We start from the raw sequence: 57,761 nt of genomic DNA, 5'->3' as shown, positions 1-57,761 counted from the left end.
CATGAGGTGCTTGATTGCTGCGAAGTGGTGCTCACCAGGGCGGCTGTTGGCTTCGCAGAGTTTGCTAGTTGCGTAAGTTATATCGGGGCGCGTACCGGTCGAGAGGAAATTAATAGAGCCTGTCATTTGCAAGTACAGCTTGCAACGGTCAGTTTCAACTGGTTCATACTCAACTGGCCACTTGGCGACGATATTGTGATCCATTGGTGTGCGGACTGGATGGAGGTCCACGTATCCGAACTTCTGAAGCATCCTGCGACAGAATTCGGCTTGTGATAGGTGGAGGGTCTTGGCTCTCTCATTGCGACAGACTTCGTAACCTAGGAATCTCTGAACGTCTCCCAGTTCTTTCATGCTGACAAATGACTTAAGGAGATCCTTGACTTTGCGAATAGTGTTCCGGTCTGGAGCAGCGATGACGTTGTCATCAACATACATCAAAACAATGCAGTTGTACTCGTCATGGATAAAAAGGCAGACTTCGCCTTCAATAGCTCGAAAACCGAGGTCAGTCATGTGACCTTTGATCTTGTTGAACCACCATACAGGTGCCATGGGGTGGCCGTAAAGGGCACGCTTGAGGAGGCAGACTTTGTCTCCTTGGCGATAGCCATGGGGCTGCTGGACGTACACCTTGGTATCGTCCGGGATAGAGGCGTGAAGAAAAGCTGTGTCGTAATCGAATGACTCTGCGATGTAGGTCTTGGTTGCAACAACAGCAAAGAAAACACGGATAGAGGTTGCATTAGCGACAGCTGCGTACAATTGTTCAGCGGACCAGTCAGATACCGCGTGGTTGCCACAGACAACCCATCGGGCACGATATCTGCCGTCAGACTTGATATCGCATATCCATTGGCCAGGAAGAATCTTTTCTCCGGTTGGAGGGTCAACGAGTTCCCAGGCTTCGGCTTGCTGTAGCGCCTTGATTTGCTTATCAAAAGCAGGTTGCCACTTGTCCCACTCAGGACCCTCTTTGGCCTGCTTGAAAGTGCGAGGTACGGTTGGACCAGCGAGTGCGGCAGCGGCGATGGCAGATAATACTGGAGGCTGGTTGTCTTCCCACACAACTGTGTCAAGGCTGACATAGGCTTGTTGATAACCATCAGACTTGGCATACGTGTTGCCTCGGAGAGAGCAACCGCTGAAACCGCCCCTCTTCTTGACCCAAGTGCCCTGTGAGTTTCTGACATGCTCACGTGTTGAGGCTCTGTTTGGTTGGCTTGGAGGAGGGCGAGATTGACGAGTTCGTCTAGTTGGTTGTGTTGTAGGTTGAAGATCGTGATCTTCTGTGGCAACTACTATAGTTGCTTCATCTATATCCTGTTGGATAGCTTCTTCGATAGCGTTATCGAAAGATGTATCAGTATCGTGCTGTTGAACAGTCATGTTAGCAGACATCTGCTGATCAATAGGGCTGTCTGGTTCAGGGGTTGGAAGAGGGTTTTGGGTAGTTGCCTCTTCGGCAGACTTGTTGTCAGTGGTTTCGTCCTGGCGGTCAGGAGTGCTGGACGACTTCTGTGCTCCTTCATACTCAACAGATGAGGTGCTGGTGTCTGGATCAGCAAAAATGGCATCGTGATCAATGGTTGGGTCATTGTCTTCGTCCTGGTGCTTGCCCTGTTCATAGAAACGAACATCGCGGCAGCGGTATACCTTGTGGCTTTGAGGTACGTAGACGTAGAAGAGATGGCCGTGAAGTGAGTCGTATCCAACGAGATATCCCTTGATGGCTCTTGTCTCCATCTTGTTGGCGCGGGCTGGTTGCAATGACCCCTTGCGGTGGAGATAGGCAACGCAGCCGAAAGTGCGGATATGGTGGATATACGGTACGTGATGGGCTTCGTCAAGATTGAGATCTTTCGCGAGCATCTCGTGGGGGCTGAGATGGCCTGGATTGGTTGCTTTGGGCAACAGGTTGGCAATCGTGATGACTGTGGTGACGGCATAGTCCCAGAGATAATCAGGAAGGTTGGCGTCAATCAGCATGGTTCGGGCCGCCTCTGCAAAAGTCCGGCCAGCTCGCTCTGCCTTTCCATTCATGCTTGGGGTGTCAGCAACAGTCAATTTGACTTTAATGCCTCGTTTGGTGTACAGCTCCTGCGAAAGAGCATTGAAAAGCTCGGTGCCGTTGTCTATTTGAAACGCCTTAATCGAAAGGTTGGTCTGGTTTTCGAAGAAGTTGATGAATTCTTCGATACGATCAAGCACTTCGTCAGCACGCTTGCTCTTGAGCAAGTATCGCCACTGGAAGCCTGTACGCGCGTCGATCATGTGAATTAGATAACGTGACTTTGTATAGGACAAGGGTTCGAATTGTACCAAGTCCATGTGAATGAGATGACCGGGCTGGGCCTCTCGAATGGGGGTTTCTCTGCTGATGAGTTGTTGAGATTTGCCTAGGTGGCAAGCCTCGCAGTGAAAGGTGTCAATTTCTTGTTGAGGAAAAGTTATGCCCACACGACGGCAGGCTTCAACGACCCTGCTCTTGCCCGCGTGGCAAAGTCGCTTGTGCATAAGGTCAAATGTGACTTTGTTGTTATTCTTGCTTACCATAGCAAGGTTAAGGGCCGCGTTAATTTTCGGGCCTTCGTAGTTGTTGGTGACGATAACGGCAACATTGTTATGCCAATCGAGTTTGGCGATCGCGACGTTGTTTCCAATGTGGATAGTGTCGTCGCTGACCTTGTAGCCCTGCTGACGGAGTGTGCCTTGACTCAGCAGGTTGACTGGGCAGTCAGGGCAGTACTGTACATCCTCAATTGACCAGTCGACCACCTTGTTGCTGTCATCTGGATCAACGGCAGTGAAGTAAACCGTGCCGTAACCAGCTGGCGATGCGTACTGACCGTTGGCGACTTCCATGGGTGGCAGTATTGCCTCGGTGAAGGAGGTGAACCAACTGAGGTTGTTGAAAGTGGTTCGCGAGCACCCGGAATCCAGGATAATGTCGTCACGGTTAATTCTGCCCGTTGCCATCGAAGTTGAGCACGGCAAGACTGTATGTCCCATTGTGTTCTGGTGGAGAACGTTCGGCGTAGCCTTGACCGCGACTGCCTTACCCTCCCGGCATTCGGAGGTACAAGTATGAGCAGCAGCTTTCTTGAGCAGGTTCTCACGGTACTTATGGTTGGACGGGATGAGGTCGGGATGGGCGACCCAGCAAGAGGTAGTCGCATGTTTCTTGCCGCAGTGTTGGCAGTCAGGACCATTGTAGTTGTTGTTAGGTCGCTGATTGTTGTTTGAGGTGTTACCGGAGGCCTTGTTGTTGCCGTTGCTGTTGTTTCCAACGGCGACGTAGCCCTTCGCGGCATTGAGTGAAGCAGTCCTTTCGGCATTGGCCTTGAATGTGAGATCGCGTGTGAGATCTTCAAGGGTCTTGGTGTTGTCCTCGACGTACTTGTCGTAAAGTGCTGGATATTCTTGTTGGCATCCGTTGAGTAGGATGAACATGGCTTTCTTGTGCCAAGAGGGGACCAGCTCATCGATACGACGAATGAGATACTGGCCGCGCTGGAGATACTTATGGGTATCTGAGAAGTCCTTGCGCTTGAGGTTGCAGAGCTCTCGAACGAGCTCGGCGACGGCATCCTCTGAAATCTTGGGGATGATGGTCTTCAATTTGTTCATGAGAAGGAAGGGGTTGCGGTCAGCCGTCTTGATGTCGTATCCATCAGCGAGGAGACGATCGAGGACTTTGCTGATTGATGCGATGATGATGCCGTACGTTTCAATGCGCTGGCTCTTCCAAGTAGTGAAGGCCACAGCCTGCGCTGGAGTGATAGGATCATCGCGATGGGGTTGAGAGACGTCTTCATCGACGTACTTCTCGTAATCGAGAGTCTCAAGGGTGAGATGCAGTACTGCGTACCATTGGTCCCAATTTTCTTCTCCCTTGAGGTCGGGCACCTCCCAGCGGGCGCGGTTGCCAGCCATGATGACGATGGAGGTGAAAGATTCGTGATAGTGTGTGTATAGGTGTAGACGGCCTGTACGGTCGCGTCTGTTATTGTTTTTTTTGAGGAATCTGTACCTCTGCCGTTGCCAGTCGCGACGCCGCGATCTCTGGTCGACAGATTAGTAACTGCTCAATTGAACGGGCTCTACGCAGAGCTGGGCGATCAATTCATATGGGGTAAAAAGAAAAAGAGTCAACGCTGGGCTCTCATAACCTGTGGAGGCAATACTACTGTATTGGATCTGATGATGATGATGATAGGAAAAGCTGAGCGCTGGCTGGGCTGGATATCTGGGCAAGGTGTAGGTGGGGCAGCTCCGAGATGTGAAGGAGCTGCCTCACGTGACCCACCTGCACCTGCCACATATACGCTATTATTATCTGCCCGATTACGTCGGGGACGAACCGGGCTACTTTACGCGAGTTGTCCCGGATCGCCTTTATCTTATCTCGGTCCGTTACGATTATTACCTGCCCGTCGAGTACGAAGATGTTGCGGATGAGCTGCTACGAGTCGCAGTGCCGCAGCGTCGCTACCTCGGGCCCTCGGCCGGGTAGCCCGCCCCATGCGTGGACGAGCACCATCAGCACCTCCCGGAACATCTTCAGCCGTCGCAGCCACTGCCGAACCCCCTCTCGCTTGACCTGTTGCTTTCTCGGGTCCTATATCGACGCCCCGAGCTACCTCATCACCACCGCCGGTCCGGGCTCTAGCTAGTCGTTCTCCGCCTTCGTTGCGAATGACTGGCCAGCCCCGAGCCGCACCATACTATCGACGAGCCGTCCTAGCTTGATGCGCGTCTTGATCAGCTCCCAGTCCCCCCCGCATAGTGCACCGAGCAGCTTCCGTGCGTCGACGACCTGGTCCCGGAGCGCCCGCGTGAAGTCCCGGACGACGATGCGCTCGCCGTTATGGAATAGCGACTCGCCGTTATCCGCCCAACGTACCGATGGCTGCCCGCCCATCCGCATCCGCTAGCCTTTCCCGAGCGCTATCTATCCGATGATGGTGCTGGCGACTATGTACGCGCCCATACATATCCAAGCGGCATGTTGGTCCCGGAACGCAAGTACTGCCGGAACCCCGACCTCGTCCTGGTCCCGTGGCTGGTCCTCGAACGCCGCCTCCAAGAAGAAGAGCCGGCACCACCATAAGATGGCTGCTAGCATGCCCGTATACAAGTGCGGCTCGGTATACCCGAGCGGACGAGATCGGATCCCTAGCGCTGCACAAAAGCATAGCAGCGAGCTTGCGTATACGTGCCCGCCGACCCGGGTCTTGATCGAGAATTCGCCCTCCCAGCCACACATAAAACGCATCCCAACCCTTTCTTCCATCTTCTATAATCTGCACCCCTTTAGCAGCCATCTACTCCTCGAATACACCGCTCCATACCACCTCTAAAAGTCTTACTATACTGGCCGTAAATACTTCTATTAATATACTTCCTAATTGGTACGCTTATCCCTCTACCTAGTGAAACCGCCCGCCGTCCTCTACCTCGCCTTCCCACCGCTTATAAAACTCCTACAGTAACCCGTAATAGTAGCCGGAGAATAGCTCGAAACGCCTCCTACCGAATATCTCCCGCTCGGTAATCCTTATACCTTACTATACCCGTATCCACTCCATCTCTGCCCTCCTCGGGTATCTAATAAACATATACCTCTCGTCGTCCCTTACCCCAAAATATAATACGTACCTCTTACGTCGCCCGTAAAGCTGCGCGAGAAATGCTTCTATTTCGCTAGCCTTGCCTATCTTCTCTACCCTAACTCTCTATTAGTCTAGCTTTACATACTTATCTAGCATATAGAACGCTGCCCGGCCTCCTTTACTATCTTCTGCTATACTATCCTCGCTATTATAGCCGAGAACGAACCTTAATCTTAACCCTAGATCGCCCCCGCGGTAGACGTCGTATACTTCTTCGTCCTCTTTATAGCTAGAACGGTTACTTCTCCCGTTTATTATTCGGTCAAGAACGACCTGTCTATATTCGTCGCCGGCGAGATATTTTTTTATTACCGCCTCCTATTATGATCCGCTATTATTGTCGCTGCGGCGTACTACGACTAATATGCTCGGCTGCCCGTCGTGCCCTGCTCGCCCGCTCTCCTGCACGAATCGGCGGAGTCCCGTTAGTATGTCGGCGTGGATCACGAGCCGCACGTCCGGGATATCGATGCCTAGTCCTAATGCGTTCGTCGCTATTACGACGCCCTCGGCCCCGTTGCTTCGACGCCACGCCTCGAGCCGAGCCGCCTTGCCCTCTGTCGAGTCGACGTCGCTGAAGAACGTGGCGTACCCCAGTACTGATCCTAAACGCTCTACCTGCTCGATTAACGTGGCGTATACCACCGCCTTGCCTCGCCCGCCGCTGGCCAGAAGCTCACGTACCCACTGGACTGCTACCCGGCATACCTCGGCCTCAACCGTGTCAAGTGTCTTGAGCGCCGCGTCATCTTCGTCTTGTTCTGCGCCACCGTCGTCCTCGTCACTGATCCTGTCGCTTGCTATGACGACGGAATATCCTATGTTCTTGCGCGTCGTCGCTGTTCGGAACATGCTTATACGACTTGCCTCTAGTCGCATTGCGTGGAAGAATGCTGCTTCGTCCCTTAGCGCGAGCGTCGCCGTTAAGTATATCGTTTATATACCGAACTCGCGAATCGCCTCCCCGAGCTTATTAAGCCGTGGCCGGAAGCTCCGTGAACCCTTTAGTACGATATAGTATTCGTTTATAACGACGCGGTCTAACGCCTGCCTACGCCTGCCTCCCTTCTAGCCGTACGATGAAGTCTCTAAACCCCTTTATAATGGCTAACTCGACCGTGACGAAGATGATGGACGCCGCCTGGTTGTTCTTCCGGCTCTGCCATACGTGCGATGTGATCCCCGCCTTGACGCATCGCCTGTGCAGATCCGTCCGCAGCGCTACCAGCGGCGTCACAACCACCGTCACCCCGTCCGGCGAGCAGAACGCCGGCAACATGAACGAGACGCTCTTGCCGCCGCCCGTCCCCATCACCTGTACGATCGGCGTGTACCCGCTGGCGATGGCGAGCACCGCTTCTCTCTGGTTTCCGCAGAACCCCGCCGAGTCGTCCCCCGTCATCTACCGTAGCTAGCCTTCTAAATCTATCCTCCTTAGCTTCTCGAACCGTCGGAGCCTCGCCTCGAGCCGTAGCCCTTTATACGCCTCTGTCTTTTTCCTCTTATATCCCGCGGAGTCCTATTTCGACTCCGAATCCTCGGCGCCGAACCTTAGAAACCTATATTACTAATAGCTAACTCTACGGAACTATTATTACCTCGCCGTAAGACCGCTACCAAACTACATAAGCTCTCGTATATAGATCATGCCCGCTAGCCGCGTATTATGTCCTACTTATAAGTCCTACGGGCTATCCTTAACCTCGTTTATTCCCTCGTCCGACCCCAAGCCTTTATCGTCTCTACCCGGCCGGCTAAACGACTCGTTTAAATAGCGGTTAGTAATACCGATAGCTATATGCCGCTATATATTTATGTTAACCTAGCATCCTAGTAGCCTTATGCTAGTGCGCTATATAATCCGCCGCGCCTTATCTATCGTCCACGTTTGCTCATCTTTCTACGTCCAGTCGCCTACGCATATGCTCTCATCCCCTACCTCGTCTATATTTGTACTACGATTGTTACTATCCCTAACGTTTATATTATCCCTCCGTTCTTCCAACACTGCTACCGTCCTGCTTTCTTCCGGGTCCATCTACCGAATAATGTCGTCTGCCCATAAGAACGCACTATATCCGCTGGCCTCGTACATGATGCCCTGCACCTCCTGCCAGAATGGCAAGATGAGCCACAGATACCATATGATGAGCTCGCCGACCTCCCTCGGCAGATAGCGGTGGATCACCTTCGCCTGGCCTGTCGTCCGGTACCCTTTATGGTACGCCGTGACGAAGCATAACATCTTGTTATGTACTAGTATGTTACGGACGCCCCCGTTGACCGTATTGACCGTCCGTAGACCTGCAAGCTCGCTCGCCCGCGCCGGCTACCCGCCAAGCATATACAGAAGTATCCACAGTCGCTCGCGGAGTCGTTCAAATGTCCTCTCGAACTCCTGCACAGCTGACGGCTGGAACGGTCGGTCTGTTGACCTACAACCGTTACTTGTGCTGCTCAGTCCCCAGCGCTCTTCGCACTGCGCCTCCCCCGCTTCGCACCATAACCGGTCCGTCCTTCCGTCCATCACCCGGTCGAGCACTACCCGCCGGCACTCGCTCGTTCGTATGAACTCGTCTGCTGGCCCGCTGTCTTGTCTACCGCTGCCGCCTCGCCCTGGTCCTGCCGCTGCTGCTGCCGCCGCCCGGCAGACTACGACCGACCTACTTAGCCCTCCGTCCCGCCCTGCTCGACCGCTCTCTTATATAAAACGTGGAAGCTACCGCGGTATATCCGCGTGCACCACTAGCCGTACGTCCGGTATATCGATGCCGAGCCCCAGCGCGTTCGTTGCGACTACTAGCCTACCCTTAGCCCCGCTACCCCGTCGCTATGCCGCTAGTCGATCCGCCTTGCCCTGGCTCGTATCGATGTCGCTATAGAACCCCGGATATCCTAGCGCCGCGCTTAACCGCTCTACCCTCTCTATTGATATGGCGTAGATAATTACCTTACCCGGCTGCCCGTTAGCGAGCCACCCTTCCGCGGCGCGGCAACACGCTTCGTTAATACTATCAAACTCCCTGCTCCCCTTCCCGCCCTGGCCGCGTCTGCCGGTGCGTTGAGACGAGCTCCGCCCGCCGTACCTATCTACCCTTACGACGCTATATTTAATATTCCTCCTATTTATCGGGGCCCGGAATAGTTACGTCCGGTTACGATCTATCCCTATAAGCCCGAAGAATGCCTTCTCGTCGCCCGGCGCTAACGTAGCTATTAAGTATATAATCTATACCCTAAACTCTCGTATCGCCGCGCTAACCTCGCACAGCTTCGGCCGGAATAACCGGGTCCCCTCTAGTACAACGTGGCACTCATTAACCACGACGCGGTCGAGCGCTTATCATGACGTAAGCCGTGCTATGAAGTCCTGGAAGCCTTTACTAACGGCGGACTCGGGCATAACGAAGATAATGGATGCGGCCTGGTTGTTCTTATGGCTAAGCCATATATAGGACGCGATCCCCAATTTAGTACACCGCGCCTCTAAGTCGGTCCGAAGCACGGTAAGTAGTATAATAACTACCGTTACGCCGTCCAGTGAGCAGAACGCTGGTAGCATAAACGATAAACTCTTACCGCTGCCCGTGCCCATTACCTGGATGATCGGGCTATGCCCGTTGACGATAGCCCCGACTACCTTCGCCTGGTTCCCGCGGAACGTCGCTGCGTCGTCCCCCGTCATCTGCCGTAGCCGGCCGGCCATGTCCGCCTGCTGTAGCCGTGCGAACCGCCGTAGCCGGGCCTCGAGACGGACGCCGTCGTAGAGCTCTACCTTTCGCTTCGAGCCGCTACGGTAACCGTCGCTCGCCCGGTCCTCGTCCCCAAACCCCAAGAACCGATGCCACTACGAGCTGACCTTACGAAACTGCTGCTGCTTAGCCGCTACCCCGCTACCGAACTAGACTAATAGCCGCCCATAGATCATACCGGCGATCCGCGTCCCGTGCCCGGCTTATAGATCCTACGGGCTATTACCGAGCTCGTCTTCGTCCTCGCCGTCTCCCTTCTTCCCTGGATCCCACCGCCCGAACGCCTCGTATAAGAATCGGTTGGCGATAGCGATAGCAATATGCCGCCACATGCTCACGTTCAGCTTGTTACCGAGTAGCCGGCTGCTGTACCGTTGTATAATTCGCCTGGCCCGGTCCGTCGTCCACGTCCGATCCTCTGTCCAAGCCCACGCCGCCCTACCCTCGTCCCCGTCCTCGGCAGTATCGCCCGCGTTATCGACATCTACGCTGGTTACCGTCGCCGCTCCTCCGCCGCTCCTCTTCTGTATAACCTCGTCGGCCTATAAGAAAGCGTTATAGTGGTGGGCCTGCTTCGTGATGCCTTCTGCTTCCTACTAGAACGGAAGTACGAGCTATAAGTACTACACAAGTAGCTCGCCGGCCTCTCTCGGTAAATACCGGTGGATAATCTTAGTCTGCCCGCTGCTCCGGTACCCTTTATGGTACGCCGTTACGAAATATATTATACCGTCGTGTATAAAGATGTTCCGTACCCCGCTGTTTACCGTATTAGCTACCCGTAAGCTACCCATCTCCGTCGCCCGTCCCGGCTGGCCCCCTAGCATATGCATTAGCAACCATAGCCGCTCGCGGAACTGCTCGAACGTATGCCCGTACTCGCGCACTACCTCCTCCCTGAACGCCCTGCTGCCCGACGTCGGTCCCTCTATACCCCACTGACGCCGCCGCGGTTGGGACCCCACGATACGCCGGAACACCCACCCGTCCCCTTCCCTCAGCCACGCGTTGCGGTCGTCGTATAGAAACGAGTAACCCTCTCGGGTCTCGCTATGGTCGTCCTCGATCGACGGCCAGTGAATACGCGGCAGCGCTTCGTCTAGACAGCTCCTCGCCTGGCTGCTGTCCGACACTGCGTCGCCCTGCTCGTCCCCGCCTGTGACCATCGTGAGCTGCGCTAATAGCAGCCTGGCCTCGTCGACGACGCCGTGGAGCATGTCCGATAACTGGTCCATGGTAAACCGTACGCGCCGATACGATATGCGGTCGCCTACCCAGTCGATTACGCCGTCTGCCGGCGTGTTATACTGTATGTGCATGCCATACGTCCGCGTCTCGAGAATCCAATCCATCGGTGTTGGCTCGGCTTGGGGGGCCCCGGGCGTACGCGTCATGAACCTCTGTACCATGCGACGGACGTAGACAAAGAGACTCTCTATGCCATCATCGGCCGCCCCCTCGTCCGTCGTAGCGGCCTGACGAGCGACATCGTATTGCCTCTGCGTATATGCCTTATAAACGACTAACATACGTGCTACTTTAATGATCGCCGAATACTTTATTATATAGTCGGTAATATCCATCCAGCCACCATCGGCCCGGATGCCTATTACAGCGAGCGCGCTCACTATCGCGTTCTCGTACTGCCCTCTCTTAAGCTAGTGGTCCAGCATACTAACGAGCATCTCGAGTGCTGCCGGCCGGAGCGTATCCGACGTAGTATCGGAGTCCCCTTCCACCACGGCCTTAGCCAATTATTCGAACTCGTCCCACGCGTCGTACTACCTCTCGGTAAGCCGGTACGGCGGTCTCCCGTCGTCCGGTAGCTCCTGCGTCCGGAACCACACACAAAACAAGACCCTCCAGACATCTTTATACCGTACCCAAGTATCCTCCTCAATACGGTTATTAAACGGCCTCGTGGGCTTAATATATACTTCCTTCCGCTGGACCTCGAATAGTACAGCGTGCCCGACCTTATTGGGCGTGGATATGGCCCTGGCGTACTCCAAGACCTCGTTGACCGAAGTCCATATCACATGGAGCACGTCCTCCACGGCCTCCTGGATTGGGCCGGTGGTTTCGTAGAGCTGGCTGATGCGTAGTCCACTCAGATGCTCTGCCCATCCCACCCGCTAGAGCCACGGGTTCGGCTCGAGCTTGTCGTTGGTAGCACGGATGAGATCGTCATGGCTCGCCTTAACCTGCTCGGCTTGGTTCTACCGTAATTAACGGAGTAGCTCGGTGGCCTACCGTGACGCTACCTCCTCGGCGACCGCCTCCGGCGCTTAGTCTAGCGGTTGGCCACGCCCTACCTCAAACCATTAGCTCCCAGCCCATAACGGGAAGAACCGCTAGCATAGTATACCGGACGTCCACGGTATACTACGTTCCTAACAAGATCTCGCCCTTACGTTACCGCCCTTCTTCCAGTCGTTTACCCACCCGTGATATCTTCGGCAGTGATCCTGGATCCTTTAAGTTTGGCGACAAACATAGGAGCATCGGTGACATCGGATACCGTCCGTGCGTGGGTCGGCAAGATGGTCGATGGGGGCTGTTGATGGGTCGGGATACTGCAGCTGCGCAAGACTGGCCTGGTTCGTACGTATGCCCATTATACTAGAGATGGCCTTGACGATGCTACTACGGGTCGACGGTGGGATATGGCGGTGGCGTGTCCGTAGGTGGGTGGCTAACTCGTCACTAACCACAGCAAACTGACATGTTTTACAAATAGCGAGTGCATACTCTTCATAAAAGATAAACGGCTCCATTACTAGCGTAATTACGATAGTCTTGGGCCGTGGTAGTTGTGGGCTACTACCGAGATAAGTGGTGTTAGTCTTACATATTGGTGGATTGATGTTGACTGTGGTTGAGTTAAGATGCTGTTGGACGGGCAACTATCTTAACCACAGCATTAAACTGGACATGGGCGCTATCTCCTCATTCGGTAGCTGCAGCGCATTCCTTATCTCGTTTAACTATACTAAACTGCTTACCACAAAGGAAACGCTAGGTAGAAATACTATGATTGGGTGCTGCCTCAGTGAGCATAGCAAGGTTATGTAATGATAGCTCTAGCGTTGATTGGTGCACTGATGCACGAGCCATCTTCACCCCATCAAATCGGCAAATACGAATCTATACAAATAGAGATAAATATTGGGTTATGAATAAAGATAAGATAAGTTCTGAACTCGCCTGATTGCCAGCTTTCGATGCATATCTATATCGTCTATTTTAGCTAAGGAAACCTCTACCAACTCTACCCCTATAATCTCTATCAACTCTACACCCTAGTATTCACGCCCCATAATTATTTTCTATGGCGTTTTCTATGAACTCTACTACAGTTCGTCGTGTCCTAGAGGTTAGGCGCCATGGCTGGCAGGAAGATGTGTGTTGCAGACAGGAGGGTTGACAACAGATCCATAGTTCAGAAACCGACTTAAGGTCAGCTTCTAGAAGATTCGATGCGAATGTAACGCCCTCCGTTGGAGGATTAATTCTGCTGGTCTGGTTCACTTAAACTAAGGCCAAAGTAGAGTAGCGCAATTGAGCATCGGATGAACGTTCTTACGGCTAGGAGTATTTCCGCTGTCCGTTTCTTTGGATGGCTTTCCCATTAAACATTTAATATTACCGATGCTTCAGCCCCTCCAACCGCAGGCCTTTCCACGTCGTAAGGACCATCGCCCAACTTACCCGATAGCTACTGTTTACCGTCACTTCCCGAGAATTGTTGTTGTTTAAGCTCATTACACGCGATGAAGTCTTACAAGTTTTGACGACGACATGATATGATACACCCCGACCCCGACGAGGCCCGACATTCACTTGCATTCGACAACTTGCGATGACGAGCTACCCTCAACCACGCCGTTTCGAGGACTTCCGTATCGCCGTGATATGCGCACTGCCCCGCGAATACGATGCCGTCATCCAGGCTTTCGACGAGATATGGAACGATGATAGAGATGGGCGCGGGTCCGCGCCCAGGCAATACAACAATCACACGCTGGGGTTGATTGGAGTTCATTATGTTGTTTTGGTTCTTCTCCCCAACATGGGAAAAGTCAGCGCAGCCAACGAGGTAGTCCGGCTCCGGTCCATCTATGTTGGGCTGGAGGTAGCCTTCTTGACTGGGATCTGTGGGGGAGTGCCTAGCCCGGGGACCGATCATGAGGTGCTGCTTGGGGACGTGGTGATCGGCAAAAGCATCGTGCAGTATGACCTAGGCCGACAATACCCTGGCAAGTTTCGCAGGAAAGACGGTGTTGAAGACAACCTGAGCCGACTCAACAAAGACGTGCGTTCTTTTCTCACCACCTACGAGACGCAACATGGCCGGAACGACTTACAGCGCCGGATCACCAAAGTCCTTACGCAAGTCCAACAGATGGCCATTAACGCACAAGACCGAATCTACTACGATCGTCCTGCAGCCGAGAAGGACTCACTTTTTAAGCCGGATTATCTTCACAGACACCGAGATCAGCTAGGCTGTGGCTGTAGCGAATCTACTGCGTGTGACGAAGCGATTAAAGCGTCGTGCGACGAGCTTGGATGCGATGTTGCACATCAAGTAGTAAGAACACGACTAGAGTCTACGATGTTCGAGTCGCGAATACATGTTGGGCGCATCGGCTCAGGTGATACGGTGATGAAATCAGGCGAACACCGGGACAGGGTTGCTCAAGAGCATAACATTATCGCCTTTGAGATGGAGGGGGCGGGCGTTTGGGAGGAGATCCCGTGTGTTATTGTTAAGGGGGTATGTGACTACGCCGACAGTCACAAAAACAAGTTATGGCAGGACTTCGCCGCTGCAATGGCGGCCTCAGCGACAAAGGCGCTGATGGAGCGCTACGTTTGCAGGATTCCCAGGACAATCTGTACGTGACCAAATCCTAAGCCCTTAGCTGCTGCTAACGCATGCTGACTGATGTTAATTTAGCCGACCCTACTCCTACCATGTATACGCTTGCCCCTGTTTTGTCAGGCGTTGTAGGGGTGAGTCGCTTTGTTGGTAGAGACGACGAACTTGGATGTCTGTATGAGGCGCTGAAATGGACGGGTGAGCGCCGCACCGCCGTGCTACAGGGTCTAGGTGGCATGGGAAAAACTCAGTTATCGATAGAGTATACGAAGCGGCATCGCAGCGACTACTCGGCCATGCTTTGGCTGAACGCAAGGGACGAGACATCACTGAAGCAAAGCTTACAACAAGCGGCGCAGCGAATCTTGCGGGAACACCCGACTATGGCGTATGTACAAAATGCCATGGTCAATCAGGACCTTGACGAGACGACGGAAGCAGTCAAGCGATGGCTGGGTGAAGCGAGGAACGACCGCTGGCTCGTTGTCTACGATAACTACGACGATGTCAGATTTGACCGCCGCGGCGATGCGGGTCAAAGTGCCCAATCTGTTGCGGAGCAGGGTGGGACTGCATCTGGCAACACAAGCCAACCGGAGGCAGCATATTCAAAGGCGTACGATATCCGTCCGTACTTCCCTGAAACCGACCACGGCGCCATCATCATCACAACCCGATCCTCAACAGTGAAACTCGGGCAGTTGATCCGGCTGAGTAAGCTAGGCGACGTCAATGGCAGCTTGGCTATACTGGAGTCAACATCCAATCGTGCCCATCTGAGCCAGAGTAAGTGTTTCGAGTGAGCAGCGTAGGTGGGGCTGATTCATCGAAATAGATCCTGATGCTTATACGCTTGCGCGGCGACTTGACGGCCTTCCGCTTGCCCTGTCGACGGCTGGAGCGTACCTCAACCAAGTGTCGACGAGCTGCGCTGAGTATCTCCGGCTGTACGACGAATCATGGCTGCGATTACAGAGAGAGAGTCCACAGCTTCTGGATTACGATCAAGCGTTATACTCGACGTGGGGTATCTCATTCAACCTCATTCAGCAGCAAAGCAGAGGTGCAGCTACCCTCCTTCGACTTTGGGCATACTTCGATAACGAGGACCTATGGTACGAACTGCTGCAGGATATGGGTTCAGAGGGGCCGGTTTGGCTACAAGACATAACGAAAGACAACTTAATCTTCAACACAACAATGAGACTTCTTTGCGAACATGGACTAGTAGAGGCGGACCTTACTATAAAAGAGACTAAGGGAGAGTCCCGAGGATACAGTGTGCATGGATGTGTCCATGCGTGGATGATACACGTGCTGAACACGGGAGTCGACGAGGAGATGGCTTGGACAGCATTGAGGTGTGTAGCATCACATGTCCCAAGCAAGGAGCAGCAAGAGTATTGGATAGTACAAAGACGACTTTTACAACATTCAGACCGATGCATCACAAAGATAGCGACAGATGCGGCGGAGGAAAAAGATGCATGGATGTTTCACGAACTAGGCAACCTTTACTCGAACCAGGGCCGACTCAAAGAGGCCGAGGCCATGTACGAGCGGGCTCTTCAAGGCAAGGAGAAGGCACTAGGGCCAGACCACACGTCAACACTGTCGACGGTCCACAATCTAGGCATCCTCTACAAGAACCAGGGCCGACTCAAAGAGGCCGAGGCCATGTACGAGCGGGCTCTTCAAGGCAAGGAGAAGGCACTAGGGCCAGACCACACGTCAACACTGTCGACGGTCCACAATCTAGGCAACCTCTACAAGAACCAGGGCCGACTCAAAGAGGCCGAGGCCATGTACGAGCGGGCTCTTCAAGGCAAGGAGAAGGCACTAGGGCCAGACCACACGTCAACACTCGACTCAGTCGAATGTCTAGGCATCCTCTACAAGAACCAGGGCCGACTCAAAGAGGCCGAGGCCATGTACGAGCGGGCTCTTCAAGGCAAGGAGAAGGCACTAGGGCCAGACCACACGTCAACACTGTCGACGGTCCACAATCTAGGCAACCTCTACAAGAACCAGGGCCGACTCAAAGAGGCCGAGGCCATGTACGAGCGGGCTCTTCAAGGCAAGGAGAAGGCACTAGGGCCAGACCACACGTCAACACTCGACTCAGTCGAATGTCTAGGCATCCTCTACAAGAACCAGGGCCGACTCAAAGAGGCCGAGGCCATGTACGAGCGGGCTCTTCAAGGCAAGGAGAAGGCACTAGGGCCAGACCACACGTCAACACTGTCGACGGTCCACAATCTAGGCAACCTCTACAAGAACCAGGGCCGACTCAAAGAGGCCGAGGCCATGTACGAGCGGGCTCTTCAAGGCAAGGAGAAGGCACTAGGGCCAGACCACACGTCAACACTCGACTCAGTCGAATGTCTAGGCATCCTCTACAAGAACCAGGGCCGACTCAAAGAGGCCGAGGCCATGTACGAGCGGGCTCTTCAAGGCAAGGAGAAGGCACTAGGGCCAGACCACACGTCAACACTGTCGACGGTCCACAATCTAGGCAACCTCTACAAGAACCAGGGCCGACTCAAAGAGGCCGAGGCCATGTACGAGCGGGCTCTTCAAGGCAAGGAGAAGGCATGGGGAACAGACCACACGTCAACACTCGAGACGGTCCACAATCTAGGCAACCTCTACTCGGACCAGGGCCGACTCAAAGAGGCCGAGGCCATGTACGAGCGGGCTCTTCAAGGCAAGGAGAAGGCACTAGGGCCAGACCACACGTCAACACTGTCGACGGTCCACAATCTAGGCAAACTCTACAAGAACCAGGGCCGACTCAAAGAGGCCGAGGCCATGTACGAGCGGGCTCTTCAAGGCTACGAGAAGGCACTTGGAGCAGACGCCATAAAGACCTATATTCCTGCCTTGAACGCACTTCAAAATCTCGGCTCTTTGTTTGAGATGCTTGGCGAGAATAGCAAAGCTATCTCATACTACTCAAAAGCACAGAACGGCTTCTTATCCGTACTAGGGTCACAGAACGAACGGTGTACATATTTGTCTGAGAAAATAGGCTCATTGCAGCTTGTTATACAAGAGATGGATGTTTCGCTTCGCGTACAGAAGCCAGGACGAGGGCTGAAAGCCAAATGGAAGACATTGAAGGGACATCTGAAGAGGCGCTAGACACGCTTAAGACTATCTTACATACTACTTACAGTAGAGCCATAATAATCATTACTGAGCCAATAAACGCCCTTCCCCCAGACCAGCATCTATTAATCGTAATCCGGTGCAGTACGTGCATTACAGCGGGACCTCTGCACAAGTGGATTTTCTGCGAATAGAAGCCAAACAGAACTGCAAGTGGGGTCAGCCTATTTGGACTGTTGGATGTACTTCAAATGATATGATAACAAATCGTACTGTATAAGCGCTAAGAACTTTGGATGTCCGTGCGGAAAGAGATCAGAGAGTTGTAAAAAGGATGAAGCCCTTTTCGCTGACTACTGTAACTGTATCAATATCTCTGTATTGATTGATTCTGCGTAAGGAGTAGAAGGGAGATTCCAACCGGAGGTTGGGTGGGTAGTCGAGGTCTAAGTGTACCCCCTCGAGGTGGCCCATGCTCTGCCCCTACTCGCGGCCGAATTGGACTTCCAATCCGACAGGTATGGCGAGTCTTAGCTTCACCATAACCCCTTTTCTTGCGGCGACGCACCGCCTGCATAGTGCGATCTCTCTTCCCTCTTCTCCGCGTTACGTCTAGACCTGACCCTACGGATCATCACACACCCAGTTCCTTCAGATCTCTTGGAATTCACGCCCTTACAATTGTCAAAGGATCTCTTCTCAGGCCGTTTGCATCAGAAGAAGGCTAGCCTGATATGCAGCCACTGAAGGTCCTTTAACGTCTCCTCCCTCATGACTCAGAACCTTAAGCATTTCCGTGCATTCAAAATACCGTTGCCGCCGCTTAGTTGGCCATCATCTCAATCTCATGCGCCAGGAAAGGCTGAAAGCTGATCAGTCGGTTCGAAGTTCCATTGGACGATCCGCCCACAGTCCAGACCCACGATCAGCCTATTTTAGGGCATCACCTTCCTGACGATAAATGTTCTTACGACCCGCATAGCTCAATAATCCCACGCTGGCCTTAATCACTCACGCATAGCACTCATGTTTGGTTGAGTCCGTGTTGACTTGGGTGAATTCCGTCACCAAACTGCCGCTTTGAGTCGCACGCAAATGACTGCGTGGAGACATCCCACCGCGCTAATACCGACTTTATCAGGCGGGTGCATTGGGAGCCAATCATATCCCATCGAGTGCTGAATGGCAACAGTACATCCCCCCCCCAATTATTACCCACTTCTCCCCCTCACAACAGCGATACATGACGGTACGTCATTTACCCCTATGGGTTCCTCCCTATTTTCACCACCAAGACCGACATTTTCCTATGTGATGAAACGTCGCGATGACTTCTAGCGATTCCGAGGGGTCGGTACGGTCGTGTATCAACGTCGCCGTACTTCCCGAAGACCTAGCCGCTGCCTGTACTGCTGACTGTACACCCGAGAGATGCGATAATGCGGTCGTACGCCCATATGAGCCCCCATCCCTCGAAAGGGGCAGCGTATTCAACCCCTTCAACGTACCCGAGCGGAAGCCGACAATACGAGAAATAACTCTGTTCCGTGGCAACAGCATATAAGGGTCTCGCGGAAGAGCGCCTCCGCCTGCGTTGCGTGTAATCGGCCAAAGAAGGCGCTTAGCGAAGTCTCAGGAAACTCACGATCCCATAGGAAGAAGACGAGGTCAGGGTGTGAGCAGTGTGGGGTTGCGATTTGTAACTCAGAAGATTGCTGGTACCTATTTCATAACCAGAATATATAGACGGAAGAGGTACTAGAAGACTAGGCCTTTTGATTGGTTGGAAAAAGGCTTGGCTGGTCTCTGAGTGGCTATTACCCCTCACTGGATGTACTGTTGCCATTCAGCACTCGGCCACACACCTACCACGACACATGTTTTTCTCAACCACTTTTCCTACTTCTGCCTCAATCATAATCTCAAGCATCCCGCTTCTGCCTCACTGCGATGGCTTGCACTCGATCGAATTTGCGCGCCGAAAAGGACGATTTCTCTACTCCAGTGGCCCAACGTCAAGATAGCAGCTGTTTGCTGTCTAGAGCTATGCGCAACTGACCATTAGCAGGCAACCAGTTCCAAAACCGCGTCGACAAGAGCCGTCGTCAAACGAGCGTCCATCGCATCTCACGACACGACGGATTGAATCCTCCTCAATCTCGAAGAAACCTTGTTTCAACCCGGCGCTGACGCTGACCGCCGCACCAGTCTCGGCGAAAGCATCGTCTGAGGCTCATACACGCCATTTAGAGGGTTGTTGCAAACGGCGCCAACGACCGGATGCCCCCAGCTCATCCACGGAGGAGCGCCCTTTGAAGAGATCACGACGGACTTCTCGCCGCCGCGGAGAAGAGACGACCGATTCGATATTATACTGCACTAGAAAGGGACGCGGCTGCGGCAATACTTTGAGTAGGACTGGAGCATGGAGAGTCTTCTTGCGAGGAAGAAATCTTCCTCAACTCTCAGTCGCAAGCGATCAGCATCTGGTTCTGCTAGCTTGGCAACGCCTGGCGACCAGAGGCCGAGAGAAAAGAAGACTGCTCCATATCGTAACCCGCGATACAAAAACGTACTTGGAACCAAAGGAAGCTTCATGGTCAAAGTCCTCCCAAGAGAGGCAAGCAAAACCGTCACACAGACTTTGCCACACATTTATCTGTTTTGCGATGACATCTTAGAGTCCACCTGTCGCAAGGTTGCAGACAGAAACGAAGTTGGCGTTATTCGAGATCTAAGTCTACTGGTCGTCCCCTCTTCAGAGCTCACTGCTACCCACGGCGCCACGGAGCTCGATTACTTGATCGAAAGCATGAACGAAGGGTGGAACCACTTTCGAAGCCTCTTCCACGCTCGACACACTTTCTAGATGGCTCGAAGCTCCCCGTCTAGAGGCTGCTCCTCATCGTTGCCGATACTCAAGCACGTCGATGTCCCACCTCATCCCGTTTCGCAGTCGATATTGACTCATTACTATATTTTCTCTCCAAACACAAGCCTGTCTAAAGGCTGATCATGCGTCCGGGGTTGAAGATTCGTGCCGCAGTCTCCTGAACAGCCTCGAAGGTCATGAAATTGCAACTTTCACTCTCCAGATGCGAAGTTACGGCTGCTAAAGTGCTGAACTCCCTACGACAGCCGGGTTTCGGGCAGTGATAGAGGTTCTGTTGGTGTTTGGGCGATTTGAGGTGTTGATTTAACGACTCCAGGTCTGCAAAGCGACCGCTGCACAGGGAGCAGTTCAAGGTCTCAGTGACGGGATCCCAAGATTCTGCAGTGGCTTCCAAGCTAACCTGCACAGTCCACTCTAGCAGTCGTTTCGCAAGCACGCAGTTTGGATCACGCCTTTTGACCACTTGATAAACTCCAAGTCGAGTCAACGGCGCTTTTTCGCATCCCCCCTGCTCCAGGTGATGAAAAACGCCAGCCACCGTCACGTATAAACTGTGGCAAAAAAGACAGGATGCGTTTTTACCCCGATGCACTTTGCTGTTGCGATGCTACACAAGTTAGGCCGGTTTTGTGATCTGTGGTTTAGTTACGAACCATCTTGATGCTGTTGAAGTCTTGGAATGTTCGGTCGCATGGATCGCAGTAAAAGTGTTTCCCCACTCATGCTCCCTAAGTGCATCCTCGTCATCTAAAACCTCAGAGCAAGAGTCGTAGTCGCAGTAGTATTCGGGTCCGTCGGAAGATGAATCCGCCCAGTGGTTCAGCGCAGTCATGTGCTGCTCAATGGCTTGTTGGCTTTTGCAATAACGGTCGCATGTGTCGCATTCGAACTGAGGAGCCCGGTGGGACTTGGCAGCCACATGCTGATCGCGAGACCTCCAAGAAGGCCATGTTTGAAGGCAGGTAATGCAGGCAAAATTCATCACTGGAATTGTATGGTGGTAGCACAGGAGTGATAACATTTCAAGCAACTGCAAAAATGACATGTGGGCATGTCGAATAGCAAGCCTGCCGCCAACCCCTCCAGTCCAGAGTGCGTCGAGGATTGCTTCGAGCTTGGTCGTGGAAAGCGAAACGCCCGCAGTGTAAAGACGTGTGGCCCAATAATATTCGCGTTCGCGATAGGAGCTTAGTTGGCCTCCTGTAGCTGCAGCATGCATAACCACGACGACTGCAACAGCCATGCACTGTGATTGGTACGGATTTCTGAATCCAGAGGGCGTAATTCTGGCGACACCAAGCCGCGGGCAGATCTGTTTCCCATCCACATTACAGTACCCCAGATCGTTGGTGAATTCAGAAGACGATGCGCACTCAGTGATTCATTACTTCAACGAGAACAGAGAGCGGAGGGTCCAAACAATTACCACAAAGAAGATGGCGCCAAAAGGGGACGCAGGGAAGTGTGAACACCGCCAGGAAAACAGGTGGTGGGCACTGAGAAGACAGATGCCACCACACAGATGCCAGCTTACAGATGCCAGCATATAGTTGCTAGCACAAAGATGCTGACTGTTGGCTTGCGTGTACCACAGGTTAGTCACACAGGTATTCCTGGTATCGCGATCGGTAGCAATATCGTTGGGTTAATCTGGTGTTCTTGTTGTTGTTATTGTTCTTAAGGAGAGTATCTGATGATGATGATGATGATGTATTTAACGTCTGGTAACAAAAGGACGTGCCGGGCGCTATGCCGACATGGTCTATACTAATCTAAACTATATTACAGGCTACCGTCTTCACCTAACGTTCCTGTTCAACGACTCGGGCAAATTTCGGAAAAGAAATTGGTCTCCTCTATCCATTCGCATAGAAGAGAGGCTCCCTTAGCAGAACCTAACAAGAAATCAATACTTGCTTTGGCCATACGTTGGCGGAGGTATTAAGGAGAGTATCTAAACGCGAAGGCTCGTGATATGGAAGGAGGGAGCTGAGGTGTGTCACGTGCCGAAGACACGTGACATAGCTCGGCTCCGTGTATCCCATCGAGTGCTGCAAGGCGACAGTACATTGGCTCCACATAACGGGCCCCCTTTTACCCCGCACCGCATCTGGTACATCCACTGCTTGAGTTGCCCCTATGATTTCCACTCCGGTACATCTACCAAATCCATCATTACCAATACTCAATTAATGGATTCTGACGATTCTGACGGATCTGGCCGTTCCACGGGCTCGGCGAAGTCGTGTATCTTTGCCCTGCTGCCCGAGGACCTCGCCGCCGCCTGCACTGCCGACTGTACGCCGGAGCAATGTGATAATGCCACTGTTCGGCCCCGCGAGCCTCCGGAGGTTGAGCCCGGTATCCCTGGGAAGTACACGAGGATGGGCTGCCTCGAGTGCGATGTAGCTCTCTGTAACTCAGAAGATTGCTGGTACCGATTTCATACGCAGAATCTCTAGTAATTGGAAGTATCTATTATCAATTACGTTGGTTGGTTGGAAAAAGGGGCCCGAAGTGGCCCGATTGGCTGCTCCCCCGCATCTCAATGTACTGTCGCCTTGCAGCACTCGATGGGATACCTAGCGATTGCCGTTTGTTCCCACACTGACAAACAGAGAGCACGTCAGATAAGCGCTGCCAGCATCTGTGTGGGATCCTCTGTTTGCACAGACGCTGGCGCACATATGCTAGCACACAGGTGATGGCATACAGACGCTGGCATAGATAGCACACAAAGTAGGCGCTGCCAGCATATGTGCGGGCTTCTATGTTTGCACATAGATGCTAGCACCTGTGTGCTAGCATACATTGGCTGGCTCTATCTTGGCAGGCTAGCTCTGCGCTACTCGGTTTATTCCAATGTCGGTTGTCCTGATCGACAAGGTTGTCCTGTGGCTCAAGATGTGACTCAGGTCGCCCGCCGTACGTACATGGCATATGCTCCCCAACTTGTCAAACCTAAGCGGATAGTCTTTCCTCATCGGGAGCAGCAAGCGTGTCTTGAAAGGTATTCGGCGTAGGCAGTGCGTCCGACAACTCCCTGACGTCACTGCTCAACGAGAAGTACGTTGGCCGGGGTGTACCTGGTAAGCGCTCTAGAGACCGATCTGAAACGTTGGTATTGAGATTTGCGCATTAAATGCCCAGAGCCAACCATCAACCGTTTCTTATACTGCATGATATGAGATGTAATTCCGTGAACAACAAAGGTCCCGGAATCATTTCATTGCACCGATTGTATTTGAGTCATAGTCTAGTTGGTGGACTCGATTTGTCCTGGTAGCACACTTGGCATTGCCTCGAGGAAAACCACCAATCCAATTGGCCACGAACTTGTATTTCAAGACAGCAGGGGCCTTTTTTGTCTTCAGGTTCTGAAAGTTCCAAGGCAGACACGAACGGCCTGTTGTCATCCTTGGAGAAAATGAGCCATACGGCTTGATGGCTACTTGCTTGGAATGGACTGCCCAAGCTGTCGAGTCGAACCTGACCAAGGCAGCACTGCCGGCCCTCAGAAAACTGAAGAAGCAGTCCTGTAATACGCAGCATGCTTCGTACATAGCGCTGACATGGCACAATTCTAACAACACCATCTAAGGACGCTGTAGAGTAGAAGTAGGGCTCGAAGAAAGTTGACTTTGGATGTTGAGATGATGGTGTGGGAAGAGCGAGTGAATACGAAGCAGGTGTCGGTATAGGAGTTTCGAAGGCTAGCATGCGTACCCCCAGCGGAGAGTGCTCGAAGAATAGCCGGCTTCCTCCATCTTGACGGGGAAGATCGATCAAGTTTGGCACAGGAAATGGCTGCAACTTAGGTTGAGGACCGAAATAAGCAACACGGTTATGCGTCGTTTTGAACTATAAAGATATTAGCTAGTTTCTCTTGTTATCTTGCATCGCTCCTTAGCTCACGATCAGAACACAGCCTCGCTTGAATTGACTGTACTTCCAGATTTCGGATACCTTCTCTCCCTGCTCAAGAGGACAATACACCCAGATTCCATCGTCATAGCCATTATAGAACGCAAGATCTTCTCCTTCGGCATGGGCATGTAGATACACAATCCGGCAGTTCCAATAAACTGAATACGCAGTCACACGCGGTCCGTTGCACACTAGATCTGAGAGTTGAGCTGATGGCGGAATTGGACTTAGTTGAACCAATCGAATGGGCTCTGATGGAGGAGTAGACCACAGGTACTTTAGATGCAAGTTCGTGTCCGTATCTCTTGAGACAACGTCACGCAACTTTACACCCTACGACTCATCAGTATGAACCTATTGGGGAAGAACATATTCACTTACGTCAGTGGATGTGAGAAGCATCGGGCCATCATAAAGTCGAATGACTCTCCACCAGAGGCCCTGGCAACTCTCCACGGCTGGAGGCTGCTCGGAGTAACAGAAAAGCAACTGCATCACACCGAGATAATTCTCAGCGATATGCACGGATTTCACGCGCCGAGAAGCGTCAGGCGCGAACATTCTCTCCGTATGACCTTCGTCGCACGAATTACTCAAAGACGATACATAGCGAGTGCCTTCGAAGTCGACGAAACGGGCCCAGATCTTGGCCACGACGCTGATGGGAGGGACAACGTTTGTCGCCTTTTTTGCCAGAACCTGAGCGTATGCCACGGCGTAGCGGTGCAGAGAAGAGCCCTCCAGAAGATACTTTGCGATTCGGCAACGAAGTTCTTCGGGTAAGCGCGGTTTCACTAGTCTTAAGATCGGTGATGATGAGACATGTTGGTGTAGCCATTTCATACGCGTGGCGGCCTCGGTCGGTGTCGGTTCGTATCGGTACGCCAATGCCTTGAGGAGCGATTCTCGTAATGGTGAGTGTACCTGATTAGTACACTCCTTGTGACAGCCTGTTGCTTGCCCACCAAGATGAGGGCATGCCCCAACGCACTCGATGAAACCATAATCTTCAAGCTTCGATCGAGTATTAGGCATCATCACCGATTGCTGCCCATTTTGCATCACTACTCCGATTGTCAGTGGCGAAGCGATGAATGAGGAAAGGAAGTTTTGGGGAAGGGGTCAGAGAATCAAGGCGGGATGGGCTCACTAGCAACGATAATGTCGTTATCCTGAAGTTTGAAGCCAGAGAGGCCGCACCGCTGTGAAATGCAAGGAGTGGCCATTGTTAGTGGATGTGAGGTAGGCAACGAAGGTACGGAGAAAACATAAAGGGAATTCCTGACTTTAAATGCAAGTTGCCAGGCAGGAAACCTTGTCTCAGTTAGACCAATCCGCCCTATAGCTGAACACTAGTAGCCACAAAGGCACGCTGATGACCGTTAATAGTATGTAGCAAGATGCTGGTTAATTCTACCATATGTGACGGCCAAACTCCTAATGAACGTGCGAAGTGCCTATCCACACAGGATCTCCATCGCAACCTCTAAGTCCTGAATCTCCTTCTTCAGTCTCTCCCTACGCTCCCTCGTCCGGCGAGACTCCCCCGCCACAACAAGCAATTTCTTCGGGTCCAGGCACAGGACCCATTGCTCCGAAAACAGCCGAAGGGGGCTTTCAGGGCCAGAAAGCAGCTTGTAGTCGACCGCCTGGCTGAAGACATTGTCGACGAACCGCTTGTAAGCTACCTTGTAGTAGGCCTCGAGGGTGTCGTGGATGGTCTCTGTGGCGTGTGCTGTGTTGCTCTTGTTCGTAACTGCATCTGCAACATCACTCAGATTGATGACAAGGATTTTGCCCCAGCCCTTGGCAGGCTCTTCGTGTCGGGCCTTAGGCCGCAACGTTTCCTGGATCCGCACGCCGTGACTCCTCTGTTGATTAAGGTTAAAGTAGTGGTTTAGTGTATACGGCTTTAGCTGCCGCTCAACATTGACCAGCAAGGTCGCCTGGTTCATGCCACCCTCGTACTTGGCGCAGAGGTCGCCCAGAATGGCAGATGAGACGTCCTGGAGCACCTGCGTGTCTACACAGACGACCTTTAGTGCCGTCAGGATGAAGCGATGAACGAGGAGGATAATCTTGCTGAGGTATTGCTTCGCGATCATCTCCCACTTCGCCGATTGCTCCCGGAAAACACTTGGAAGAACACCATGACCGAGAGAGCCCAGGTCAAGGCCGCGGGAGCGTCGGTGGACAGCCTCAATCCACTTCATGATACCGTTTTTCGGAAGGTCAATGGACCAATCTGTAATGATGATCCTGTCCAAGTCAGGGTATGCCCCAGGAGTAGGAATGTCAAATGTATCAAGCTGAAGAATGCTGTCGTCATTCTCGTCATCCTCCTCGTAAAAGATAGGGCTTGCTGGAGTGTCCACTTCCACTGGAACCGTGGCCTCAACCTGCGTCTCTGATTCGAAGAGATACGTGCGAGCAAAGTTGTCGAAATCAGTGTTGAACTGCTCTGTTGTATTAATGACGGCTGTAATAAGCCGCAACGGGTTGCTGTCAAATGCCGGATGCGCCGAATAGTCAGCATCCAGCGCAGCACGAACCAGAGACTGGAAGTTGCTCGCAATGCTGACGAGGTATTGTTGTTGCTCACGCTCTGTCTGGCGAGGCGCGCCGAGATCTTTGTGCTTCTTCTCGGCATTTGCCAGTTTCTGGCGCGTCTCGCTACGGAGCTCAGGGAACGCACGATCGGTGATCTCGCCAAGTAGCTCCTCCAACCGTTCTCTCAGCGAAGATATACCGAGACGATCCTCCGGAAGGTTGCCCCAGGGATGTTCTAGGAAGATGGTTTCACGCTCGCGGAGAGCAGCCAAGGAATTTTCCTCTTCGCCGTGGTCGTCACCCCCGCGGTTCGCGATCACATGGTACCCAAGCTTGAGAGGCTTCCGACTACCTTCCACCAAGTTCACCACGGCGAGTCTGGCGGTCCGTTCTGTCAACAGATCGGCCTTGGTCAAGATCCCAAGGGTCCGATCGCCGGCTGGGTCGGCCTCCTCTGCAAGACTCAGTATCTCCTGGGTGGCGACGTCGACGTTACTGGGCAGGACGGCAAGGATGATGGTTCGACTGTCCTTGATATACCTCTTGACCATTTTCTTGACAAGTTCCTTGTCCTTATTGGTAGTGACACCTTCGGTAGTCGTGCGGAAGATACCAGGCACATCGATGATGGTAAGATAATCCTCGCCTGGGCCGCATTTCTCAATTTTCAGCACGTCCTCAGAGAAGGTGTTTTCGCCAGTTGTGTTGGCAATAGTTTTGATGTCCATGAGAGCGTTAGCCTGGTTCAGTAGTTAGATGTAAGGCTTAATTCCACTTATGCATGATAGTGTTACCTGTGCTAAGATGTTGGGAAACTCTGTGCGGAGCTGTGTAGTCGTGTTTACCTGCCTGTGGTACAGCTTGAGCTTCTTTTTGTGGTCCTGCGAGGCATGTGGTCCAGGAATGATGTTGATGTCGATTCGTTGGTGTGTCTCGCGGCGGTGGGTGATCTGGGTAGCGTACCGGGTGCAAAGCTCCTGGCCACGAGGGAAGGGGATTCCCGTCAGGCTCTCCAGTAACGATGACTTCCCCGAGCTTTGATCGCCTACGGCCACAAGTTGTGGCAAAGGTAGATAGGCTCCAATGTTCTTTTCGCGGAGTTGATCGATCTTCTGAAGCCGACCCGCACTCGTCAGGAGGGGGGGGTGCTTGTTGCTAGGCTCAGGAGACATTGCAACGGGATGAACGATATAGAACAAGTGGTCTTTGGATGGATAGAGCAGAAATCAAAGGAGGAACGGGTGAAGGCAGAGAACGGTTTTATCTATCTGAAGTGAGAACTGGGGCCTGCTCAGAAGGCGTCCGCAGTATGGCCTCCTGCAGCAACGCAACGGTTGGAATCTGCTAACTGTGAGGAATGGTCACGAATGCAGGGCGCCAACTGACAGTGTGGTTAGGCGCCCCTGTCTCTGCCCTACCGCGCATCGCTCCACTAGTTTTGGGCAAGGCTGTCTATGGAGTATTTGGCTACACCTGCGATCTTTTGCGTCTGGCCACGGTTTCTCCTGCAGCAGGCTGGCGTCTGGGCCTCGGGAAGGGGACATACAGGATACCCGTGTAAACCAGTCGGTCCGGTTCTAAGTCGATTCGTGGCGAGGCGGCAGTATACAACAAATTAATGCGTCATATAATGTGAATTCACCTTCCTAACCTACATTTCTAAAACAGGACTTTGCTGCTGAGCCGCTGCGGAGGCATGCGGGAGGCCGTCCAAGTCGAACAAGCATGACAGCCACACTCTACCTCCTGCTTCAACGGCTTGTACAGTAGCTGCCGTGGCCTAGGGAGTCATTTTGGCAACGTTATGATAACGCCCGGCGGATGAAGGCGGGAGATGAGACAGGAAACATATCTCGGAACAATGTCGGCATCGGCCTCAGAAAAATACCTGGCATTACGCCTTTGTAGAATGAAGTAGTTAGGCCAGTAGACTGCCATGCAGCTTTGTACAACGACGTGGCACTGATATAGTCGCAGCGGTGGACCCACTGCATCAGAGCTGCATTCACCGGCTGCAAGCCCACTGCTTCCATGTCACCCTAGACAGCAAGGGTAAATGTAGCTTATAACCGAATAGCTTGTTAAGGCAAACAATGCCTGTGAAGTCTGATAAGTCAATGGCAAATCAGCTTGAGCACCTTCAATAATAATTACCCCTCGCTAGGGAACACCACCAGGAGCGGCTGGATGTTGGCCAACTACGTGGTTCCAACATGCCTCTTGATCGACTACGGTTGTTCGTTTTCCAGGCTGATTACCGAGGCCTGGATAGGCGCGAAACTATGGGCGACTTTCCGGCCTCCTGCAGCTGCGATCGAGGCGAGACGCCCTGCTGGCGGGCCGCGGGGCAAGTCATACCACGATAGAGGTGTCTCGCCATCCCCGACCGCAACAATGCAGGCAAGTCGGTCAGTTGGTTTCTCACACGCTTCGGCCGTGCACAGCTGGTTACATTAATTACCTACTTGGCTGCAATGCGATTGATCCAGTGGCAAGGAGCTTAACAATCCCGGAAACTTCATTTCCCTGGATACTCAATTAATACCATCTAACCTCAAAAGATTCCCATTCTCAACCCGCCAAAGTAACGTTAGAACCCGAAATCATTTCGCCTCTGACAGTAACCCCGCTTGCAACCCTCACAGAGATCTATCTGATGTGGGGGACCTTCTTTTCCAGCGTAGAACGGCTGCTCCATCTCTACGCCCGCCCACCTCTTAAGCCGGTATGCGATTCGTTCAACATAAGATTGCTTATCGAGAGTAAAACTGCCGAGCTCCTTGCAGGACATGCAGCGCTGGTTGAACACAACAGCGTCATACCCGTTTCCGTGGTATCCTTTGATCACGATTGCCACCTTCTTGCTCGTCCATGTGATGTTGGGACAGCTCGTGTTATCGCATTTGAATTTACCCATCACGTTGGTTGAGTATTCGTTGTTGGGGCTTTCCTTGCTGCCATTCTTGTTGAACCACGTCGAGGGAAGATCATTAGACACGGCATTTGATACAGCTTTATGGAGAAACGGATACTTGAAGGAGGTCCTAGTCGCAGTCTTGGGCTTGATGGATTTCTGTTTGGCCATTATGGCTGCACAAGAATTGCGGTTGAACACAAGGAAGTGAATGTGTGCGAGAAGGGCGATCAGCCATAAAAGTTTGTTGGCTAAGCTGGAGCAGGTCGTTGTCATTAGGTAGTTATATGGAATGCTTGTGATGCCAAGGAAGAAAGGGCGGGGTAGTTGGCCCTGTCGGACCAGTGTCGCCTTCAGTCGTCCCTTCTTGGAAAGTGGCCTGATCAGTGGCATCGCGCGCCCAATAAGTTTGCGTGTAAATGTGACCAAAAAGACATTTGGCTTGGCTATGTGATTCTTGCCGTGCAACAAATCACGTATTAGAATATGCAGGTAGAGCGCTTTTACAGAAGCTGCAATGTGGGCCAACCAGTACGCTTGCACACAAAACGACCAGGAAGTTAGCAAGGTTGTATTAGTGGACGGGAAGACTTTCCGGATGCATAGTGATATTTGCCGAAAGTCGTGGCCGTCATTGGCTGTGGGAGAGCACAACTCACTTATGCAGGATACCTCGGATGTACGCGGTCAAGCTCGTTCTCAGTTCACGTGGCGGTTTGCATCTACGGATATTGGACCAGAAGAGTCGTAAGCCTCTTCTTGTTGATATGTAAGTATTAAGACCAATGTCTACTTGAAGCCCCCATACAAGCCTAAGCTGCAAAAACTATTTTAAAAACCGGCACCTGTTTATGATTCCTTGCGACCTCATCCGTACGAGTGCTGAGCTTGATAAGATCTGCGGTAACTTAAATAGCGATATCCACGTTAAGAATGTGCCTGACGAAGCCGGCCATGTTCTCGTGCACTACCTGAATACTGGCACTTGGCAAACCATCTGCAAGAGGCATTCAATACAAGACTCCAAGGCTTCAACCCATCTCAAAACCAGTGTACACGTCTACGCTACTGCCCAAGCCTACGGTCTTCCGGGTTTGGCCGAGCTGGCCAAGGAGAACATATCTAAGTCTGCAGATGCGTTGCTAGCGCTGGATGTCATCGCCTTGGCTGCCGGTGCATGCGAACTGCTGCCAGACGATGATCTGTGGTTCTTAGCCTTTACTAAGATGCGTGTCGAGAATCTGCTCAAGGACCCACGATCATTGATGTCAGACTGTCCCAGCACATTCGTTACGGTAACTGTTTCACCTCAAGCAACCTGACTTATGCGTAACCAGAGGCATGAATAATGCTAGCAATGGTATCCTTATACAAGGAGATCGTACACTCATTATATAGATATGAGGTTTCTTCCCATAGCCATTCATTCGTCATACTCATCAATATACATACAATGACCCCTGCCTGTTTAACTACTGCTCGATAGTTATGAGCCCAGTAGACTCGTACGGCCTCTATGGACTCTGAATAGCTCCATAACTGCCACTATTACTCCTGAACTATCCTCACATTAGCCAAGCAGGAAACTAGTCATTCCACGAGTATCAAACCATCCACAGTGCTATTTCATCATGGCATCTCGACATGCTTCAATCTACCTTCAGGGACAAGGGGACTGGTCCAACTGGTATACCTTCATAAGGATGAACGCCAAGGCCAATGGAGTCTGGGATTTCTGTGGTCCAGATAAGACAACCCAACCCATTGAGCCTATCCGACCAACTCTTCCAGATCAACCAACTGCCCAGCAGCTCTCAATATACGAAGCACAGAGCAGGATCTACCCTGAAGAACTGAAGCGTCACGAAAGACGGATTCATGCCCTTCAGAAGACAATGAGGGACATGACCACCACGGTCGAAACATCAATGCTATCATGGCTTGGTGAAGCAGACACACCACGGGAAATCTTAACGATCCTTAAGAAGAGGTATCAACGAACTCCTGAGGCCGAGAAGATCTTAGCGTATAAGAACTACCGAGATCATCTTATCCGAATCAAGCGGTCCAACACCACAGATTGGATCCAGACGTGTGAGACCTACCTCACAAAGGCTGTCAGACTTGGCTGCGAAGAGATGAGCGTTACACACCAACAAGTGACCCTTCTCACCACCTTGAAGACAGTCTACCCAGACTTCGCTGCTCCGCTGGCTAGAGAAACTACCAAGGAAGCAGTCGACAACGTTGCCACAGAAAATAGACTCTCTGGCATTACCATTCTTCATCAGTTCAGAGCCTGGCTCGAAGCTGGCTATGGTGAAGACCACACTACAAAAGGAGGAGTCTACGCGACTTGGCAGCAGAAGAATGAGGAGCAATCTTCTCGGACTTTTCCCAAGGCTGCTACTACCTCCGACAGCATGTCGCCACCTAATCAAGCAAGGGGCATGTCAGGGCAGACAATTCCAACTTGTCATATTGATGGCAAGAAGCACTGGTACGTTGAGTGCTGGTATCTGAATCATCAACTCCTGCCAGAAGGACGCAAGCTTGACCCTACAAAGGAGGCCCAGGCTACAGCCTATCTCAACAAGAATCCCTGGCTAGTAGAAAAGATTAAGACGCACAACGAGACCAACAACCTTTCAGCACCATATTCGACCCAGCCAACCACATCAACCGGAAAAGCTCACCACATACGAGCGATCACACCTTCAGACTCCGATACGGACTGGTCAGACACTGTCTCTACACCGGAAGAACCAAACGGCAGCTGTCAGCACGTTGCGGATGGAGAAGAAGTTAGAAACGCAGTACTCGTCGATACTGGCGCTTCTGACCCTCTATCATGGGACAGATCACGATTCCGACATCTTCAACCAGTCAAGAAGGCGTTTGATACACCCAACGGACCGATTCAAGCAGTTGCCAAGGGCTCTCTTATCGTCAGAGCATTCAGCCCTACAGACGTGGAATCAGAGCTTGCTATTCCCAACGCATACCTAATTCCACAAGCATCCACTACTTTAATCAGTACCATCAAGCTAGAAGAACAAGATCTTTGGTTTTCAGCAAGAAAACGATGCTTTGAGGACGGTGATGGTAACTCTATATACAGAGTATGATCAACCAATTCACAGTATCACCTTGAACGCCCACAAGAGCAGTCTGGGAATTCCTTCTTCATGTCAAGCAAGGAACCAAGAGCTCAGAGCAATGCAACGGGTCATCTTTGGCATCAGAGACTAGGACACCCAAACAAGGAGGCTCTACAGCATCTCAACAAAGCATGCAAAGATGCCGGTGTTGAGAGTCCACACATTGACAATTGTGAGGCTTGCCACTTAGCAAGGGCAAAACGAATAGTCTCACGACGTTCACTGTTGGTATCCCTATCACAGGGTAACTGGTTCGAACCGTGGGTTGACGAAGAGGTCAATTGTACTGTATTAACTTCTGCGTAACGTGTAAAAGGGAGATTCCAACCGGAGGTTGGGTGGGCAGTCGAGGTGTAATTGAGGGCCGAGGAGCTGGCCCCTGCTCCTGCCCTGACTCGCAGCCGAATTGGACTTCCAATCCGACAGGAAGGAATGAATCAGACTTATGACTCATTGACGTATTGCTTTGACGTTCCCCACTTTCCATTTGCGTTAGCATAGGGGCGGAGGATGTTTGCCTCCTCATCATCCTCGGTCGATTCTTCACGCTTCCGCTTGAGACTTTTCTAGCACAATGCCTTGGGGTACGATCCGCCTTCACCGGAGGAAGTCAAAATGGTGTCGACGGTTCAGCTGAGGTTATGGTTGACCTCGGCGGCTATCTCCAGGTATTGAAGGCTAATGTCTGGGAAGATGCCTAAAACTCTCGCCGTACAGGCGTCTTTGTCGCAGTCGACTCCTTTAATTGCTGCGCTGGTAGTCTCGTTTGATCTGTGAGGTGTCAGGAGTCCACTGGTAAGAACGGTCTTGGTGTGTTTTGCGAGCGCTGTAGTCGTGTGAGCGAGAAGGCAACTTCGCAGCACAGCTAGCAAAGCTGAGAGAAAGGATATTTATGGTCAACATGAGCTCGCCAATGAAGGCACGCAGAGAGTAGGGGAGGGACATGGGAAATGAGCTCAACAGCGTTGCGTTGAGAAGGGGGGCGTTTACCCCCATCCAGCGGACAGCTATCGGCCGCGTGGCGTGTGCTGCTCATTACCAATTGCCCATTATGTCCAAGACACTCTTTCAACAGCTGTAGTTATATGCCATTCCTGTCCCTGTGACTAACTTGTACATAACTTTATTGCCATTAAGCGGCAGCCCATTCAGGAGATAGCGTAGTCACTGGCTTTAAGAGGAGAGTCAAACAGCTAAGGAGAAAACTTACAGAGTTTTCTAGCTTCAGCATATCTAGGCCTGAGCCAAGTGAGCAGCTCCAATCTAGCCAAAGTCAGTCATAGAAGGTCTGCCATGCCCCACCAGGCGTGTGGCTCCGCGTCAACTCAAAGGTTCTATAACCTCTTTCACATAACTGGTTCTTCTAGGTTTTATCCTATTCTTCTGATCTTAGGGCCAACGAAGTCAAAGAGGGCAGCTATTTGAATCAAAGACATCACCACCAACACCTTGCGCTTAGTAAGATGATGTACTCTTTATCCTCTTTCTGTTCTTTAAGTATCCCTGTGACTGATCAAATGTGTCTCAAAAATCGCAAAGGAAATACTCAAATCTCTTTTCTTTGCTAATGCATAACTGTGTACCGCACTAGAGGCAGACTAGAGGATTAGTATATCTTCCCTTTATGTTGAAGATTCTAGTTACATTGTTCTGTTCAATGGATATATATCAGATTCACGCTTTATTACACCTTTTATCTACAACTAAGGACATTCTTCTGGAATTTACTTATGTGTTCTTATGATCCAGTAACGGAGGTATACTGGCAGCCTATATATATATATAAACTCTCATGCTAGAGCTTCAGCTATTCCTTCATCATCTTCAGCTCTTTACAGTTGTTTACGTACAAATCCAGCAAGATGTCTTCAGAACAAGGCACTCTGTCCCCCACATCCTCTGGCTGTGGTGGTTCCCTTGCGCAGGCTAACCCCCTGGACGATCTCGCTGTTCAAATGAATCACCTAGCCTTAAGGCCCCAAGAGCAGCACCAGGACGAGGTCCTTTCCAGTCCTCTTCTGACTGTCCCCCTCATCGACAGATCGCCTCCCTCTCAATTCGGCCTCTTTGGCGCTGCCATCTCAGAAGATTCATCCTGCGTGGCAGAAGCTCGTCTCTTCCACAACGTCACATGCCCCTCGAGCGTCTTCATCTGCGGTAGCCAGGGCTCCGGGAAGAGCAATACGCTCGCGTGCCTCCTTGAGAACTGCCTCATTCCCAGTCAGCTTGGCAAGTTGCCCTATCCCCTGACGGGCATCGTCTTCCATTACGACAGCTTCGTCTCCGACTCTGGCGGATTGCCATGTGAGGCTGCGTTCATCTCATCCCACGAGAACGTGTCAGTCAGAGTTCTCTGTTCCCCGACAAACGTCCGGACCATTCAGGTATTCCGCCGTTCTATATCTTATGATCAACCTTACATGATTCTAACAGCTCACAGAGTATCTACAGCAGCATTCCGAATGTTGAGATTAAGCCCCTGAAGCTAAGTGATGACGATCTAAACACTCGTCGCATGAACGACCTCATGGCGGTGGGGGAAAGCGACTCTAAGCCTCTGTATATGCAGGTGGTCAACCGTATCCTGCGAGACATGCGCTTGGAGCAGCAGAGTACCGGACTCGGCTTCAGCTATGACAAGTTCAGAAAGTATTTAGCCTTGGAGGAACTGACTCCAGGCCAGCTGAACCCTCTGAACCAGCGTCTCGATACCCTTGAAAGCTTCTTTGCCAAGAAGAAGGGCGTAGTCAAGGGTCAGGGCGTGGTCAAGGGTTTTGTGGTCAAGGGAAAGACTGCTGGCGTAACTGGGAAAATTGACTGGCAACCCAAGGTAAGACCCCCTTCCCCACGACAACCATCAAGATTAAGCTAACCGTCTGATTTACAGCCTGGCCAGCTTATTGTCGTCGACCTCTCCTGCCCTTGCGTGACAGCGGAGTTGGCCTGCTCGCTCTTCAACATCTGTCTTTCCCTCTTCCTTGAGCAGAAGTCATCCATCGGCCGCGTCGTTGCTCTCGATGAAGCTCACAAGTACATGAAGGAGTCTGAGGAAAGCCAGACCTTGACTAACTCCCTCCTTGAGACTATCCGTCTTCAGCGTCATCTAGGCGTCCGCGTCCTCATCTCGACTCAAGAACCTACGGTTTCGACAAAACTCCTCGACCTTTGTTCTATGACGATAGTGCATCGCTTCACCTCTCCTGACTGGCTGCGCACACTGAAAGCCCACCTGGCGGGTATCTCATCGATGTCAGTTATAGCGGCTGACGAAGAGGATGAGGTCCAGGCCGTGCATCCGGTCACTATTGGAGACGACGACCCGATGATGAAGGTATTCTCTATGATTCTTTCGCTGCATACGGGACAAGCTCTTGTCTTTGCACCGAGTGTGGTGCTTGGCCGGCAGGAAAAGGTGGACGATGGACAGACTGTGCTTCAGCGACTGGCTCATCGAGCTCTGCGAGTCAAGATTCGGTCTCGACTGACCAGGGATGGAGGAAGAACTGTAATGGCTTGACCTCTTTCAGGATGGTGGGATGACTTCAAGGCTGTTTGGGGATGTGTTCTTAGGCCGAGCGCGCATAGTAAGAAGTAGACCCAGCTGGACAAACACTGTCTGGCAATGTGACAGAACTACGTAAGTACTCAGAATAGCCTCATGCAAATGAGGGGTCCCCTCTTTTGTACATATGGCTCAGTGGTACATTCTCCAACTTCTGACACAATGCCATTGATAAAACGGCTGCAATTGAACCCACAACAAGAAGTGCGCGTTGAATCAGTTTAAGTGGGTCCCGGCAGAGAAATTAGTTGACAGAGTGGCGCATTGGCCCGATGTACAGCGCCCAGAGGCGGTTAATGTTTGACCTTATGTCTCCGAGATGCGTCGTGAGGTTCGGGCCCTTTGGGATCACAGTCACATCGCCGGTCGCCACGTCGCCCTACTTGCGAGCTATCAATGAAAAGACGTGGGCTCACGATGCCCGCCAGCTACCTCGCTGTGGTGACCTACGCCGCCATCCTCATTCTTGCCCTCCTGCTGTGCTGCCTCCCGTCCTCCGCCACCAACACGGCTTGCCGTTGCCAACGGCACAAGAGCCCCAGCCAGTCAAACAAGTAACCTTCAAGGTCTGCGATACCTCAATGCCATTCGTGTCATAGCGCCCCGCGAGCCGCGTCCAGCAGGCTCGGCCGTACAGCTGAGTACGAAGTCAATAATCGTACTATTGATGCGTAGATTCAGTATGTGTGAGAAGGAGGAATTGGGCGAAGCCCAGCGATCCCTCCAGCGGAAGGTGTAAGTGGGAGGGTCGTTTGTACGGCCCTTACCGCCTTCCATATCCATCTTTTCTGCCGACTGCTTAGAGATCCAACAGTATCCATCAACGGCTTCAGACTCCGGGGGCTGCCGGGGTCCTCCTCGTCCCCCCACCCCACCCTAATTGAAACGGTTGGAATCTGAGCAGTTGGCAGGGAGATGAATATGGACAGCGGTCTGGGCCGTACAAACGGCCCTTCCACCTACTTACAACTTCTGGATAAATCATGGGCTACACCCAACTCCTCCTTCTTCCACATTATATGTGCAGCATAGTACCAGACTATTATCTTCGTTCAACCGTGCGATTACCCCTGCTGATATGTTGAGGCGCAGGGTTCGTAGGTACAATGGTGGTATTGATCGTATGTACGTAGCCAAGTCTGCGCCGGAGGAGCAGCAGGTGTAGAGGCTGGGGTTGACCGCGGGGCACGTGATCCACGGGCCTTAACAAGATGTATATACCAACAACACTCCACCGTTTGTATAGCAAACAGAGCATTTATATAGTGGAGGCAGGAGCCTTTGATAGGCAAGTACACCTGCCTTCCCAAATTTCACCAGCCGCCTAGAAACCCATAGAATCGGGTAAGTACGCAGTATAAATAACTTAACAAAAGTTTTCAACTTCCTCTTCTTGCAAATAATGCCTAATCCTTAGTGGCAACGACGGTAAAATGGCGACTTTCCAACCCATTTGCGCCAACCAGGCGCCAAACAACGCAAAATGCAACAACACTAGCAGGTTCGCTTGCAAGAACTACCTTCTCGTCACAGTAAACACCGCATTCCCCATGAAGATTTTGTCTCTATCTGCTAACCCAGCCTTCCTCCAGTACTGTGGCCCCGAGTGTCAGAAGTCTCACTGGACTATGCACAAGTCCGACTGCAAATCTCACCTTGGAAGGGAGGGCTGGCAGCCTGACTGGGTCTTGGAGAACCGAGCTCCGGCCTTCATCGGGAATGGTCACCCTCAGGTGACCTATGGAGCCGGGAAGTACCTTTGGGGCAACGTTCCAGCTTTCGACGTCCTCCAACTTAACGCAAACGAAGGCGTCTCCTACGACGAGCAGGTGCGCCTCTTGTTTGCCGGTGAGTACCACGATCAACGAGCTCCGGGTTAAATCTAACTTATCACACATAGCCTCCGGAGATCTTCGAAACGTCATCAAGACCATCGCTCAGCTCCCCGATAGCTACACTCAGCCCGTCGAGGTGACTATAAACGACCGCAATCTGGATATTGTCGCTCGGAACGTAATAATGCTTCTTATCAGTCTCGTGGTGGACGATGTCGACATCGCGGCCGACTGCATCATTCACGTCTGGTATTCCGCCCTCCTCCGCAAATCCGACCTCGACATCATGCAGCATCGGATCCGTCCAGTCCTCGAGGAGGTCTGCCACAAGCTGAAGGGAAAGGGTTCCGACAACCTCCAAGCAAAGAACTGGACGTTCGGCCAGCGGTCGCTGAGACTCGTGCTAAAAAAGTCTGTGTGGGACGACCTCTTGTCCTTCACGGGCACCCCCAAGGGCCTGACGGCTAATCGGGCACATGAGATTCGCAAAGCCGTCACCCTCGCCGAGGGTAGAAAGGACTATCGTGAGCGTCACCTTCTGGTCCAGTCCCTTTCCCATCGAATCGCCCTAACACGCTTCCGCGAGGACGGACTTCTGCTTCCGTTTGGAAATGCGCGTGATGCCTTTCGGCACCCCAACCCGTGAGTAATAGATTTTCTCCACCAGTGGAATGGAACGTGTGGCTAATTAGTATTAGAACTATTTACCAGGACGCGAGCTGGCCCATGTACGACAATGCAGACCCCCTCAATGGATGGTCTGCCAAGGAAGTCCAAGAGACTCAGACCGGACCTGCGACCGCTGACATCTACGGCAAGCTCCTCATCAGCCTTCGTACGGTACTTCTAGCGTTTCTTCGTCGTCTCTCAAGTTCGCAGATCTCATTTAGACTGTTCCACATGGACGCGTCTACTCTTCCCAAGTTGCTCGAAAACAGCTCCTTTAACCGGATTGAGGTAAATAGGCGTTAACACCTACACTGCGGCGAACTTGCTCATCTAACAGCTCATAGGTCTCTAACATCCCGGACGCCGGGTATCTCGGAATCCATCGTACGCTCGATCTGATGGTTCCTCTCCTTCAGAGCCCTCTCATCAACCCCCACGCGACCCTGATTACCTTATTTATGAATACTGTGGACGAAAACATCACCGAAACGGAAAAGCTCGCAGAGATAAAGGCGGATGGCACAGTGACGAAGCGCATCTACGAGTACCTATCGCTTAGCAGAAGACCGCTCACTTATTACGATACTACAATCTTCAAAATCATGGCCGCCCGGGATTATATACTAACCTATAACCACGTCTTTGACCAGTAAGTAACCTAGTAAAGTTATTTACTTTGCGGTGTATGCTAACTATACTCCAAGGTATGCTGCGAAGCTTATGTTCTCTCAGAGTGCTTAGCTGGTTGGAGCCATGATAAAGGAAAACCACACTGTGATCGAGAAGTGGCCGTTCAGATTGAAGCTGCGGCCCGGACAGACTAGCGCCCAGGAGGAGTTTAACCGCCTCCTAGGAGGAGGAGTTTCAAGCAAGGAGCGTTACGTGGAATGGAAGAGGGTTGAAGTATTAGGATGAGGTGTGGAAGACAGCTACAGATCAGGGAGAAGGCAGTAGACTTATGGAATAGTCCTTCCACCCATGGGAGCATGAGAGCGGCGAAATACAATGCTTTCAGACGACAGTTTTGCTATCCGGGCAGACCCACCTTTCCCACCCATCGTAGCGTCTGGTTCATTGGAGTTTTCTTTTGGCCCGCGCGTCCCGCAATAGCCGTAACTAGCGCAAACACCCCGCAGTTTGACGGGCAATTTGACTACTTCGACTTCTGCTGCTTATGTAAAGTTGTATAATTCGACATTATGTTGGCTTTTATTGCGGTAATCGAGAGATCTCGTCGAATCTCGATTTTGGTCAAAATTGGCTTGACTACCCTCCAATTGGTCAATTGAGCGGGTCAGATATTCCCCGGCGCCGTAGATGCCGGCGGCTACCTAGCGCCTCGTCTGCTGCATCTCTTCGCCGCGTGGACGTCTCCTCCAACTAACCGTGGCGCTGAATTGCCGACCTTGCGAGGTGGTCTGGGCTGACTGGTGCGCGGCGGAGCGGTAGCGCTGCGTCTTGGGTAGAAGTAGTAAGTACGTACTTGACAGGTGGAAATTGCGAGCTTGGGCCAGCGCGGCAAGTGCGGGGGGTGGACCGACGAAGGTGCGCTAAGTTTACTGAGCGCTGATTGGCTTACAAGGCCACATTAAACTGGATTACTGCCCGGATAGCAAAACTCTTTACGAGTCACTTGGTAGACATATGTACTGTGCATAGGGTTTATCTAGATTTCTTGTAGACGGAATCTGCTAGTTATAATAAGCGATGATACGTTATGCAAAATATGCGATTTGCCTCTGGCTAATAAGCTTATCTGTTAACGAGTTTCGCGCTTAGCCTCCTGTTAATAAACGCGGATAAGCGGCGGATCTATGTTTAGCGTATGGGCAATAGCCTACAGGGGGTGAGGGGATAGCTACTAGTATACTTTAGTACGTATCTGGGTAGAATATGGACGGTCACTAGAACTGATCCCTGGCTGAGCAAAATGTGGATCGCATGAGCAGGGGCAATGAACAGGGATACCTACCCTTGATCGTCGAAAAGGCTCTTCTCGTTGCCGGAAACGTTTCTGGGAAAAGCACATCTTCTGGTCCGAGGGACAGCCGCAGCGCGGAAGTAACGCCTAGATAAAGCTGTTGGTATCCCTATCACAGGGATGTTGGTTCGAACCGTAGGGTCCTGGGGGTGACGAAGAGGTCAATTGTACTGTATTAACTTCTGCGTAACGTGTAAAAGGGAGATTCCAACCGGAGGTTGGGTGGGCAGTCGAGGTGTAATTGAGGGCCGAGGAGCTGGCCCCTGCTCCTGCCCTGACTCGCAGCCGAATTGGACTTCCAATCCGACAGCGTGATCCTTGTATCGGTCTACGAGCTGCGGCTTTTTTTTGGGCAGCTCTCCTGACAACGTCTCCCCAGATCCCAGTCCTCTTTTCAACGCATGTGCTTCTTGCATCGAGTATGAGCTATATATCATGAATACCTTGATTGAAGGAGCAAGTGCTAACAATGGAAAGTATTCGACATTGTTTGCTTGAGCCTTGCTCAAGTAAGATCACAAAGGTGCTTCGTCTCAACCGTTGGCTCAGTTTCCGGTTCATAAACGCGATCACTGAGCAGATGTATTACAACAAACTAACGGTGGCCGTCCAGCGCCGTACAGCGACCCGTCACCTCGGTTCCTCTGCAGTGCGCCGTAGCCTGGACCACCCCGAACAGCTTTGACACCTTACCTTGTCTGAAGTACATGTCCCGTGTCCAGTTCCCCTCCATATCTTGCAAGCCGGATCCGCTGGGAAACCCGACAAAAGAACCGGTGAATTTTGAAAGAACTTCTGTCAGCTCGGCAGGCACGTGCGGCAGCGGTTGTTCGCGTCTGTAGAGCTTTCGTCTGATGGTTTGAGGCTCCCCTTTCAGCTCCCGACGTGTCCTCCGTCTCCGCTTCACCCGAGGAAGGAGTCTTCTCCAGCCGCGTTCATCGCACTCGCAGTGTCAGTGTCACTCATGATAAAGCCCCCCATCAAGCCTTCGACATCGTGTTTGAACAGTGCTGTATCCGCGGGTAGTTGGTATCCTGCTGGGTTGTTGGGGTCTTCGTCAACATCAGCGTGATCTTGCGGGACGTCCGACACTGTGCTGCCAAAGACAGCGGCGCCGTCGTCATCGGCCTCGATTTCGTGTGGGGCATCCACATCCCCACTTAGAGCTTCCTTCGCCTTTGCGTCTTCGACTCCAACGACATCGGGCTCTCCCTGTACACTGCTTCCGACCTCCCCCATTTCAACGTTGTCGCCCGTCTCCACCGTATTTTAGCCAGGCTCCGACGTTGTTCTCTTCCGTTGACGGCGTATGACGCGGCGGCGGCGTCCACCACCGTGCATCCCGTTGACGAGTTCCGCCAGCTGGTTCAGATGCACGTCAGTTCAGGTCGGCCATTCAAACGGCAGAAGAATTTCCTACTGCAAAGACCTACAAAACCATTCACGTCGGGAATGCTTTGGCCGTCCGGTACATAGACAGCTCCATCCAATTAACCGTAAGTCGGATGAAAATGGATGACGGCTAAGAACACCTGGGCGCCCTTGCCCAGCTACACGGCCTTTCGTTTCGCGCTTGCCCCACATTTCCGGACCTTCTCTTTGGCTTTTTTGTCGTATATGAAGACAACCTCGTTCGACACCACGGGGGCCATGGTGTTGTGAGTTAAGTGATCTACAACCGAAATGTGATCTACCCCTTATTGCCCAAGAATACCTCTTGTATTGAGATGGGACCATATTGCCCTCAAATACGACTTTATGGAATGGAAGCCGTTATCGGCTTTGAGATGGCCCTGAAGTGAGCCAATTTAATATCTCGTTACCTCTTCATTCCCTTGCGGTTCATACACCGCAGCTACTTGATGATCTTCAACTGAATTCTACTCTTCCTCCTATGATTTGGACAGCTAGTAATGCCTTCCGTTGGCCTTGTGTACCGAGCGGTCGTTGGAGAGTAGGCGACTCACATATGGCATCAATCGAGAAACCATTCAAGATACACAACAGACCCTTAAGATTTACTTTGGCAACTGCGAGATCTGAACTCTGCTGTCGAGGAGAGAGACATTTTGAACGTTGCAAAGGTGCTTGAACTGATGAAGGCAACGGGCTACTCCTTTGAATACGTGTGGTGAGACGCGGTGGCCGGATCATACCAAACTGAAGAGGGCCAAACGCGGGTCAATCCGCAACGCACTGCACAGCCACACCTGACCACAGAACCTGGTCATTAAGGGTAAAGAAATCGTCATTGCAGTCGGTTCTGGATCTTCTCGGCAATCTTCCCGACAGGGGCACAAGCGACAACACGCAAACTTTGAAGGTGCGATGTTTGATGATGTCCAAGGCCTTTGCTGGGAGTAGTAAGTTCGCTTTACCTGGATTCGTCCCACGTTTGCGGCCGAAATCGGCTTTCGGGTGCACCGGTTTGATTTGATGTTCGATTGATTTCGGGTGCTTATGGATGTTTCTGCCCAGTTGCCGAGAAGCGATGTGGCAAAATGTGGCGTCTCTGCACAGCGTCTCATTGCAAATAGTCTAGAAAGCACAAGTCTGCCCTTTGCATAAAAATCTCATGCCAACAAGCAGCAAAGCAGCATAAGAGATATGTAGCTTCCCGGTATTATACTTCTAGAAACCAACCCGCCCCAGCCACTGCTGAACCTTGCAGAAAGCGAGGCGCCAAGAAAGGAAGGAGAAAACACCCTGCCAAGTGGTTGAAAATGCGGGACCAAAATCAGCCAACAGCTCTTGGTATGATTGGCTCTATGACCAAAACAACTCGAAAGCCACTGCTTGCTTCGGAGAGGAAGCGTGGTCAGCTCGAAGCGCGTATGTAATGCATTCACGGTTCGCCGAGATTTGCTAGCCATGTCACCAAGAACAGCCAGAAGCTGCCAAGTCTGCAGCAAAACGAGAATGCTGACAGCTTCAACCAGAGAACTATTCCATCCGCGAGTGCAGAAGCGATGTTTTCATGTCTTTGCGAAGTGTACAGGAGGTGTATAGCTATGTGCGAATTTAGTGTCCTCTTCGTACTATTTGTGATGTTAGCGCACGAGCCAGCGGTACTGTGGAATATTTTAATGTACAGTACGAAGTCAGAAATGGCTACCGAATTACACCTACGAGAGCGGAAAAGCCAGTTCCCGCTTGTACCCAGAAGTCGAGTAAAGTAGCTTCATCTCCATCAACGAATGATTGCTCTATACAGGGAACAGCACAGTCCACTTCCGGGCAAGCGCTACGAAACCTGCTTACCCCAGTACACCCTGCGTGAATAACCTTCTATTTGTTATTTCCGAGGCCGTCCCTTTCGACTCCTGCCACCCAATCGTCTCTACAAGTGAACTAGCTGTTTGAGAGCACATCCTAGATCCGGCGTGATTGTCTGTAGAAGAACAAGTGGGTCTATTGAGGGACATGCTTCTGTATAAAGAGACGGGACCATCATACTCAGGATGTACTTTGCGAGGACTACCGGTGTTGATAGTGTACTACCTGCCCCCGCGATACGCCTCGACGTTGACGCCCAGGCGGATTCTTGTGCCTTCATGAGTCCTTAGGCTACACAGGGCAGAATTGACTGGCAAGCGCAGCGGCCTGTGCATTTGGCCTTGGCAAATTCATCTCAGGCATCCACGCATGTTGAGAAACTGGCCTTCAGCAAATGATAGGTCGGAGCGGAAATAGTGAGGGGTCAGACCCTGGACTACAGCCGTTTACCGGTAATATGCAGTCAATGTGAGGCTGACCTAGCACTTCACGTTCAAGAAGCAGGACTTCCCCTGCTGCTAAATCAATGCGTTTGTAATCTGTTCGAGCCCAGCGGAGTTCATGCCTGCTATGTAATCGATCCACCAAAACTTAACCCGAAGATACGATCGCCAGCAGTCAACCGACGAAAGATGTACGATCCGAATACCAAAGAGTCAGGTGATGACAACGATAAGAGCGTCGCAAACAGCAAGAGCGGCTCGCTCGAGCATGGCCGTACCTCAGCACCTGGTAAGCCCCCTCGGAGTCTGGGATGCCAGTCCTTACCAGTCCTTTCTAATGGCGTTGTCAGACTCTGATGCCGATGACTTCCAACCCGGAAAAAAGAAAAAGACTGGTGTTGATCGGCCGGGGGGAGATGCTCCTGTTGCAGAGGACTATACTGTGGGCTGGGTGTGTGCCCTCCCGCTGGAAATGGCTGCCGCAAAAGGGATGCTCGATCAGCTTCATCCGAACTTGCCCTGGCAGGATCCAGCCGACCATAACAGCTACGTCTTGGGTCAGGTCCAAGGCCACAACGTCGTCATCGCCTGCCTGCCTGCAGGCATCCATCGAATAACACCAGCTGCCAAGGGCACGAAGGACTTGCTGCGGACCTTCAAGTCAATCCGGTTCGGCTTGATGGTTGGAATCGGCGGTGGTGTACCGTCGCGAAAACATGACATCCGGCTGGGCGACATCGTGGTTAGCCAACCCGCTGAAACAAGTGGAGGTGTTATCCAGTACGATCGGGGGAAGACAGTGCAGGTGGGAGAGTTCCAATGCACAGGATCGCTCAACGCACCACCCCAGGTCCTATTAGCCGCCCTGAGTCGTCTCCAGGCCGACCACCTAATCGAAGACAGCAGAATCCCCCACTTTCTATCTGAACTTGTCAGCAAAAGCCCTAAAAAGATGAAAAATAAATTCGGTCATCAAGGTGCTCTCTACGATTATCTCTTCCAAGCAGAATATGACCACGTGAGTCCAGATTCTACTTGTGATCAGTGTGATCATACGCAGACGATTCAGCGGGACGACAGAGATAACACAGACCCGGTTATTCATTACGGCAACATTGCCTCAGGCAATCAGGTAATCAAGCATGGAAAGACACGCGACGAGTTAAGTAAAGAGCTTGGGGTGCTCTGCTTCGAGATAGAGGCTGCAGGACTACAAGATTTCCCATGCCTAGTCATCCGTGGTGTTTGCGACTACGCGGACTCTCACAATAACAAACGGTGGCAAGAATACGCAGCTGCAACATCGGCCGCGTTTGCAAAGGAGCTTCTCTCAGTCATACCGCCAGATAGGGTCCTGCAGGAGACGCCTATACCGCAACTAGTGTTCGGTAAGTCGATAATTCCAAGCCTGAATAGTTTTATTACTTCGCCCTTCGATACGCAAAATCCATCGTTCGAAGTTGTCTCCCTAGTCAATATGTTTTCAAGAAATATTTGGTTACTAATTCCTTAAGTAGATCCTCACCTCTATAAGCTTGTTTCTAACACAAATGCGGCCATCTCGGCACAGACGCAGAAGCAGGAGGTCAGATACAAGAGCCAAAAACAGGTTGATTGCCATCGAATGTTTAGAACGAGCGCATATGAGAGGTTCAAGAACATCAACCCTGATCGAGTCCCGGGCACATGCAAATGGGTGTTAGAGCATGCACGATACAAGAAATGGCAGCACAGCCGTCAGGATGACCTCCTTTGGATTTCGGCTGGCCCAGGCTGTGGAAAGTCTGTATTGGCCAAATCCCTTATTGACGAGGAGATACAACAATCCAACGAGCATACAGTGTGCTACTTCTTCTTTAAGGACAACGAGGACCAAAATAGACTCGCGACAGCCTTATGTGCTCTTCTTCATCAGCTTTTCTACTGTCAACCACTCCTTATCCGCCAAGCTATGGCGGCCTTTGAAAAGAACGGAGAGAAACTGCAGACTGAAGTGGATGAGCTGTGGCGTATCTTTATAGCGGCTGGCAAGGACGATCAAGCAGTCAGTGTTACTTGTGTTCTGGACGCTTTGGACGAGTGCTGCCTTGATGACCGACGAAAACTCATTCAGTTTCTAACGAACTTCCATAACCACCCAAAAATGTCGACGAGAAAGTCTCAACTCAAGTTCCTTGTGACTAGTCGACCACATCAGGATATTGAAGCTGAGTTTCGTAACATTCCTGAGCCTCAAACGATTCGTCTGGCTGGAGAAGAGAGTAATGCTGACATCAGCGAGGAAATCAACCTCGTCATTCGACACGAGGTAGCCACAGCCGGGCATAAACTCGGAATGAGTCAGGAAGTGCAAGATATGTTGCAAGAAAAGCTCTTCTCAGTTCCGCATCGAACATATCCCTGGCTTCACCTTGTAATGGATGAGATTTCTCACAGCCAGGTGTGGCCAAAAAGTGCGTTCATCAAGACGATCAACACTCTCCCAACCAAGGTGGAAGATGCGTACGAGAACATATTAGGCCGCCTTAACTCCAATCAACGAAGAGAGACGCAGGCTTCCACAAGAGAACTTGAACCAGAGTCCTTTTGGTCAGATCTTCCACGCGAAAATCAGTTTCAACTTACACCGTTAGATGCCCACACAATTTTCACCGAAAGTGACGGTATTTCCAATATGGCTAGCGAAATATTCAGCGGAGGTCTCGTCTCTACGAAGCCATCGTCACTTGAGGGAGACATCAATGCCGTTGACGAGGATAACGCAACAAGACAGAGAGCCAAGACTTTCTATAATCACACGCAGATCGAAAATTACCGCGATGATGTCGATGACGAAATCAGATCCCTTGCATCGGGACCTGAAGATATTCAGTCGCAAGATGGATCAGATTTTACTCGCTGGGAAGTCAGAAATGCTGCAGCTAGCTACTTGGCTGAAATGTTGACTAATGACGCAACCCTCCGCCCCTTATATGAAGAAGCATCTAAACGTTTGGATGATGAACGCTTTTCTCGGAACCATGGACGTTTGCTCAAAATATACTACCTGTCGCTGCGATCACAAGCTCCAAACCAAAAACAAAGCGTAGCGGTTAATTTCCTCAGGCCAAGATCCAACAGATCACTGATCTCGAGAAAGATTCTCGAGAGCACAGGGAGGGAAAGAGTTCACATAACATTGCCTCAACTTGACGAGCGGAACTTGACTCTGGAACGCTATCTTAACAGCGTCGAAGTACGCTCAGATGCAATTGTTGCAGAAGTGGAAACGCCTTTGAATATTGATGAGCGGAGTGAACAAGAAAGCTCCGTGGATGGACACGAACAAGAAGACGACCAAGATGGCCTTGACCTCGTTGATCTCAAGAATGCGAGAAGCTATTTCGCCTCCGGAACATCGCTAATGGAATTCAAAGCTGAGTTTCGAGACTTCCTTCACCTCCCCCGCATGGTCGTGGAGGAGACGCAAACACAAATGCGGAGCCAAACCGAGACGGAGACACAGCGGGGGGCCAATACCACCAAGTCGCGTGGGTGGTATTATAGCGTTGCTTATTGGAAAAGCAAACTATCTTCCTGGCTTTACGATACGTGTTATCCACCAAAAACGGGATATCAGAGACTTCGTTACATCTGTGTAGGTGGATAATTTCCGTTGTCATCTCGCTTCTCGGAATAAGGAGCTGGGGCTTACTAGGTATTGCAGGAATGCGGTGATCACATGTTTTTAGACATCAAAGAGCTCGAGTCAGGCGGAGTCCAGCGATTACGGCAGCGCTTTGTGAAAGATGGACTTGCCAGGCTCATTACCCCCTACGACTCAACTACCGCTCAGGAGTCAACAGCGGATCAAGATCCTCGAAGCAGTCTTTCCCCCCTCCCTCCCGCGCATGTTCGGTCAGAGAGAAGTCAGTCTAGCTCGTCACGGCAGAGTTGTGGACTGGGCACTTTTTCGTCAAGACCAGGATCGTCAACGCCGGCGTCCGACACGTCACGGTCCGAGGAAATGGCGTTGCATCCAGGAGGACAACTTACTCCCCAGTACTTGCTGCTGTGTGTCAATCAAAAAAGCCTTCCGGTTTTGGACCATATCGACTGCAGTTCTTTCGGGAACGATCAATACCTATTCCAGCATATCTTGGAAAGATATCAGACAATACGTGAGGGATCAACCTGGAGAATATCCCTGCTTTTCCCGCCGTCAGTGTGTGGAATACTAGACAAAGCGGTGGTCTATCTCAGGCGAAATACTCCCAGCTGGTTGGATTGGATATTCCAATTCTTTCAGAAGCTGTCTGAGGCTAGTCTTTTCATCATGCACACTGGCGATTACGTTCAGGTACATCAACACGGCTTTCTTCCCCTGTAGAACACTGCCACTAATAGCACCCAAAAAAGTTTCGACTCGTTCCGATGGGAGAATCTACCAAACCACAACATTTCAAATGTGGGGAATACCCCCCTGTCTACGAAGTATTAGAAGCGAAAAGCTATTCGTACAATCCAGTACCGACTGATGTTGCGGTTGATTCCATCCCATTGTGGCATCTAACGCTCCCCGGCCTCCGACATAGCGACAACTACTGGATCACAACATTTCCCAAGAAGCTTCAAGGTCCGTTACACCGCCAACCAGGAACCCGGGGAAGAGTAATTGGGTGGGGCATACGGATTAATGAGCGCTTCAATTGGCACCTGTTTTTCTCTCTTCTTCTTGTAATCATGGTGACTATCTGGGCAATTGTGGCCATGTATCTTGCATGCAGGGCCGATGACTCTTCTGGCTTTGGTCTAGGGGCTTTGCTCGCAGCACTTATTGTGATTTATATGCCTTTTCAGTATTTCGCTTGGAAGGAAAAGTTGGATTGAAACTGTCAGCGGCCAGAGTTATAGTACAGCCTAGTACTACGATGACTTGATGGATTGATTAATTAATTGATTTGTTCCTGGACGTTTAGAAAACCACTTGTCATATCAGCAACAATGCTGATAATCATGATGATGTATTTGACGCCCTGAGCAGGAAAAGACCTGCCGGGCGCAATGCCGACTGATGCTCCTATCTATGCCAGATTCGTCTACGAACACTAACTGCTCGGATCTAGGCTGTGATATCTGGTGCATGTATTCGTTTCGCAGGTCTAAGTTACACTGTTTGATAGAATATTGTATGGCTTTCTGGGGTCACTTGCTTTCCTTCAAGTTCCGTAAGACTCATGCTGAAGCGGACATGTCAGTAATGTCATGTTCCCGAAAGAAAGCAGCCAAATCACCAAGGGTAAGGCACGGGTTGAGGACGAGTTGGCTGCGCAGCGCGCTCAACATGGGAGGAGTGATGGGTTTGAGGCGACCGGGAGTATATGACGTTGATCTTCACAGACCCAAGCAGAGGCAGTTTCGAGCGAATTCGTCGTAATGTCCGTGGATTACAACCGGCCAGCTTGGCTATACTGTCATCAGCGGCAGTTGTTTCACCTACATAGCAACTTACCGCAGATGATTCTGAGCAGGTCATGTGTGGAACGAGCGAGGAACGACACGATAATTATGAAGTCTTTTGCTGATTCTGCCGACTTTTGCTGGTCTTCCTATTGGAAAATGTGTAATCCATTTCAAGCCTTACGACAACAACCCAGGTTTGTGGCCACGGTGTTCATCGGTTCCCAGCGTAATCCATTTCCGGAGTAGTCAAGCTGGTACCCATTCCAGTACTAAGTGTGAGCATGATGATATACACACTGTCAAGGATGTGTCCGTGCGCTATGAGAAGCAAAAGAGTTTAATTTAGCAGGACATCTTTTTTGCATAACGTAGTTCACAAGCGAGTGAGCCACTTTTCTTTGATTTCGTACAACCTACCTCTCCCTTTATTTTTGTCACGAGTTATGGCACGCAGCAATGGGCATATGAAGTGGGTTAAAGTGGCTTGAAGTAACCCATCTAGAATGAGCACATGAGAGCAGTCTATATACTAAGAGAGTGTGATATCCACGTGAGAAAGCACGTGGCAAGATGCTTGACAAGTGCTGATACCATTCCTGTTTCGTGACATATAGTAACGCGTCCTTAACTTTATCCGGGATCACATCAACGAGTTTACCACAACGGAGGAGGCCAAGATGCTTATTAACGACAATATATTACTCGTCAATAGTCCGGCCTATGCCGACCGGTTTACCCTCATCTCCTGGGCTCGCCTCCTGCGCCTTATGAGGCGTATCACCTTCGGCCTACACCTCGGCCACGATGTATATAAGAGATAAGCAAGAGCTGCTACTACGTATCATCCGTAAGTACGCTACATAAGAGAACCCGGAGCAGTCCAAGCCGTTCGCACGAGAGCATGGCTAAATAAACATCGCTATTAACAATAAAAAGGTTATATACTAGATAAAAAAGGTCATATTGCTTAATATAGGGTATATAATTAGCGCCGAGCGTACGTTTAAGGCCGTTATCCGCCCTATCTTCCAGTTTATCCGCTTCTTCCTCTTAGAGTACGAGTTATATATATATATATATATTCCGGTTTATGCCCCTTAAGGTCTTTCCCTATATCGTATCTACTTACTACCGCCTTTTCGAGCTGGCGCTTGACGAAATGGAGCGGCGTTATGTGCGGGAGGGCGAGTACGGGCTCGACCTAGCCTCCTCTAAGGCCGTTACCGTGCTTGACCGGCTTGGCGGGTACCTTTTTACGGAAATAAGCGGTACCTATTAAAGATGGTATTACGGCCGCTGGGTATTATAGATAGCCTCCGTACGGGGGCGTGGCTGTATATTAACCCGGCCGTACTGGACCTTGGCTCGTCGGGGTTGGGTAGGACCGTTATCTACGTAGGCCGGTAGCTACGCTCGGCGGAGATAGGGAGGCTCGTACTACTTTTTATAACACTATACCCGTTTAGTTTAACGCGTTTTAGCTACCTATTAACAGCCTATTATCGACCATATTATTCTAGTCGCCTCCTTCTTTCTCTTCTTCTTCTTCTTCCTATTTTCCTCTATAGGTTTCTTTTACTCTTCTCTATACTCAGTTCGCACTCATCCGTCACGCCTACTACTACTCTAATGTTACGGCCAGCTAGTCGTAGGGGTAGTTTGCAGAAGTTGAGGCTGCGGAACTGGTAACAGTAATCGTAGTCGTGGAATAGTTTCAAGGAAACTATGTCTGTCAATCGTAAGGGTGGGTAAGGCTTCGGTGATCAGTCGTAGTCTTGTCAAGGTAGTAGCTGAAAGCGGATGTTAATCCTGATACGAAGTTAATTGCTGAAGAAGCTATGGGAAGTCTGTCCTAGAGTCCGGCTCAAGTCCATCCTATATACAAGTCCTGATTCTGAACATGTCCTTTGTGCTGGACAGTGTCCTTGTTTGGATATGTTGGATAGCTCATATCCAACATATCCTTATCCTTATCTCTTATCTCTTATCATCACGTGACTTGTCCATAGTTCTTCCGTTCCGTGAGAGGGTGCCTAGTGTTCCTTGTCCTCTGCGGCAAAAAAACAACTTCTGAACACATACCTCGAAAGGTACCCACTGTTAGTAATTGTTAAGGTTATAGAGGGCTACGGCCCACTGCACTATCATCTCTCAACATCAGCCCATACGAGCTGAATTCCACGACCATGGCGGTCTCCCTAGATGTAGGGCCATCGATCACGGTTCACGGGGACGACGGTATATCTCGGCGGTCGGGACGAGTCCGGAAGCCGACTGCAAAGGTCAGAGTGGTTGAGCAGGTTAACCACCAGGACAACTCTAAGCTTAAAGACGAGATCAACAAGCTTTCGAATCTTGTCCAGGACCTCCTACGTCGGGACGCCGAGAGGGAACAGTTTTTGAAAGACTGTTTGACGAAGATCGAATCCTTGGAGAGAGAGCTTCAGGAGGAGAAACAGCATTCAAACCGGCATCAACGTGGTCTAGCAAGGTCTATGCACGCTATTGGCACAGGGCCTAGCGAGACTGACCTGAGTTCCCAGGGGCATCCCTCGCACACAACCCAGAACCAGCCGCCCCCAGTCCGTTCATACGCGGCGGCGGCGAGCCAGCCACTATCCAGAAGACAGGATGAACCAACGCCAGCTAAACAAGCCGCAAAACAAGCTACAAACCGGGCGGCCTTAAAGGATCTACGCATCTTCGCGCGTCTATCGCCTAAAAGCCCGCTTCGGAACGGGAAAGCCTACAACATATACATCTTTGTTCGGGAAAGGCTAAGTCCCTAAGCCCGAGAAGCCCTCAAGGGGATCGACCATGTCAAGACAGGATTAGCACTCCTACCTTCATCAATGGATGGTGCAAAAGTCCTGCTAGAGAACAGAGAACAGATCGCTGCCCTTCTCCAAGCGCAAGCGATCGAGCAACGCGATACCTAGATCCGAGCCTATATCGCAAACGTCCTTTACACCAGGCATTGTCTAGTCACTAATACTAAGCTGGAAATCACGACCGAGGAGCTCCTTGAAGAGATCCAGGTCTCGACGAAACTCAAGCCTGAAAAAGCACACTTCTCTAGGAAGGACGAAGTCAAAAGGCTAGGCACGGTGACAGCCTAGTTCAAGGCGGAAGCCGTAAGGCAACTACCAAGACGCCTCCGTTTGATAGGGGCCAGCGTTTTTGTAAACCTGCAGTTCCCGAAGGAGAAGAGGTCTCCTCAATGTCTCCGCTGCGGCGGTTTTCACAACGAACGAACGTGCACCAGAAGGAAGAGATGCCTCAAGTGCAGCTCTCCTTCCCACACAACTGATCAACACCGGGCACCCTGCGGCGGTACTGAGGGTCACGATGGCTGCGACTGCCCCTTTAAATGCCCGTCGTGTAACGGGCCTCACGCCGCCTTCGATGCGACTTGCCCTATCTAACCCAAAGTGGTGAAGGGGGTAGTCCAGAGGAGGGATAAGGCTCAGCTACGGGCCATCCGAGCTGAGGGAGAAAGATTATGGAGAAATGCGACCTAGCAGTCGCATCGATATTCCTATAAAGAAGAATAAGCGATGGACTGTACCCCGGCGAATAAGATATAAAAGAAGAATATAGCCCTTTAAAACCCTACAAATCATATAAGCGAATGTGGGCAGGCGGGTATCCGCCCACGAAATAGCACTAAACCTGGCTTATACAGCCTAGATTGATATATTCCTAATATAAGAGCCGTTTATCCGTTCGGAGGAGAGGAGGCTCACAAGACACCACCTAGGTTTTGAGACTTTCACCCTAGTAGATAACTGGACCGAAGACCGTCCTAGGGCACTTACCTACCTCCGTAGAGGAACTAGGGTACGAGGCGTATAAACACGGCCTCTACCCGATCCATCCATAGACCTGCTCTTCTTACGACTCCTCTCAGGAACGAAGGAGGTCCTCACAGTCATTAACGTATATAACGCCCCTCGTGGCTCTCTGCGATCTGGCCAGGCTCTCAGGAACATCCTAGCGGCCTGGCAACCCAAACCTGAGGATCGAGTACTGATTGCGGGGGATTTTAACTTACACCATTGGACGTGGCAGCCCGAGGCCACGAGTTCCCCGGACGCTGAAAACCTAGTAGAATGGGCAGAAGCCGCTAGCCTTGTCCTAATGTCACCTATAGGTGAACCCACGCACAAAGGCGGCAACACCCTAGATTTATACTGGGCGTCCAGCAACCTCCATGGGGCTTCCACCAGTATAGAAACGTCACTACACACGACATCAGACCACGAATCTCTGCTTACCCGGGTCCCCTTGGCCCTGATCGATTCACCCAGCCAGACCCCGGGAAGGTTTCGGCTCGACACGATGGACGAGGAGCTTTTCCTCGGCATCATTAAACGCAACTTACAACCCATACGCCGCACTGTAAGTAACATCCAAGACCCACAGTCTTTAGATCTCCTAGCATAACAGCTTACGGACTATCTTATTAAAGCACTCACGGCTTCCACAAAGCGCACGCTCGGGAAAGGTACAGGGAGACCATACTGGAGCGAGAGCTGCATACGCAAACACCGAGCCTATGCGAGTAAGCGAGCGATATTAGCAAGACTCCGCGCAGCCGGAGTGAACTGCCAATGGGAAGAAGAGGAGGTCGAAGCTCTAAAACAGGACTTCCTCTACGAGTTTAAACGCTCTAAGGATGCCTTTTGGAAAGATAAGATCTCCTCAGCCTCCTCAAGCAATAACATATTTGAAATGGTCGGTTAGTACAAAGCCACAGGATCCTTTTAGACCCCGCCACTCCGAGATGTAGATAACCAAGACACGCTTGTCTCACAACCAAAAGAGAAGCGCGACTTATTTACCCGCGTCCTCCTTAGAAACGCTGCAATCTCCGAGGACATACCAACAGAAAGCCCAGTCCTACAAAGGCAAGCTACGCTTCCTTTCCCGCAGGTTACGAAGGACGAGGTACGGTCTTCGGTTCTCACCGCGGGAAACACGACTCCTGGGACCGACGGAATCACTACGACTGCTTTGAAAATAGTATGGCCAGTTATTGAGGATATTGTCCTCTCACTTTATAGCGGGTGTATATGCGAGGGTTGGTATCCTACTTGTTTTAAAGAAGCAACTCTCGTGATCCTAGTAAAACCGGGAAAAAGAGATAAGACACTCCCGCGCTCCTATAGGCTAATTGCGCTCTTGGCCGTCCTTGGAAAAGGCTTGGAGAGACTTATCGCTAGACGACTTGCCTGGATCGTAGTTAAATATCGTGTTCTATACGATTAATAGTTTGGAGCACTCCCTCTTTGCTCTTATAGCGACCTTATCGCAGCGGCCATCTACGATATCGAGTGCGCCTGGCAAAGAGGCCTGGTTACCTCTATGCTTATGCTCGATATAAAAGGGGCTTTCGACGCCGTGCTCCTAGGACGACTGGTCCGACGCCTCTGCGAACAAGGATGGCCGGAGAACCTCGTACGCTGGGTCTTAAGTTTTGTTACCGGAAGGAGAGCAAGAATAAGGCTTGATGGGGAGGTAGGAGACGTCTTCGGTCTCGAATATGGACTACTATAAGGCTTACCCGTGTCTCCTATTCTATTTATGCTCTATATTGAACCTCTTTTTAAGCTAGGCATAGCTCGCCTAGGAAGGAAGCGATCTCGTTTTGGCTACGCCGATAACGTCGCTATTTTAATAAGCTCAACATTACTAAAGAATAACTATGACATCCTAACCAAGGAATAGAAAGAAACCTTAGGATGGGGCGCGACGGAAGGAATCACTTTTGACCTTGATAAGTCCGAATTAATCTACTTCACTAAGAGACGAAAAGACGGAAACCTATTAATCATAGTAGGTTTGCCGGATGGGAGGTATTATATAGTTCAGGCTATTAAAGAAGGCTCTTCTCTACGCTGGCTCGGCGTTTACTTCGACCGTAAACTCATATTCAAGAGTTACATAAGAAACCTCTCTGCAAAAGTATGCCAAGTAGTCAATGGACTACGGGGACTAGGGAACACTATCTAGGGCGCGCCTGCGTACTTACTTCGTCGAGCGATCACCTCTTGTGTATTACCCACTCAGTACTATATATCTGAAGTATAGTGGCCCGGTAAGAGCCGGATAAAGAATGGACGTATTATCTCAAACGGGGTTGGTAGTCTGCTATACCAACTGGACGCGACGTAAACCAAAGCCATTAGAGCGATGGTCCCCGTATACAGAACTACGCCTGTACCGATCCTACAGCGCGAGGCGGCTCTACCCCCAGCAGAGGTGATACTGGACGCGAAGCTCCACACAGCGTCCACCAGAATCCATCGTCTGGACGAGCGACACCCTCTCCGAACGAGACTCAGGGACAAATCAGGACCAGACTCACGGCTACGACGAATGGCAAGCCTCGTAAGCAAAAATACCGAATACATCGATCCGTTAGAACTCCCCCCTTGGGAGCAACTAGCGGACTGGCAGACAGCCCTCGCCAGGGTCGGCTACGAACCTAATAAAACCAAAGAAGAACAGGCCCTCTCCTTTGCAGGCAGGATGGCAACTTTCTCTAAGCGGGACATTGTTGTCTACACTGACGGGTCCCAGATGTCGGACGGCAGCAGCACCTCCGCCGGAGCAGGCTGGGTAGGGTACCAAGCTACACGGCAGATCTTCCGCGGATCCGAACCACTCGGCTCCCAAACTGAGGTGTATGACGCGGAGGCACATGCTGCGTATCACGGCCTGATGGAAGCCACCCGGGCTCTTACAGCTCGTATGGCAGATAACGTCCACATCTGCCTCGACAACCTCGCAGTCGCGGCTAGACTATACTCCCAGAGCACAGGAAGCAGCCAGGCTAGATTTAGGGCCTTCAATAGGCTCTCTTCCTCCTGGACTCGGAGACAAAGAGAGAGCTGGACAACCCCCGGCAGGGTTTATGTTTGGTGGTGCCCTGGGCACACGGGAGTACCAGGAAATGAAGAAGCGGATGCTCTAGCCAAGGAAGCCTGCAAACTAATCCCAAAATCACAACTACAGCCCTCATTAGCGCACCTAGAAAGGCAAGCTAAAGCAGCTGCCTTCCAAGCCTTTGCCAGAAAATGGCTATCCCAATGCCCTCGGCAATATGCCGACCTCGAGATAATTCTTCACCCCAAGCCGCCCGAACTCCGCCTCCCTCGGCACTTACTAGGAAGGCTATACGCAGCAAGATCCCATCATGGAGACTTTGCAGCATACCACGAGAGATTCGCTCATCAAGATGCGTTGCTTAACTGCAGCTGTGGGAAACCCAAGACACCAGTCCATTTCTACTTCTGCAAGCGTGGACGCAAGGCTACACCGCGCTACCTCCGCTAACGTATAGCCAAAGCAAGCATTGATTTCTTGTTAGGTTCTGCTAAGGGAGCCTCTCTTCTATGCGAATGGATAGAGGAGACCAATTTCTTTTCCGAAATTTGCCCGAGTCATTGAACAGGAACGTTAGGTGAAGACGGTAGCCTGTAATATAGTTTAGATTAGTATAGACCATGTCGGCATAGCGCCCGGCACGTCCTTTTGTTACCAGACGTTAAATACATCATCATCATCATCATCACTTGTCCTCTGCATACATGGTGCGCTGTAGCCGCCGCGAGCCTGCGGGGCAGGCCTTTTTCTTGGTCATGCATGTTGGGTCGTAACATCTAAGTACAACTCCTCCT

General features: G+C 51.4%; 15 protein-coding genes across 15 annotated transcripts; 6 read left to right on the top strand and 9 right to left on the bottom strand.

The window, feature by feature from the left end:
* Positions 1 to 5,996: 5,996 nt before the first annotated feature.
* On the bottom strand, positions 5,997 to 7,077 carry BDP81DRAFT_464686 (P-loop containing nucleoside triphosphate hydrolase protein; the record flags this gene model as incomplete). The annotated part of the gene is made up of 3 exons (XM_060594178.1): positions 5,997 to 6,568; positions 6,620 to 6,732; positions 6,770 to 7,077. 3 exons carry the CDS (start codon positions 7,075 to 7,077, stop codon positions 5,997 to 5,999), a joined length of 993 nt encoding a protein of 330 aa, XP_060440564.1.
* Positions 7,078 to 7,251: 174 nt separating this feature from the next.
* BDP81DRAFT_437835 (uncharacterized protein) lies at positions 7,252 to 7,885 on the top strand. The gene has a single exon (XM_060591269.1). It carries the CDS (start codon positions 7,517 to 7,519, stop codon positions 7,850 to 7,852), a length of 336 nt encoding a protein of 111 aa, XP_060440563.1. The 5' UTR covers positions 7,252 to 7,516; the 3' UTR covers positions 7,853 to 7,885.
* Positions 7,886 to 8,787: 902 nt separating this feature from the next.
* On the bottom strand, positions 8,788 to 9,426 carry BDP81DRAFT_110788 (uncharacterized protein). Its single transcript, XM_060581479.1, has one exon. It carries the CDS (start codon positions 9,379 to 9,381, stop codon positions 9,019 to 9,021), a length of 363 nt encoding a protein of 120 aa, XP_060440562.1. The 5' UTR covers positions 9,382 to 9,426; the 3' UTR covers positions 8,788 to 9,018.
* Positions 9,427 to 10,213: 787 nt separating this feature from the next.
* BDP81DRAFT_464685 (uncharacterized protein) lies at positions 10,214 to 11,297 on the bottom strand (the record flags this gene model as incomplete). Its single annotated transcript, XM_060594177.1, has 3 exons — positions 10,214 to 10,247; positions 10,412 to 11,085; positions 11,277 to 11,297. The coding sequence occupies 3 exons, from the start codon at positions 11,295 to 11,297 to the stop codon at positions 10,214 to 10,216; spliced, it is 729 nt and encodes a 242-aa protein (XP_060440561.1).
* A 131-nt stretch (positions 11,298 to 11,428) lies between these two features.
* Positions 11,429 to 12,476, bottom strand: BDP81DRAFT_110783 (uncharacterized protein). Its single transcript, XM_060581478.1, has 2 exons — positions 11,796 to 12,476; positions 11,429 to 11,738 (listed from the first exon to the last, which is right to left on the bottom strand). The coding sequence occupies exon 1, from the start codon at positions 12,202 to 12,204 to the stop codon at positions 11,905 to 11,907; it is 300 nt and encodes a 99-aa protein (XP_060440560.1). The 5' UTR covers positions 12,205 to 12,476; the 3' UTR covers positions 11,429 to 11,738; positions 11,796 to 11,904.
* Positions 12,477 to 13,078: 602 nt separating this feature from the next.
* BDP81DRAFT_484346 (uncharacterized protein) lies at positions 13,079 to 17,456 on the top strand (the record flags this gene model as incomplete). The annotated part of the gene is made up of 6 exons (XM_060595103.1): positions 13,079 to 13,115; positions 13,258 to 14,021; positions 14,136 to 14,328; positions 14,391 to 15,098; positions 15,148 to 17,066; positions 17,100 to 17,456. The coding sequence occupies 6 exons, from the start codon at positions 13,079 to 13,081 to the stop codon at positions 17,454 to 17,456; spliced, it is 3,978 nt and encodes a 1,325-aa protein (XP_060440559.1).
* A 2,212-nt stretch (positions 17,457 to 19,668) lies between these two features.
* BDP81DRAFT_110731 (uncharacterized protein) lies at positions 19,669 to 20,585 on the top strand. The gene has a single exon (XM_060581476.1). It carries the CDS (start codon positions 19,849 to 19,851, stop codon positions 20,290 to 20,292), a length of 444 nt encoding a protein of 147 aa, XP_060440558.1. The 5' UTR covers positions 19,669 to 19,848; the 3' UTR covers positions 20,293 to 20,585.
* BDP81DRAFT_464683 (uncharacterized protein) lies at positions 20,426 to 21,298 on the bottom strand (the record flags this gene model as incomplete). Its single annotated transcript, XM_060594176.1, has 3 exons — positions 20,426 to 20,923; positions 20,970 to 20,979; positions 21,036 to 21,298. 3 exons carry the CDS (start codon positions 21,296 to 21,298, stop codon positions 20,426 to 20,428), a joined length of 771 nt encoding a protein of 256 aa, XP_060440557.1.
* A 2,154-nt stretch (positions 21,299 to 23,452) lies between these two features.
* Positions 23,453 to 25,584, bottom strand: BDP81DRAFT_110713 (uncharacterized protein). Its single transcript, XM_060581475.1, has 4 exons — positions 25,394 to 25,584; positions 24,625 to 25,307; positions 24,232 to 24,576; positions 23,453 to 24,177 (listed from the first exon to the last, which is right to left on the bottom strand). The coding sequence occupies exons 1-4, from the start codon at positions 25,467 to 25,469 to the stop codon at positions 23,566 to 23,568; spliced, it is 1,716 nt and encodes a 571-aa protein (XP_060440556.1). The 5' UTR covers positions 25,470 to 25,584; the 3' UTR covers positions 23,453 to 23,565.
* Positions 25,283 to 28,076, bottom strand: BDP81DRAFT_410030 (dynamin family protein). Its single transcript, XM_060589098.1, has 3 exons — positions 27,588 to 28,076; positions 25,394 to 27,533; positions 25,283 to 25,307 (listed from the first exon to the last, which is right to left on the bottom strand). The coding sequence occupies exons 1-2, from the start codon at positions 27,963 to 27,965 to the stop codon at positions 25,701 to 25,703; spliced, it is 2,211 nt and encodes a 736-aa protein (XP_060440555.1). The 5' UTR covers positions 27,966 to 28,076; the 3' UTR covers positions 25,283 to 25,307; positions 25,394 to 25,700.
* A 1,087-nt stretch (positions 28,077 to 29,163) lies between these two features.
* BDP81DRAFT_437810 (zinc-binding domain-containing protein) lies at positions 29,164 to 29,950 on the bottom strand. Its single transcript, XM_060591268.1, has one exon. It carries the CDS (start codon positions 29,876 to 29,878, stop codon positions 29,384 to 29,386), a length of 495 nt encoding a protein of 164 aa, XP_060440554.1. The 5' UTR covers positions 29,879 to 29,950; the 3' UTR covers positions 29,164 to 29,383.
* A 4,771-nt stretch (positions 29,951 to 34,721) lies between these two features.
* BDP81DRAFT_501386 (uncharacterized protein) lies at positions 34,722 to 36,457 on the top strand. The gene is made up of 3 exons (XM_060595534.1): positions 34,722 to 35,252; positions 35,309 to 35,614; positions 35,756 to 36,457. The coding sequence occupies exons 1-3, from the start codon at positions 34,731 to 34,733 to the stop codon at positions 36,383 to 36,385; spliced, it is 1,458 nt and encodes a 485-aa protein (XP_060440553.1). The 5' UTR covers positions 34,722 to 34,730; the 3' UTR covers positions 36,386 to 36,457.
* A 1,321-nt stretch (positions 36,458 to 37,778) lies between these two features.
* Positions 37,779 to 40,182, top strand: BDP81DRAFT_437802 (uncharacterized protein). The gene is made up of 6 exons (XM_060591267.1): positions 37,779 to 37,962; positions 38,023 to 38,278; positions 38,331 to 38,907; positions 38,964 to 39,222; positions 39,279 to 39,572; positions 39,676 to 40,182. Exons 1-6 carry the CDS (start codon positions 37,864 to 37,866, stop codon positions 39,847 to 39,849), a joined length of 1,659 nt encoding a protein of 552 aa, XP_060440552.1. The 5' UTR covers positions 37,779 to 37,863; the 3' UTR covers positions 39,850 to 40,182.
* A 976-nt stretch (positions 40,183 to 41,158) lies between these two features.
* On the bottom strand, positions 41,159 to 42,236 carry BDP81DRAFT_475039 (uncharacterized protein). The gene is made up of 3 exons (XM_060594719.1): positions 41,823 to 42,236; positions 41,609 to 41,751; positions 41,159 to 41,341 (listed from the first exon to the last, which is right to left on the bottom strand). Exons 1-3 carry the CDS (start codon positions 42,152 to 42,154, stop codon positions 41,310 to 41,312), a joined length of 507 nt encoding a protein of 168 aa, XP_060440551.1. The 5' UTR covers positions 42,155 to 42,236; the 3' UTR covers positions 41,159 to 41,309.
* Positions 42,237 to 44,749: 2,513 nt separating this feature from the next.
* Positions 44,750 to 49,584, top strand: BDP81DRAFT_437792 (uncharacterized protein). The gene is made up of 6 exons (XM_060591266.1): positions 44,750 to 44,923; positions 44,985 to 46,019; positions 46,043 to 46,045; positions 46,152 to 48,271; positions 48,341 to 48,973; positions 49,033 to 49,584. Exons 1-6 carry the CDS (start codon positions 44,824 to 44,826, stop codon positions 49,501 to 49,503), a joined length of 4,362 nt encoding a protein of 1,453 aa, XP_060440550.1. The 5' UTR covers positions 44,750 to 44,823; the 3' UTR covers positions 49,504 to 49,584.
* Positions 49,585 to 57,761: the final 8,177 nt, after the last annotated feature.

The sequence above is a fragment of the Colletotrichum phormii genome (genome assembly GCF_030913505.1).
Source record: "Colletotrichum phormii strain CBS 102054 chromosome Unknown BDP81scaffold_24, whole genome shotgun sequence".
Classification (NCBI taxonomy): Eukaryota; Fungi; Ascomycota; class Sordariomycetes; order Glomerellales; family Glomerellaceae; genus Colletotrichum; species Colletotrichum phormii.
The sequence above is the reverse complement of the archived record's forward strand: the minus strand, read 5'-3'. Positions and strand labels throughout refer to the sequence as shown.

Excerpts from the sequence above, each read along its gene's own strand:
- BDP81DRAFT_437835 (XM_060591269.1), top strand. The coding sequence starts at position 7,517 with ATGCTAGTGCGCTATATAATCCGCCGCGCCTTATCTATCGTCCACGTT.
- BDP81DRAFT_110788 (XM_060581479.1), bottom strand. The coding sequence starts at position 9,381 with ATGGCCGGCCGGCTACGGCAGATGACGGGGGACGACGCAGCGACGTTC.
- BDP81DRAFT_110783 (XM_060581478.1), bottom strand. The coding sequence starts at position 12,204 with ATGGAGCCGTTTATCTTTTATGAAGAGTATGCACTCGCTATTTGTAAA.
- BDP81DRAFT_110731 (XM_060581476.1), top strand. The coding sequence starts at position 19,849 with ATGGAGAGTCTTCTTGCGAGGAAGAAATCTTCCTCAACTCTCAGTCGC.
- BDP81DRAFT_110713 (XM_060581475.1), bottom strand. The coding sequence starts at position 25,469 with ATGGCCACTCCTTGCATTTCACAGCGGTGCGGCCTCTCTGGCTTCAAA. Across the intron at positions 24,577-24,624 it reads TGCTTCTCACATCCACTGAC|GGTGTAAAGTTGCGTGACGT; the intron begins GTAAGTGAATAT and ends GATGAGTCGTAG. Across the intron at positions 24,178-24,231 it reads AGCGAGGCTGTGTTCTGATC|TTCAAAACGACGCATAACCG; the intron begins GTGAGCTAAGGA and ends ATATCTTTATAG.
- BDP81DRAFT_410030 (XM_060589098.1), bottom strand. The coding sequence starts at position 27,965 with ATGTCTCCTGAGCCTAGCAACAAGCACCCCCCCCTCCTGACGAGTGCG. Across the intron at positions 27,534-27,587 it reads TTCCCAACATCTTAGCACAG|GCTAACGCTCTCATGGACAT; the intron begins GTAACACTATCA and ends CTACTGAACCAG.
- BDP81DRAFT_437810 (XM_060591268.1), bottom strand. The coding sequence starts at position 29,878 with ATGGCCAAACAGAAATCCATCAAGCCCAAGACTGCGACTAGGACCTCC.
- BDP81DRAFT_501386 (XM_060595534.1), top strand. The coding sequence starts at position 34,731 with ATGTCTTCAGAACAAGGCACTCTGTCCCCCACATCCTCTGGCTGTGGT. Across the intron at positions 35,253-35,308 it reads CAAACGTCCGGACCATTCAG|AGTATCTACAGCAGCATTCC; the intron begins GTATTCCGCCGT and ends AACAGCTCACAG. Across the intron at positions 35,615-35,755 it reads TTGCCAAGAAGAAGGGCGTA|CCTGGCCAGCTTATTGTCGT; the intron begins GTCAAGGGTCAG and ends TCTGATTTACAG.
- BDP81DRAFT_437802 (XM_060591267.1), top strand. The coding sequence starts at position 37,864 with ATGGCGACTTTCCAACCCATTTGCGCCAACCAGGCGCCAAACAACGCA. Across the intron at positions 37,963-38,022 it reads AGAACTACCTTCTCGTCACA|TACTGTGGCCCCGAGTGTCA; the intron begins GTAAACACCGCA and ends GCCTTCCTCCAG. Across the intron at positions 38,908-38,963 it reads GCCTTTCGGCACCCCAACCC|AACTATTTACCAGGACGCGA; the intron begins GTGAGTAATAGA and ends AATTAGTATTAG.
- BDP81DRAFT_475039 (XM_060594719.1), bottom strand. The coding sequence starts at position 42,154 with ATGGGGGAGGTCGGAAGCAGTGTACAGGGAGAGCCCGATGTCGTTGGA. Across the intron at positions 41,752-41,822 it reads GGAGAAGACTCCTTCCTCGG|ACGCGAACAACCGCTGCCGC; the intron begins GTGAAGCGGAGA and ends AAAGCTCTACAG. Across the intron at positions 41,342-41,608 it reads GGACATGTACTTCAGACAAG|CTCATACTCGATGCAAGAAG; the intron begins GTAAGGTGTCAA and ends CATGATATATAG.
- BDP81DRAFT_437792 (XM_060591266.1), top strand. The coding sequence starts at position 44,824 with ATGTACGATCCGAATACCAAAGAGTCAGGTGATGACAACGATAAGAGC. Across the intron at positions 44,924-44,984 it reads TGGCCGTACCTCAGCACCTG|ACTCTGATGCCGATGACTTC; the intron begins GTAAGCCCCCTC and ends TGGCGTTGTCAG. Across the intron at positions 48,272-48,340 it reads AGAGACTTCGTTACATCTGT|GAATGCGGTGATCACATGTT; the intron begins GTAGGTGGATAA and ends TAGGTATTGCAG.